At 36.4% G+C, this 72,089-nt stretch overlaps 1 long non-coding RNA gene across 4 annotated transcripts; it reads left to right on the top strand.

Annotated features, from left to right (window-relative positions):
- Positions 1 to 20,843: 20,843 nt before the first annotated feature.
- Positions 20,844 to 56,879, top strand: LOC122230475. 4 transcript variants are annotated; one of them, XR_006207449.1, is made up of 4 exons: positions 20,844 to 20,890; positions 21,143 to 21,238; positions 33,087 to 33,477; positions 56,469 to 56,879. It is a non-coding gene; the product is annotated as an uncharacterized LOC122230475 (long non-coding RNA). The 4 variants fall into 4 exon arrangements; XR_006207447.1 differs by lacking the exon at positions 20,844 to 20,890 and having other exon boundaries at positions 21,018 to 21,238; XR_006207448.1 differs by lacking the exon at positions 20,844 to 20,890 and having other exon boundaries at positions 21,018 to 21,238; positions 56,472 to 56,879.
- Positions 56,880 to 72,089: the final 15,210 nt, after the last annotated feature.

The following is a 72,089-nucleotide window of genomic DNA, read 5'->3' on the forward strand; positions in this document are numbered from 1 at the left end:
GAAGGTTTGTTTTAATTCATGGATGGCTTGAGAGGGATGGGAGTAGAGAGATAATCATTCTGACAGGACAGGAGGTAACAGATTTGAGAGACATTTCAATAGAAATGGCAGGTTAAACTGGCAGATGAATTGTCTGAAAGTGGTTGCATGTACAGTGAGAAAATAACCTCAAGGGCAGCAACTCTGGAAATACCGACCATGTGACTGAAGAGGAGGAAGAGACACTGGGAAAGGAGAGATACAACTGGTAGAGACACAGGAAGAGAGCCTGGACAAAACAGTGGCATAAGAGGGTGAAGGTAGGCTGATCGATCAGCAATTTCAAATGAGGCCTGAGGTTAATTAGGTTGATCACAGAAAAGGACAAAGGAATTGACTAAACGAAAAGGAGTTGGCTCAATCTTTGGTTGGGGAATTTAGCATTGAGGTGGAGGAAAAGACAGACTGCAGAGATTAAGAAGAGAATAGGAGGAGAGGTATGAGATGGAGGGGAATAAACAGTATCTTTCAAGACTGTGGCTCAGAAAGAAGGAAGGAGGGCAGTGATTGGGAGCTGCAGGCAAGGAAGCCAGCCCGAGCGCAGGAGGAATAGATATATTTTACCAACTGAAAGAAGAAGCCCTCAGGAGACAGCATTTGTTAAAGAAGTGGGGAGGAGGGGCTATCATGAGAACAAGTCTGTACTAGAAAAGTAGGAAAGGACTCAGAGCTGCCTTAGGAGCGGAAAAAGGAAAGATGGAAGGAGTCATGTGAAAGAATGGTTTCTGAAGAAAATGGAGGGTGAAATAGGTCCTGCCTGATAGGGTCAAACTTCCTTGTGAAGTAGGAGTAAATTCATTTACTGAAGTTTTTTTTGTTTTTCCTTTTTGGATAGGGGATGACAGAAGATACAGGTGCACAGGGATTTAGAAGAGGAAAACCTGGAATGAGAAAAAAAAAATGCTTTTCTCTATGGGCTAGCACTGGCTACCTCTTCTTATTTCCAAGTTCCTATTTCGCACATCTCTGTAATGTTAAGTCTTTCCTGCTTGACTTAGTTTTCCTGATTTCTTCAGTGGCTCTCCTTTTTTTTTTTTTTTGCCCACTTAAAAAAAATTTTTTTTAAGTTTATTTTTGAGAGAGAGAGACAGAGCGCCAGTGGGGGAGGGGCAGAGAGAGAGATGGAGAGAGAGACACACAGAATCTGAAGCAGGCTCCTAGCTCTGAGCTGTCCGCAAAGAATTCGACGTGGGACTCGAACCCACAGATCGTGAGATCAAGACCTGAGCCAAAGTCAGACGCTTAACTAACTGAACCACACAGGTGCCCCTCAGTAGCTCTTCTTCTATGTGCTCTATAACACGTCATGGTCCCAGACTGCCCACAGCCCTCTTCTCTTTTCACTTTCAGCTTTCTCCTTGGCCATTACTTTATCAATCTGTTTATCAAATTCAAAGCCAAATTCAAACTTCCTCTTAAGTTCTGGATCTGTATTCAACTGTTCATTGGACATTTAGTACCTTAGCTTCACTATGTTTAAAATCAAATTCTTTATCTGTTTCACTGAACACCAACGTAGATATGCTCCTCTGTGTTCAGCATGCTGTCTTCACCAGCTTCACCGTTACTTATGGTGGTCTCCAAAGCAAGACGCCACTGATGATCTCTTCTTATTCATCAATTTTGATAACTCATAATCGTCTACTTTTTATTAATTTTACTTCTCAAATATTGCATCTTTTCTAATTCATATTCTGAAGTTTAACCCTCCATTGTCTCTCACAACCTTCTATCAGATGTCTTGGGCTTTTTAAAAAATGTTTATTTATTTATTTTGAGAGAGCACGCGTGTGCGGTGCTCAAGTTCGAGTGGGGGAGGAGCAGAGAGAGAGAGGAGAGAGAAGCCCAAGCAGGCTGTGTTGTCAGCGCACAGCCCAATGCAGGTCTCGATCCCACGACCCTGAGATCATGAACTGAGCCTAAATCAAGAGTCAGATGTTCAACTGACTGAGCTACCCAGGCGCCTCAAGATCTCTTGGGTTCTAATATGGCCCCTCTTTAACCCATCCTCCATTTCATAACCAGAATATCATTGTAAAATGCAGATCTGCCAATGTTTCTCACCTCTAATGACCATCTACTTCCTATAGCTATGGTTTTCATTCCTTGTTCCGGAAACCCAGGGTTCCCTAGAGAGGTTTCAAGGACTCCAAAATCAAATTATAAATATGATAAAGAAAATGTATTTATATCATTGATTAAAGTCTATTACTGGATCACACATGACAGAGATGCACATGTCAGTGGAGAAAAGTGTACAAATAGAGTGTTAGAGAAAGACCACTGATACCATTGTCCCAACACATCCAGAGAAAAATTCAACAAATACGCATCCGTGATGCTTGAAGAATAAGTGTGAAGGCTGATACTGCAGGAAAACTTTCCAAATCAAATGGGCCAAAGAATAAATATTGCCAGTTCCTCTATTTTGCATGTCTTTGCATACAATAGGAGAGATCTATTACAAGTAAAACACATACCACACAACAGGACAAAGTGCTTAGGTCAGCTTTGATGCATCAATTCAGGTGGTAAGAATGTGGAAAGATGTATTTGTACTGCTAGCATAAAAGCAATCATTGGGAAAATAGCTGGAGAAGTGACTTTTTTACAAAAGCTATTATGGAAAATGTAAAGAATCATCTAATTTGCATAGACAAGCATTAGCCCTTCAGAAAATGCTGTTTTCTTTTCAAAACAGTTTTAGTTTATTCTATGCAGATCACAAATTTTATTAAGGCATAGTCTTTAGATCAAATACTTTATGTCCAGTGTTATTTTTCATAAATTTTTAAAAACATTTATTAGCTGTAGAGGTGCCTGGGTGGCTCAGTCGATTGAGCGCCTGACTCTTGGTTTCAGCTCAGGTCATGATCTCATGGTATGTGAGTTCGAGCCCCGCATCAGGCTCTGTGCAGCTCAAGGCCTGCTTGGGATTCTCTCTCTCTCCCTCTCTCTCTCTGCCCCTCCCCCAGTTTACACACACTCTCTCTCTAGATCAATGAATAAACTTAAAAAAAAATTAAAAACATTTATTAGCTGTCTACTAGGTGCACTGGATAAAGTAGTCTGAGTTTCATAATTCACTTTTTTATAACTGAAGTTTTCTGGCCTCACTTAACAAGGTACTGATATGAGTATTCCAAATGAATAACAATCCACATTTAGCTAAATTTTTCCTAACCATACAATAATTGTGCCAGCTTTCATATCTTTCTGATAATGTTTCATCAGCTGAAAACGCCCAATTCAGAAATGCTTACAACGACAGATGAAGTGCTACTGAAGAAACAGAAACAAGACTTAATGTTTACAAAACAAAATAAACAGGGATCTTTAAAAGTTGAGTATTTTGCCCTTTACCAGTCTTGATATATACTATAAAATCTCCCCTCCCTCACCCCATCTTTTGGTCTTTCCTTTGCTTTAAGAAGGTCTGTACTTCTACTTGCTTAAGACCAAACACATGTGACCTACTAAGGCTGTGTGTGTGTGTGTTTTCCAAGAAAAGTGATTAAAAGCGTGAGTTCTCAGATTAGACGTAGATTGAAAGAACAACTCTGCCATTTACTAACTTCTTCACTTCAAGATTAAACTCTTGTTGACTTAGTTGACTATTGGAGAAAAGAGAGAATAATAATAGTAATCGCCTCTTTCAGTTGTTAGAAGAAAGAAATGAGCTAATGGATCTGAAACACAGTCTAGCCTACAATAAACTTTGAACTTCAATTGCCATTGTTTTGTTCTTTACCTATTCCTGCTCAGGAGTCAGCTCAAATATCCGCCTCCCTCCGTGAAGTGGCTGTAGCAGGGATAAATCTGGATCAGACCTTGAAGGGGAGACACAATCCAGATTGCATAACTGCGCACCATCAAGGGAGAGCGAACAGATGGAGAAGAGAGCAGGTCCTGCCTTTCAGAATGGCTTTTGGGCAGGTTACTTAATCCCTTTTAATCTGATTTAATTAACTATAAAATGAGGTTAATAATAACAAATTTCAGCCTGGTTGTTTTGGGAAAAAAATAGGGTAGTCTCTGAGAAGGCTCCTAACCCAGTGCTTGCTATTTAAGAGGAGCACCCGTTTACTACTGTTTCCCTTTCCGTACTCCGCTTGAATCCTAGCTGAGGCCCCTTCTTTAGGCTGCACTAACATTTCATTTGCATACAAAGCTGCCTGGACTCTTTGTAACCAAATGGCATCCCCCTCATCAAGGTGGACACTTCCACCATAAAAACAAACTCTGTATCTTGGTACCATGAAAAAAACAAAACGAAACAAAAAAACCTGGCAACATCATCACCATTATTTTTTGAAGCATTCATTTAAAAGGTCCTGTAGTGCCTGGGTGGCTGGGTCAGTTAAGGATCCAACTCTTGATTTCGCCTCAGATCATGGTCTCACTACTGTGAGATTGAACCCCACGTCTGACTCCTTGCTGGGTGTGGAACTGTTTAAGATTCTCTCTCTCCTTCTGCCCCTCCCCTCTTCATGTGCACGCACACACTCAGGCACGTGTGTGAACATGCGTGCACCTGCTCTCTCTCAAAATAAAAGTTCCTGTAGAGTCCCTGAAAAAAGTCATTTTCTTTCTACTCACCTTACAGTTTTCATTATTTTCCCCCTCAAGCAAGCATTTTAGACAATTAAAGCAAGTTGGATTCAAGCTTTTTCAATGTTTTGATTAAGATTTTATGTTCAGTAGTAAGTGGTATGTAATTTTGGAAGTATGATGCCAATTTTAATTAATTTTCATAGGTTTGCTAATTAAAACAATTAAGAGGTGGGGCTTATCCTTGGGAAAATAATTGGAGGATCTCTTGAACATTACCCTTGAGGTTTCACACAAGCACAAGATGGTGTAAATTTGTTTTAAAAATAGCTAGAAACCCGAAAGAAGTAATTATAACATCAAACCAAAGTTGTGTCTGCATTTATCTTTTTTAAAAATAGGAGATAAAATTTTCCTTGAGCTTCTGGAAGCTGCTTCTGCCTGCTTCTGTGTTCATAGTAGTAGTAATAATAAGGAATAAACCAAATATTTTTTCAATAATAGCATGATATGTAAACTTTAAACTTTGGAGGTAAATATCAACCAGACAACATACCGAGAGATGAGAAAATGAATAAAGAAACACTGAGAAAGCCTTAGGACATGGTAGGAGAAACGTCTAATGTGGATTAATCACTCTACTGCCAATAGGATGCAGTCTTGAAATAATGGGTTTCCAACTTCTCTGAAGTCATGGACCTTTAGAGTTGAAACATATTTCCTTAACACAGGACATAATCTTTGGTAGTAGTAGAAGATGATAGGAGTGAACACACACACAAAAAGGAACAAAATACAAGAACATTCAAGCAGTTTAAAATGTTCATTAAATGCCAGAAATCTGGGGTCACACTGCCTAGGTTTTAATCTTTCCTCCACTTCTAAAAGAAGGGTAATTGGGGCACCTGGATGGCTCAGTAGTTTAAGTGTCTGACTTCGGCTCAGGTCATGATCTCATGGTTTCTTGGGTTTGAGCCCCACGTCGGGCTCTGTGCTGAGAGCTCAGAGCCTGGAGTCTGCTTCAGATTCTGTCTGTCTGTCTCTTTGCCCCTCCCCTGCCCACACTCTGTCTCTCTCTCTCTCTCTCTCAAATATAAATAATTAACATTAAAAAATTTTTTAAAAATAGAATAGGTGTAATAGAACCTATCCCAAAGGGTTGTTGTAAGGATCAAATTTGTTAATATATGTATATCACTTAGAACAATGCTCTATCCAAAATTAAGGTTAGCTATTTCTATGATTATCCTCACTCACATTTAAAATATAAAAAAAATTAGTAACTTCCCCAAGACATTCCAAAGAGGTCTCCACTGTCGTAGTTTACCCAAATGACGTTATACAACCTTGCAGAGGCCTAGAGTTTGGGGGAACAATGATTTAAAGCCTCGGTATATTTATCAGGAGTCTTAAAAATGATAATACTCTTTGATTCTGTAATTTCACCTGAAGGGGTCTAGCTTGAGGAAATGATAAAAATGCAAACAATTATAAATAGAGATATTCACTATGGCACTATTCATAAATAAAAAATTTGGAAAACCAAAATGTCAGAAAATAGGAGAAGAAGTAAGGAATTATTTAAGTAGATGATGGTATATTTATAAGATGAAATGTATGCAAGCATTAAAAATGGCTCTTTCATAATGAATGTTAATTACATGTGAAATGCTGATGGTATAGGAGTAAATAAACTCAGCAAAATATACCACTGTATTTATAGTATGATCTCGACTCCTTCAAAATATGTCTAGAATGTATCTTTGAAAAATGTGCTAATAAATTAACATTATTTCAGAAGCTTCAAACAGCGTCAGACAACTTGTTTTGTAAAGAGCTAGGTAGTAACCATTTTAAGTTTTGCTGGCCATACAGTTTCTGCACAACCACTCAACTCTGTTCTTGTGGTGTGGAAAGTAACCATGAATAACTGTAAACAAATGGGAGTGGCTGTGTTCCAATAAGACTTCACTTACAAAACACAGGTGGTTGGCCTGCTGGCCATAATATGCTGACCTCTGGGTTAGATTTACAGATGTGTTTCTCTTTCTATATTTTTCTGCATTTTCTAAACTTTCTACCGTGAGAAAAGCATTACTTTCATAATCTAAAAATTAAAAGAGTAAGTACTACAAAAAGTAAAATACCCTTTCCTATATTAAAAATAAGAGGCACCATAGTTAGTGGCTATAGTAAACTTTTCTAATTTAAAAATGTGTATTAGGTCATATCAAAAATGACATGCTCAAAAATAAAAGCCTCCAGTAGCTGCATATCACACTTAAAGTCCAAAATATTTTACCTAGCCTACAAAGCCTAAAAGGCCTGGCCTCTGGCTAGATCTCAGAATTCATTTCCTACCACTCTCTCCCTTGATCACTTGATCTGGGTGTAATAGGTCAACTTACAAAATATCAGAAAGCTTATTGTGTATAAGTTCAGCTTAAACTCACCTTTCATGAATAATTGAGATAAAAGCTTATGTAGTTCCCTATTAGGGTTATTGGAAATTACCAACCGCCCTATCTCGCTTCTGTAACTTCGCCTGCTTGCTAAATAGCAAGCAAAACACAGGGCAAAACGCTCCCCCACCCCTTCTACCAAGATCTGGCCTAGGCAAGACCAACATGTAAGAAATTACAAATTCACTGCCCCACGGTATCTTAGGTGTCTATGATTGGTCATTTTAAACCCTCTTAAGACAAAGAACTTTAAATTGATAGGTTCCTGCCAAAACTAACGTCTGTGTGTCACAATATAATTGGCTACCATGAAATGCTGTAAATTGTAATTGGTTAACTAAATAATGACGTACTCTGACTTGCTAAAATCCATATAAGCTCACTGCTACCTTTGTTCGGGGCCATTCTCTGCACTTTTCTCCTTGAGATCAGGAGATCAGGTTTGGACCGGCCGCGAATAAAATCTTGCCTCACTTCTATTCGGCGTCTGACGGTTTTTTTCGACAGCACCCTGTTTCATGGGCATGCTTGCATTGGCATGAGGCACTGGAATTGAGCACTTAGGCAGACGTGCATAAACCAGTAGCTTTTACAACTTCTCATAAAAAGGCTCTGCCTACAAATTCAAGGGACCTGGAAATGACTTAAAAGAATTACTCAATCCTCCAATCTTTTTTAAAAAAAATCTAGGTTTTTGTATGTGTTCATGAAATACCCTAGTATTTGATTCAATTTTCTGTATTTTTCATCTAGATATTTGTATTTACTTATTTTATTAATTTTAATTTTTTTTTACATTTATTTATTTTTGAGAAACAGAGTGAGACAAAGCATGAGCCGGGGAGGGGCAGAGAGAGAAGGAGACACAGAATCCAAAGCAGGCTCCAGGCTCTGAGCAAGCAGTCAGCACAGAGCGTGACGTGGGGATTGAACCCACGAAGTGTGAGATCATGACCTGAGCCAAAGACGGAGGCTCAACCGACTGAGCCACCCAGGCGCCCCTAAAAAATTTTTTTAATATAGTTGACACACAGTGTCACATTTGTTTCAATTGTACAACATAATGGTTCACCATCTCTACAGGCCACGCTGTGCTCACCACAAGCATAGCCCACCTGTCATTGTACGACGCTAATACAGTATCACTTACTATATTCCCTGTGCTCTGCCTTTTATTCTCTGTCTTAATTCATTCCATAACTGGGGGGCACCTGGGTGGCTCCGTCGATGGAGCGTCCGACTTCCACTAAGGTCATGATCTCCTGGTCCGTGAGTTTGAGCCCCGCCTCAGGCTCTGTGCTGACAGCTCAGAACCTGGAGCCTGCTTCAGATTCTGTGTCTCCCTCTCTCTCTGCCCCTCCCCGGCTCACACACTCTCTCTCTCTCTCTCTCTCTATCTCTTTCAAAAATAAACATTTAAAAATTTTTAAAAATTCATTCCATAACTGGATGTCTGTATCTCCCACACCCCTTCATCCATTTTTCCCACCCCCACTCTCCTACCCCCTGGCAACCATTAGTTTGTTGTCTGTATTTATATGTCTGAGTCTGATGTTTTTCATATTCCACATGAGTGAAATCATATGGTATTTTTCTTTTGCAGTCTGACTTATTTCATAATTTAGCATAATACCCTCTAGGTCTATCCATGTTGTTGCAAATGGAAAGATCTCATCATGCTTTTTCATGGCTGCACAATATTCCATTGTCAGATAAATGATTTTTGTTACAGACAGAGAATTTCAAGGAACCAACAAAAACACCAAATAGCCTCAGATCTTATTTTTGAATTTGGAAACGCTGAAATTTAATAAAGAGCAATAAATAATTTATTTTCCTTTCCTCCTCCCTTTTATATATACTATTCCACATTATCTACTCATGATATTGGGCACATCAGTACACAATGTATTTATCAATATATTTATCAAACATTTTTATTCTTGCCAAGCAGGTAAATAAGGAATGTTTGGTTTGAATTTGTGTTTCTTTTTTTTTTTTAAATTTTTAATGTTTATTTATTTTTGAGAGAGAGACAGAGTGCGAGCTGGGAGGGGCAGAGAGAGAGGGAGGCACAGAATCTGAAGCAGGGTCCAGGCTCTGAGCTGTCAGCACAGAGCCCGATGTGGGGCTTGAAATCATGAACCACAAAATCATGACCTGAGCCAAAGTTGGATGCTTAACCAACTGGAGCCACCCAGGTGCCCTGTGTTTCTTTTATTATAAGAGAGTTTAAGCACCTTTTCATATGTTTAAAAGCCATTTATGTTTCCCAGTGTGTCACTTTTGTTTTTCTATTCATGACCTTTGTTTTTCTATTATCCTTTAGTTACCTTTTTTTAGTGTTTTGAGGGACTTTTAATACATAATGAAAACTGGCTTTTGTCTGTCATAGGGTGCTGCACATAACTTTTCTATTTTGTGTTTTGATTTTTTATTATTTGATTTTTTTATTATTTACTTCCTTGCTATGCAGAAATTTAAAACATTTTTTAAGTTTAAATTCAAGTTTAATATACAGTGTAGTATTGGTTTCAAGAGTAGAACCCAATGATTCATCACTTCCATAAAACAGCCAGTGCTCATCCCAACAAGTGCCTTCCTCAATGCCCATCACCCATCTAGTCCACCTCCCACCACCTCCCCTCCAACAACCCTCAGATTGTTCTCTGTATTTTTTTTTTACATTTTTTAAAATTTATTTTTGAGAGACAGAGAGAGACAGAGCACAAGTGGGGGAGGGGAAGAGAGAGAATGAGACACAGAATCCGAAGCAGGCTCCAGGTTCTGGGCTGTCAGCACAGAGCCCGACTCAGGGCTCGAACTCATGAACCATGAGATCATGGCCTGAGCTGAAGTCGGACACTTAACCGACTGAGCCACTCAGGCGCCCCTGTTCTCTATATTTAAGAGTCTCTCATGGTTTGCCTCCCTCTCTGTTTTTATCTTATTTTTCCTTCCCTTCTCTTATGTTCATCTTTTTTGTTTCTTAAATTCCACATATGAGTGAAATCATATGATATTTATCTTTCTCTAACTGACTTATTTCACTTAGCATAATACTTTCTAGTTCCATCCATGTTGTTTCAAATGGCAAGATTTCATTCTTTTTGATTGCCAACTAATATTCTAATATATATATATATATTATATATATATATACCAATATACCATATCTCTTAAATGTATATATATTGGTATATGTACCAATATACCATATCTCCTAAATGTGAGATAGGAAACCATCAAAATCCTACAGGAGAAAACATGCAACAACTTCTTTGACCTTGGCTGTAACAACTTCTTACTAGATAGACATGTCTCCGGAGGCAAGGGAAACAAAAGCAAAAATGAACTACTGGGACCTCATCAAGATCAAAATCTTCTGCACAGTGAAGGAAACAATCAACAAAACTAAAAGGTAACCAACAGAATGGGAGAAGATATTTGCAAATGACATATCAGATAAAGGGTTAGTATCCAAAAGCTATAAAGAGCTTATCAAACTTAACACTCAAAAAAACTAAAATTCAGTGAAGAAATGGGCAGAAGACATGAATAGATGCTTTTCCAAACAAGACATCTGGATGGTTAATAGATACATGAAAAGATGCTCAACATCACTCATCATCAGAGAAATACAAATCAAGACCATAATGAGGTACCACTTCACACTTCTCAGAATGGCTAAAATTAACAACTCAGGAAACAACAGATGTTGCCGAGGTTGTGTAGAAAGGAGAACACTTTTGCACTGTTAGTGGGAATGCAAACTGGCACAGCCACTCTGGAAAAACAGTGTGGAGATTCCTCAACAAATAAAAAAAATAGAACTACCCTACCACCCAGAAATTGCATTACTAGGTATATAAAGGATATAAATATAAATATATACTAGGTATATAAAGGATATATTTATACAAAGGATATAAATGCTGATTCAAAGGGGTACATGCACCCCAATGTTTATAGCAGCACTATCAACCATAGCCAAAGTATGGAAAGAGCCTATAATTTAATAGTAAAATCTGTAGGTCTTTGTTGGGGTCTTCAGAAATTTATGCCATGCTTTAAAAGACCATCCCTACTCTAATACTGCAAAACAAAATTAATTTTTCCCCTTAGATCTTGGCTCCACCTGGGATTTATTTTAGAGTAAGGAGTAATGGAGGGAAAAGTGCCTACAGATTCCTCTGCTAACACAGTCAGGCAAGACTTTCTGTTTGATGAATAACACAACCTGGTTTCTTTAACCCATCAGGTACTTACCACTCAAAATATTGTGAATCCACCCAACAAAAAAACTCCTATATCAAACAATGTTAACATGTGGCAACACCATTTTTAATCAGTCCCTAGATCAGTATTTCCTGAACTTCAGTCATTTGAATACTACCTCTATAATTTTTGATATTTCTCCATTAACTCCTATAATATTATTTTCTTGACACTTTAACTTCAGTTGCCTCTTTTTATGTAAATGTATTTAAAAAAGGAAACTTTATATAATAATTTAATTTTCTAATTAAATTTCTGAAAGCATACTAAAATAAATAATTATTAAAATGAAATTTCATCTTTGCACCACCAATATCTCTTTTATTATTTTGGAAAGCATGATCTAGTTACAGCCAAATACATAGAGGTATGGAGCTCTCTAAAACAAAATATTGGGAGGATCAACAGAAATTTTGAGTGTTCATATTTGAAATGTTGATGATACTCTTTTTCTTTTCTGTGTTGTTACCTTATAGAGTCTACTGAAAATTCAATTTACTTACTTCTGTTACATTAGTTGGTGTATATTAATACATGACAGCAAAACCTAAATTTTAGCTTGCAGGATAAATACCACACACACACACACACACACACACAAACCCTTTTTTTTAAACAACAACAAAAAAAAAAAATAGAAAAGCTCATTCTGCCTCTACAGATGAAACATTCTCTGCAACTCGAAAGAAACACATTTCATGCTCCAGATGAGTTTTGCTCTTTGCTGATTAAAACACCTGCCACCAAACCAAAAATAATGAAACAGGATAGCCCAAGAGGAGCTCTAAAGAATACTGCATTTTGCTTTTTTTGAAAGGATAGTTTTTTGAAAATGGAGAGTTTCAGTATTAATTCCTGGTAATGCAATTCTTTGGACAATAATAATAATCCTACTTTGGGGTCAACTTGGTCCCTAAATATATAGAGTAAAGTGATGAAGATAGATTCTTTTGACTACACATTTACATTGTATATTACTTTCATATCTGGAAGTAGATGATGACTTTACAACCTTATATTTAGACTACAGAATTAAATAATTAATGAGATAATCTGAGGCAATGTACTATATAGACTCCTGGAGAATAAGGAACTGAAGAAGAAATAGTGCTGCTATAAACATTGGGGTGCATGTGCCCCTTCAAATCAGCACTCTCATATCCTTCGGATACATTCCTAGTAGTGCAATTTCTGGGTCGTAGGGTAGTTCTATTTTTAATTTTTTGAGGAACTGCTACATTATTTTCCAGAATGGCTGCACCAGTTTGCATTCCCACCAACAGTGCAAGAGGGTTCCCCTTTCTCCAGATCCTCACCAACATCTGTTGTTTCCTGAGTTGTTAATACTAGCCACTCTGACTGCCGTGAGGTGAGAAACTTAACAGATGACAATAGGGGAAGGGTAGGAAAAATAAGAAGAAAACAGAGAGGGAGGCAAACCATAAGAGAACAAACTGAGGGTTGATGAGGATGGGGAAAATGGATGGCGGACATTAAGATGGGCACTTGTTGGGATGAACACTGGGTGTTATATACGTAGGTGATGAATCACTGGAATCTACTCCTGAAGACAAGACTACACTGTTTGTTAGCTAACTTGAGAATAAATAAAATAAAATTGGAAAAAATAAATAAAAAAAGAAGAAATAGAGAACAGGATGTTAGTTTCCATTCAAACCACATGTGCAGCCACTGAGTGAAAAGGGAACACTACTGGGTTGGTCTATGATATCTAAAGTTACCAAAAAAAAGGTCTTTGTTTAAGTGGCAACCAATAATATAAAAATCCCTTCGATGTCTAATAGTATGTATTCAGGACATAACGCTATTTTTGTCACCGTCTCATCAATAATGAAAAGAATGATAGCTAGTATTTAGCTAGTGCTATGCTTACCATGTAGCAGGTCTTCATAAATACCATTGTGTTTAATCCTCATGATATTATTTCCCCCATATTAGACATGAGAAAGTGGAGTCTCTGATGAGTAGTCTTGCCCAAGTCATGCAATTAGAAAGCAGAAAAGCTACAATCAAAACTCAAGCCTTTAAAAGCTTAAACTTTTCCCAGGAAACCACGGCCCTCCCCCAATTAGTGCAGCTCCTTCAACCTCCTGAGACGAACCCTTCTTCTTTGTCTTGGAGGGTAAACCACAGCAGGTTAAAGCACCTGCCATGCAGCCTCTCTCCTGGCTATAGGAAGAAGAGCAGTTCAAGGAGTAGGGTCTGGCTTTCATTTAAGAAGGATGACGGTGACAACAGGGGTAGCTGTTCAAAAAACTGCAGGAGCCACAGAAAACCAATATTTCAAAACAAAAAAGTTTTAGGCTTTTGCAACAAAATAGTCTGCCATTCAGGTCATTAGTTTTTATTCAGCATTCATGGTGGCGCAGATCTCTATATTAGCTCCCCCCTCCCACCCAATTTGGCTCAAATAATTCGTGCAGTTTGAGCTGAAAAGAAACAAACAGTATTTGTAGGATTCCATTCTCCATTTCATAAATCCTCCTGCAGGGCACTGACTGACAGCTTGCTACATTTCTTATAGCGTATTTCACATCCCTGGGGTGGGCAAAACACTCGCACGAATGTACAATTGGAGAATATCAAATGAAATGTTCACAGAGATTTTTCTGCAGCTGCTACCTAGGAATACTTTCTCCTTGGAAATGTTGCCAGGATTCCCCCAAATTAAACAGAAATAAACATCCTTTTCCTTAGAGTCAGCAGTAAGGACATTTTGCTAGCATTTCCCATAGGGTCATGATGTTATATTCTAAAGGTAATTCTCAGATAATTTTGGGAAATATGTTATCAGGTACTACTTCGGAGTAGTCAGTCAAAAGGAGTTGCTCAAAATAAACAAAATATTGTATAGTATATAGAGAATAGTCTTAAGAGGTAGATAGACCTAGATTCTACACTCTGATCTACCACTTTTTGGCTAATTGTATCAAATAAAGACTTAAAATTTTAAGTTTTTAAAAATGTTTATTCATTTTGGAAGAAGAGAGAGAGAAAGTGTGTGGTGGGAGGGGCAGAGAGAGAAGGAGACACAAGATCTGAAGCAGTGTCCAGGCAGGACTCGAACTCACGAGCCATGAGTTCATGAGATCATGACCTGAGCCAAAGTTGGATGCCCCACCGACCAAGCCATCCAGGCGCCCCTGGATACTTAAAATTTTAAAGAATTATTCCAAGGACAGAATAATTTTTGAAAAGTTACCTTCAAGACCTTTAGATTTGTAGACAGAGTCCTTATGTGAGAACAAGCTACTGGTACCAATTATGTCATATGGTGGTTCTAGGGTTGTGGGATATAAAGGTGAATAAGACATAACCCTCCCTGGAATGAATGAGGTACTTGTATTGGCAATATCAGCTATTTGATTTCCTGAAATATTCTGCTGGGTAATACAGTTATATCTGTATTATTTGGAAAATGACCCATTCATAGGTTCCAAGTATTCCTTAACAGCAACTGCCAGTCAGTGTCAAATCTGGCTTGAACACACTATAATTTCAATTAAGTGGCATACCATTTAAATATGCACATAAATAAATTGCATAGAAAAATTATGGAAGGAGAGCTGAATTATCTAACAATAATGCATGTCAAACTTACAGTAAACACGTATCATGACAAATTTCCCTGACATTCTTCTCTCATGTGAAAATATATACAATAATATTTCTACTAAGGATGCTTTAAACAATAAACTTTGATGTCAGAAGCTTAGTTGTGAGAATGAGAAGGAGAGATAGAGATAATTTTGGAGGAATTTTTGTTTCAGCACACTTTAATGGGACAATGAACTCAACTGTTAAGTGTATGTCCCTGGAGAATTTGGTCTTCAGGGCTACATGACATATTCTGTCCACTTTTAAGAAGCCAAAGGTCAGGGAGCATTTTTGCCCTGGAGCCTATTTCAGACTCTGTGTCTCCTTCTTTCTCTGCCCCTCCTCTGCTCACACTCTGTCTCTCTCTCTCTCAAAAAAATAAACATGAGAAAAAAAATAAAAATAAATGTATGAAAATTACCTAGACCATGATGAGTATTTATAAATGGTAGTTATTTTAAACTAAGCCCTCATTTGGTGTCTACTATGTTTGGGGTCTTGTGTGGTAGTTGTTACAGGGAGCAGTAGATTTACAGTGTGGCTGATGGACATCTTGAATAATGAAGAAGGAAGTCTCATATGCTTGTCTTGTGGTGCTAACAGCTGTCACAAATATATAATACCTCTAAACTGGTTTGAGGATAAAGTAATTAATTGCCTCTAAGCATTTACTACTTTAAAAACATTTTTTTAATGTTTGTTTAATTTTGAGGGAGACGGAGACAGAATACAAGTGGGTTAGGGACAGAAAGAGAGGGAGACGCAGAATCCGAAACAGGCTCCAGGCTCCGAGCTGTCAGCACAGAGCCTGATGCGGGGCTCAAACTTACAAGCTGTGAGATCATGACCTGAGCTGAAGTCGGACACTCAACCGACTGAGCCACCCAGGTGCCCTGTATTTACTACTTTCAATAGTTATCAAATGGCTTATTCTGACACTGAGCCCATATGTTATACATGGGCATGAAAATTATTTTCTTCCAAATCACTTTTCATCTGGTTGATATGTAAAATATATTTTTGACTTTTCCACTAGTAGGTACAGTATAGACATAGATATAGACATCAAGATCCACTTCGCTGACCAGCCAGCCACCCAGCCACCCATCTATCCATATCTGTCTGTCTATCTGTTCAAATTTCACCAGCTTTAAATACAGTGCCATGTGCCCTAACATGTTCTGCAAAATAGACTCTGTGAAAGGAAGTGCCCTTTTAAGGCTGGTAATACATATTTCAAATATTTTTCCATAAACGCTTCTGGAAGATCAAAATAATATGTGAACATCCATATGGAATTATATTTGATTCAATTTTACTAAGCAGTGATAGGCTGATGAACCTGGAAGGGAATTGGTGCAGTCATCCAGAAGGAAGAAGAAAGGAATGTAGTCTTTACTCAGAAAAAAAATCATAGTTATATAGATTTGAGTTTTCTAAAAGGACAGGAAACTGACACGAAGAAATAAATGCCATCTATAAAGCACTGGGGATGCACTTTCAGCACCATTGACTAACATGGCCAAAAATGACAGAGATGCCTTTGTCATATAATAAAATTTTATACAGACATTGCTTACTATTTGATAATGTTGCCTCTGAACTTTCAGGTCAATAATACAAATTATATTAAGATTTCTTTTAAGTATAAAATTCCATCAAAATATCATGAAATTATATCATATAAAAAATCAACAACAAATAGCACACTAGGGGAAAGAGCAACATTTAAATAAAATACCCTCAATTTTCCCTGAACTCAAGTGATAGTTTCTATTTTATCATATTTTTATAGTTTCCTTGATAGAAAAGTGAGATCAGGAGCAAAACCCTTATTTTAGAATGTGTGGTCACTGGACAGTATTTTTCTCTTCAGATAAGGTTATCTCCTGACTTTTGAAAGATTATTTTGTCCATCATTTTGCTGTTCTCCTATAAATCTTACTTTCATCCTGAAATGAGACCAATTCCAGTATGGAGACCTCGGTTACAAATTATCCATGGCCAAAATCATTATCCTGAGAAAACAAAGCTCAAAGTAGTGTTTCTGAATTATGGTATGAAGAAAGTCATTGAAAGGCTTTGTTCTTTACGTTTCTATTATCTTAAATCTTGATTTACCCAACTATTCCATTCATGAACAATACAGTATGATACAAAAGCTAAAGGCACAATGTTATTTTTAATTTTTAGTTGTTACTTCTTTTATTTTTGTAGGAAAGTAGAACCCAGGCAATACAGATAAAACTATGTGTGTTACAGATTAAAAGATAGATCAAAATATACTCTTTGTAGAAGAGAAAAACATACTTTAAAAAGAAAATGTGGACAAATATTTTTTGATAATAATATTTGAATGAGTGAATAAATAAATCTATTAACTACCTATCAAGTGCATTGCACATGTATGGTATGAAAAGCTCAGTGCTAGTTGCTGTGAAGGGAGACAAAGATGCATATATTGTAAAAACCACTGGGAATTAAAATCTAATGAACACTCTTTGAACAAATGAGTAATATTTAGAATCTTCCCATTGCAAAATTACAGAATTTCCATAGCAGCTTTTTCCTTTTAGCTTGCCTAATACCATACACATTTTATTTGCGCATGTACTATGAAGTAATCATCTTAACCGACAAGTTTCCAAATTCTGTTTCTTTTCTATTCCTATTTGCTAATAATCCTCTTCCTCATTAACTAGTTATATTATATGTTAGTTATCATATATAAAATGATTATATATGACAGCAACTAAAAGGAGGAGAAATTAAGAAGTAGATATGTATGTTTGTATATATACATAATATATTATATATATATATAATATTTGAGCTATTCTATCCTAATGCTTCATTATTATTCCAACACTTCCCTTTCAATTATTGCAGTATGCTTTTAAAAAATAGTCATGTTATCTGACCTCGAATACCTTTCTTTTTCAGATGTTTTTTTGCATTTTGCTTGTTTAGTCTTTCAGTGCACTTTAGGACCCACTCCCTCCCCCCACCCATTTGTTTAGGGTATTTATTGTAATAACATTATATTATTTGTTTCCCTGATCACTAATATGCCATAGTTGTACACTTAGTGTTTTAACATATCTTTTAACTATATTTAAAAATTTTTTTCATGTAAGTCACGTACTTTCCTTGTGAAGGTTTTCATAAAACTACGTAGAGATTTAAAAGTATATATTTTGGGGCACCTGGGTGGCTCAGTCAGTTAAGTAACTGACTTTGGCTCAGGTCATGATCTCACGATTCATGAGTTCAAGTCCCGTGTAGGGCTCTGTGCCAACAGTTCAGAGCCTGGAATCTACTTTGGATTCTGTGTGTCCCTCTCTCTCTGCCCCTCTCCCACTCATACACTCTCTCCCTTTCTCTCTCAAAAAATAAATAAACATTACAATTTTTTTAAACAAAGAAAAAATTATATTTGAAATGAATTAACTTTAGTCTTTTTTCTGGCAGTTTATACTTGATCATAACAATTTTCCTTGGGTGTCTATTAAGAACTGGGCACTACAGCAGTGCTGACAAAATATGAGAATGCTCCTGGACTGTAAATATACAAGAGGGAGAACTATGGAATTTGGAGTCACCAGACTTTATTCAGGAGGTCCTTGAAGAATGAGTAGCTTTTAAGGAGGAAGGTAGAAGGGGCTTGGTGTATTGGCATACAAGGAAAGAGGGAAATCTGAAAGCCCACAGGTAGGCCCCTGGTCAGTGCTGCCTTAATTAGAGAAATGGCAGGTGATCCTTGAAGGCTTAAGGAGAACGTACATCCCTTCGCTCTATCCCCACCTGAACCACTCTTAGGAAAAGTACTTTAGTTTTATTTTTCCTCAAAGGTGTTTAAAATGTTATGATGTAAAGTAAGAAAATTTGGTAAAAGTCCTCTTTTGTCTCTATTAGATTGCAACCAGAAAAAAAGAAGAAAATAATAAATTAGTGACATATTCAGAATCTAAAATGACTCTGAAATAAAAGGTTCACAGATCACATAATGTCTTATATTTAAGCATCAACCCTTCTTGTTTAAGAACTTGTATGAACTAATTTGGACAATAGAGTAAAATAAACATGCAATTTGTCAGACACTATGGATTTATAAAATCATAGGATTAAGTCTTTAACCTTTATTCATAAAGGATTAGTTGGAATACATTTTAAAAATTTATTTTAAGGAGATATTTTCAGAATTAAATAGTTTACAATGGCCTAGACTAAAGGAATTCACCTAAGGTTCAATTTAGGGCTAGTTTCTATCATTTACCCATGAAAATTGACTTCTAAACAACATATATTATTTCATTCTTGAATTAGTTACAGAAAAGATCTAATATCCACAATTTGTGTATCTTCAATTGCATCATAATATATTCATAATATATTCAAAATAGTGAGCACAAATAATACATCCAGATAGAGTTCTCACTTTGGGAGGTACAGAGAAATTAGTAAATTAATGTAGAGGTTGATTAGTGAAAGATACCCTATTGACCTGAATGACTTTACCTGGTAAGCCGTTTATATATAGTAACTAATTTATAGACTGGGAAAAGCTTATCACTTGTCTACTCTCTCTTCCTCCTAATATGTTGTTCAAAAAGCCTTTTAAAACAGTGTAATAACTTGCAGGCATAGACATGTTTCCATAATAATCCAGATAATCAATTAAAAGGAAATGAATTCAGAATTTTATAGCATGTGAAAAGGCCAAGTTTTATTTAATTGTTATAATATGACAAGGAGAACTAAGAATCAAAGGCATAAAAAAATTTTATATGCAACATTTCTATCCCTTTTTAATTCCTCTTCTAGAATTATCAAGGGACTATTTGATTGGCAGAATGAGAGTATAATCCTAAATTAAAGCTTGTAAAAATCTAGTCTGCAGACTCTTGAGGTCCCTGGGACCCTTTCAGGTGGTCAATGAATTCAAAACCATTTTTATGATGATAATAATAATAGGTTACTTGCTTTTTCACTGAGTTGGTATTGTGCACCAAATGTGCGCAAACAACAGTGAGTAAGCTTCTGGTGACTTAAGACAGTGGCACTAAACTGTATTAGTAGTCATTACATTTTTCACTTCCACTCAGTTACACTAATGAAAAAAGGCCAGTTTCACTTAAGAATTTCCTTGATTAGGGGCGCTTGGGAGGCTCAGTCGGTCAAGCATCCGACTTCGGCTCAGGTCATGATCTCGTGGTCCTTGGGTCTGAACGCCTCACAGGGCTCTGTGCTCAGAGAGCACAGCTCAGAGCCTGGAGCCTGCTTGGGATTCTGTGTCTCCCTCTCTGCCCCTCCCCTGCTTGCATTCTGTCTCAAAAATAAACGTTAAAAAAATAATAATAAAAAAAGAATTTCCTTGATTAAACAGTTAAAGTTATTAGTTTTAATAAATCTTGTCCCTTGAGTACATGTCTTTTTTTAAAAAATTAACATTTATTTTCGAGAAAGAGAAAGAGCGCAAGAGAGAGCGGGGGAGGGGCAGAGAGAGGAGATAGAGAATCCAAGGCTGGCTCTGAGCTGATAGCAGAGAGCCCCATGTGGTGATGCTTGAACTCAAACTGTGAGATCACGACCTGAGGGGAAGTTGGATGCTTAACAGACTGAGCCACGAAGGCTCCCCTGAGTACATGTCTTTTTAAATATTCTGTGAAAGAAAAACAAAATGGGAATATGCATAAAATACTTCTGTGTACTGAAATAGTACGGTTGTTTCAACAGAAGCACTACAGTAGTCCACCCAATCCAAGGTTTGCTTTCCACAATTTCAGTTACCTATGGTCACTCATGGTCTGAAAGCAGATGATCATCTTTCAGTATGTCAGAAGGTCAATGGTAGCCTAACACTATGTCACAATACCTATGTCATTCACTGCATTTCATCTCATTAGGTAGGCATTTTTTCATCTCATATCATCACAATAAGGGTGAGTATAGTGCCATGAGATATTTTGAGAGAGATAAGACATTTACATAAGTTTTGTTAGAGTATATTGTTAAACTTATTCTATTTTATTATTAGTTATTAATTATTAATTATTATTATTAGTTATTTATTAATAGTTATTGTTGCTAATCTCTTAGTATGCTTAACTTATGAATTAAACTTTATCATAGGTATGTACGTACAGAAAATAACCCATGGAGGGAATAGGGTTCAGTATTGTCCCTGATTTCAGGCATGTGCTGGGAATCCCGGAATCTTGGAACACATCCCCTGTGGATAAGGGAGGACTACTGCATTAGGACTGTTTGAGTTGCAAGCCAACTTTATGGTAAGATCAGTGGTGATATTAATCAATATGATTTGATTTTTAAATATTGTATAATGAAATGTGTCAACATTTGGAAGGTTTGAAGTGAACTAATATTTTCCAAAAGACTAACAGTTTTTCAAAAACATGTGTAGGTAAAAGATCTACTCAAAGTGCAAAGAAACCCAATGGATTTTAATATAACAATGCACAAAAAGTCCACCAATATTGTTTCAAATTCCTTATTGAAATTATCATTTAAAAAACCACATTTGTCTAATTTTGAAGTTGTATCAAAGAATAATATGCATCATTATCTGAAAAGGCTATTAAAATACTCCCTTTTCCAACTACACATTTGTGAAAGTCTAGATTTTCTTGATGTACTTCAAAATCACAATAGATTGAGTGCAGAAGCAGATATGAGCATTCAGCTATCTTCTCTTAAGCCATATATTATAGGATTTGAAAAAAATATAAAGTAATGCCATTTTTTTCATGAGGTAACTACAGTTATTTCTAAAAAATTAATGTTCACATATAGTGGGTTCCTTATTGTTATTTTTTAGTTAATTGTTAAATGTTTTAAGTTTCTCAGTTTCAGTTTCTAATATGATAATATTGATAGATACAACTTATATAAACAAGAACTCTTTGGGGTCTTAAGTTATTTTTAAGAGCGTAAATGGTTTCTAAGGCCAACAAAATTTGAGAAACAAAATTTAAACAAATACTTTAAATATTTAGAATTAGATTTTACTATTACCTAAGAGATGAAAGGTAAAGAAATAGTTATAGCACAATTTTTCTTTTTCTTTTTTTTTTTTTGTATAAAAAGACTGTTCTTCCTTTAAAGCTCACATTCAAATGAGCATAATGAGTTTTGTGTAAATTATTTGGAATTTCAACCCCCACACTTACATACTATATAAACTTGACCAGGCTGCTTACTCTCTCATTGACAACTTTCTCATCTGTAAAATGAGAATAATAATAATAATAACAATAATAATGTCTATCTCAACAGTTGTGAGGTTTAAATGAGATAGTCCAAGTAGTTGAACACAATGCCTGTGACTGAACAAGTACTTGTTGTGTTGTTATATATATATTTTTTTAATTAAAAAAAATTTTTTTTAACGTTTATTTATTTTTGAGACAGGGAGAGACAGAGCATGAACAGGGGAGGGTCAGATAGGGAGACACAGAATATGAAGCAGGCTCCAGGCTCTGAGCTGTCAGCACAGAGCCCGACGCGGGGCTAGAACTCATGGACTGCAAGATCATGACCTGAGCCGAAGTCGGCCGCCTAACCGACTGAGCCACCCAGGCGCCCCATTGTGTTGTTATATTTTGAGGTTAACTTCCTCCTTGATTTCATAGTAACAAAATGTGAACAATACTTTGCATATCTTTTGAAGTTTTTAAAAAATTTTTAATTTAATTTTTACATAAGAGAGAGAAAGAGAGAAAGTGTGTGTGCGAGTGAGGGAGTGGGCAGAGAGAGAGAGAGAGAGAGAAAATCTTAAGCAGGTTCCATGCTCAGTGTGGAGCCCGACATAGGGCAGATCCCAGAATCCTGGGACCATGACCTGAGCTGAAATGCAGAGTTGGGCATGCAACCGACTGAGTCACCCAAGCTCCTCTCTTTTGAAGTTTTTAGGTATCTAAATAAGCATATTGGACAACATAATCCAAATATTCTATTACTATTGCTTCTTCAATTTGTAGAGAAAAATAGTTAAAGGGAAATTTGATTGGCTTTTACTAAGGTTGGCAAATAATCTTTTTTCCTGCCTTTGAGAAAGACTGTTTTCTGAACATCGTCAATGTTTTAGTCTTATGATTTAAAATAATTTTTGTGCTGCATCCTTAAAAATTTTTTTTTAATGTTTATTTATATTTTGAGAGAGACAGAGACAGAGACAGAATGTGAGCCGGGGAGGGCAGAGAGAGAGGGAGACACAGAATCCGAAGCAGGTTCTGAGCCCAAGTCAGACGCTTAACTGACTGAGCCACCCAGGTGTCCCCGTGCTGCATCCTTTTTATTAAATCAGCCCAGCAGAAGGATTAGTATCTTCTGATATATTGGTTTATGCTTTGGTGTAATTGAAGGAAAAGTGTTAAGACATTGAATAACCTGCCTTTTGACACAAGTCAATAAATAAATATTCTAACATAAAGAGAAGGGAATTAGCTCTCTTTGGGAGTAGGCTGTGTTACAGGAGATACTATGCAGTTACTTGCAATCTTCTTACATCCTTCAAAAGAAGAATTTATGAGAATGAGTTAGGTAGAAGTGAAAGTTGAACCATATAAGGTGCAATTTTTATAATCCTAGGATTATTCGGTATATATGTGAGGTTGAGAAAGTTTATCATATATCTCTGAATAATCACAAATCATAACTGAGAAGTAGACAGAAAGCTAAACTCAAGTCCCTTTCTACATTCAAGACATAGTCTTATAAATGTAAATATTTAGCTTAAATCATTGAATAGCATATGCTTCTTTCCATTTAAAAAAATATTTATTTATTTTTGAGAGAGAGGGACAGTGGGCAGGGGAGGGGCAGAGAGAGAGATTGAGAGAAAATCTCAAGCATGCTCCTCACTGTCAGCACAGAGCCCAAAGTGGAGCTCAATCCACGAACCATGAGATCATGATCTGAGCTGAAGTTGGACGCCTAATCTACTGAGCCGCCCAGGCACCCCTGAATAGCATGTTTACAACAGTATTAGTGAGATATGCTGCCATATTTCCCTCTTCTAAATTTTTATATTTTTACTGAAAAGAAAAAAAAGAAACAAAAATCAAACCTTTTTAGCTCTAAGAAGTTGTAAAAGTAACAAGAGAGTTAGTTACGATTTTTCAGTTCCTTTTTGGCATTAAGAAAATTAGACAGCTTTTCTAGGGGTGCTTGTGTGGCTCAGTAGGTTGAACGTCTTACTTTGGCTCAGGTCAAGGTCACACTTACAGTTTGTGTGTTCAAGCCCTGCATCAGGCTTGTCTTGTCTGTGCTGACAGCTCAGAGCCTGGAGCCTGCTTCAGATTCTGTGTCTCCCTCTCTCTCTGTCCCTTGCCCCACTCACACTCTGTCTCTCTCTGTCTCTCGAAAATAAATAAACATTAAAAAAAGAAAAGAAAATCAGACAGCTTTTCTAAATGCCTTTAAAAAAGAAAAAAACCAACACAGTCATTGATTCACTTCCCTAACAAGCTTTCAGTTTACTGGAAAGATACAGAACAAACATGATGAGCTCAGCAGATTTTAAAATCCTAAGCCTATTTTCTAATTGTACAAGCTATATGTCTTTTATCATTTAAAATGAATGACAAAAAAGCCTATATAAAATAAGGCATAGAAAGGGAAGCTTTTTGTGTTTTGCGTACCAATATCTACCAAATCTAGGAAGACACTGTCAGAAAAATAAGGGAAAATGGATCCAGAATTTCCCACATTTGAAGTGTAATGTACATACCTTGAAAGAAGAAAAAGCTAAAAGAAATGACTTTAATTGTGTAATTTGTATCATAAGGCTTACAATTCTCTTAGTGTCTCATACCACAGACCCTGTTACACCTTAGCAGAAGAGTCCAAACGGTGATATTTACATGTTTTGAGCTAAGAGATTACCAATTTTATACACTGCAAGTAAGCATGGACTTTCAAAAGTCCATGATGCGTATAACTTACATAAGCCAATAATTTAAGACTTTTGTCTCTTCAAAATGTTGCTTAACAGTCAAGCTAATTGTGCATGTTGAAATTGATGATGGGCAAGTGCACGTCATAATTTTAAAATAGCTTTGTGACTTAACTGATCATTTTTGTTTCTTTTTGTGAAATTTTTAGTCTGAAAATTTCTTTCTGTGAAAATTTCAGTCTGACTGAAAACCCAGCACTAGTGCTTATTCTAACCTGCCAGCCCACAGATTTTGGCGTTACGATGAAATATGTTATAAGACCTTGCTTCTGGCTTTATATTTAGCTTATTTTATTTCGTTGGCTTAAGTGACTACATTAGTTGTTAACAATGAAACTTAACTCATATCGGGTGAGGGTGAGCTGGGGACTACATCTGGGACCTGTTACAACCTGATGCTGCATGGGTTTATTTCAACAAGGAAAGGAGACACATTTAAACTCCAGCTCTGATTCAGAAATGATTCTGAATTCAGTTATTCTGTAGCATTGGGACCTTGTCCATGTATCAGTTATTACAAATCTTCCTCCCACATCTTGTCTTCCCAATTGGAAATAAGCAAACTTTGTTTTTATCAGTCTCTAAGTATTTAAATTTGCATATGGCACCCAAAAAGCATTTTGCTTTGCATTTGCAAACTTCGGCTTCATTAAAAAAAAAATTTTTTTTTCAAATCATGTGTCTTGTGAAGAATTACATGGAGAACATTTTGTTGTTAATAGTCATTTAAATTATTTACTGGCTTTTTTTCATTTCCCTGGAAAACACTGAGAACGTTCTCACAATGTGTCTGGCTTCTCTTGGAAAATCATGTTGGAATGTGAATCCAAAGCATCAGAATTTGTGAAAGCAGAGTGTTTTCCCAAAAGTGTCAAGCAGCCAAATGGTACCAGTTTCAAGAATGATGCCAGAGTCTTTTTCAGAAAGACGGTTTTTGTTTAAATCCCTGCTTTTTGTCTAGTATCTGTAGTTGGTCTATTTGTTCCAAAGACAAAGGTCCAGAAGCACCTGAAACTTCTTTTACTTCCTTTGGAAAGTCACCTGACATTTTGCTGTAATATTTTAATTTTATTATATTATTTATTTATCTTATTAAATCTCTTGTTGATCAGACATAATTGAGGGAAGATTCATATTTTATAAAATAGTACATATATTTTAGACGAATAATATCTTTTTACTCAATATCTTTTATATTGATGTGTAAACACAAATGTAAGATATCAAAGACTAGGTTTAGGTTGATTATTATTTATCATTTTTCATTCATTCATATATATATTTATTAAGCATATACAAGGTAGTTGCTAGATTTTATGAAGGAGCGTAAAGATGAATCAGACATAAATCTAATTTCATTCCTCTCTATTAAAAAGGTAATATTAAATAGATAGCTAAATAAGAGAGGGAGGAAGGAGGAAGGGTGGATGTGTGAAGGAGAGAGAGAATAGCAGTGATAAAAACCAATGTGGCAAAATGTTAACAATTGGTGAATTCTGGACAATGAGTATAAAGGAGTTCTTTGCACAATTCTTATAACTTTTCTGTATGTTAGATATTATTTTAAAAGAGAAATTTATTAAGTGTCTATTCTGGAAAAAAAAGTAGATGAAATATCTAAGGGACTGAGGTTTGGGATGTCTAGAGTCCTCCTCAATGATGGGAATTGCATCTCAAATCTTTTTTACCTCCCTACTGTTTCTAAAATCATTCTTTCAACTTGGGAGACGCTCAATAAATGTATAAACAGTGAGTACTTACTTTTTTATTTGAAATCTTAATTTTCAGGCCAAATTTCTTCAGATCAAGCCATTAAACTATTGTAAATGCACATACAATACACAAGAGAAAACATGCTAGAGACAACTTTGAGGCTGGAGCTTAATCTTTCTCATCTTTATACATCCAGTGGAGACCCTGTGTGTAGTAAGTGCTCAATTCCTATTTGTTGGCTGTATGAATGAATAAACACAGACTGAAACACTTTTGCGCCAAAGATCTTCAAATTGATTTCTCTTATTTTGCTTCTCACACCAAGGCTACACTGACCTTCGTGAGGTTGAGTTAGCCCAGAGTGTTCAATCTGACACATAGGATTCTTTACGACAGCCTTTCTAATTAGAACTGCAATGTGCAAACAATATTTAGGAAAAGGTGTACAAGGATTTGTCAACAGGAGAGTAGATTTAAAATCTGGAGAATATTAATGGTCAGCTAATATATTTGGCATGTGGTTAAATAAAATGTTTTATTGTGTCTCTTTAAAATCAAAAGCCCTATATTATGTATATGCTTTTCAAATGACATTTGAATAAAAATGTAAAAGGCATCTAAAGAGATGAAGGGCACTTCTGGAGTTAGAGCTCTCAGGTTTGATAATAACATTTTGAGTAATCTAAATGCATACCTATTATCACTTAAGTGAGCACTGATGCTGCCAATGGATCTTATACAAATATTCAGATTTTTGTTTTCCTCGTCATTCTGAAGGTTATCTCCCTGGTCGCTCTGAAAATCAGGTGACAACCATTTCCCATGATGCTTTAAGGGCTGTCAAACTGTCCATCAAGCTGTCACCTGACCAATCGTTCCCATGGTTCTTTTAGACTTCCAGTATGATAAATTGAAAGGCACTATTATCTGTCTGTTGTGAAGAGGAACTGTTTGGGCTTTGATAAGATATCACTACTCCCAGGTGAGAGGCGGCTGACAGCACATCAAGGCAAAACAACACGTAGAAACACCGAACAGGGGAGCACAGGTTTACAAACATCTGTTGTCATTTATTACTTTTCTTTGGGCTTAAGTTTCTGACTCATCCTTAGATAATTCAAGAACAGATATTTTGCTTTCTAGCTTGCAAGCAACAATTGCTGCTCTTTTCATCTTGGGAGAAAAATCTAGAAATTGAAAACACAACCGCCTACCTTTTTCATGCATGGCACACAAGTGTTCTGCCTCGTAACCGACAAGTTCTGTGATGTCATCATTTGCCTTTTTAGAAACGTATTTGAGAATAAGTATATTTAACTATGATAAATAGTTGGGTGTGGGGGGCCAAATAATAAAATTAATTACCTATGTCTTAGAGGTTATTATCAACTTACCAATAGACAAACAATATGAACTAGTTTAAGTGTTTGCACATATTGGTTAATTTATATTTTAGTATTGATGATGAGGTTAGTAAGTCCAACATTTCATGAGAAATAAAGTTTGTGATTTATTATGACAAGCCTCACTTTTTAATTGTTCTGAATTGTGCTAACATAAACCTCAAAACTTGAATTTATACACAAGAGACATGAATAGAGGAAAAGACATTGCCCTCAATGGATCAATGGTGTAGTCAGGATTGGGATAAAGAAAACTGTTTGTAAAGGTTGCGGGGGGAGGTTGTGAGGTAAAGCCTTTCTGAGGAAATCTTTCTGAGAAGTGGGAATAATTTATTAGAGCTAAAGAAACAGTTTTACATTTAGGATTTAATCTTTGGACTTAAATATCCAAGTAAGTGTCAACAGAAACTTATTAAAAGGTATTAAAAGCTGGATACTTGAATCCTTACTACATGTAAATGTAATTTTATTCTTTTGAAGTTACTCTCTTTTTCGTGATTTGTCTTTTTTCTTTTCCTTCCCTTTGACTTTAATGATACATGATGACAGGTTTCTTATGTGCCCTGTGCCCTTACATACTATCATTATATGAGTACCTGAACATACCCTTTGGAGACCACTCAGGGAAAAACAATCTGTTGTTATTTATTGTGGAATAAAAGTACTGTAGTTGGTTGCTAACATCACCACCTTGTGTACAAATATTTTTTTGCACGCAGTTTCCTAATGTCATTAAGCAGTATTGTAATTTCATTACATAGTAATGTAGCACTTCGATTAGAGACAACATTTAAACTATTTTGTAATTCAAAATCTGAAAAAATAAACTATGGTTTATTTTTAGTCCTTTGTAACTATTTAACCACCTTACACTCTTCTTCACTCATGCAAGAAGCAAAAATGCCCCCAGAGTCCTCAAGGACAGAATTTGTCAAAATGCTCTCTAAAACAATGGCCAAGGAATTCAGAGTAAAAAGGAAAAGAAAGAATTAAATTTCCTGAATATTCATAATAATACCAACAGTATGTGCATTCAGTGCCTACAGTCTCTATTGGTGAAACTCCAATTTCAACTTTTTTCCCTAAGCATTCTTAGCTCACCCAGTAGGCTAATATTGGAAATTATTACTTACTTGAAAGTATCACTTTGGTCTCTATCCAAAGACGAGGGGAACCTTTTCATGAGGTTCTGAATATCAAAATTCTTTTTCTAGTGGCTTCTGGTGTGTGAGAATCCCATAGCAAGTTTTACAATTTTCAACAGTCCTTGGAGATCAATGAAGTAAGCTGATTGGACTCCATTACTTTTCCAAAAGGACATACCTTTTGGTCTAATGAAGGAGGTAGTGGCTGGAGAGGAAAAGACCAGAATATTCAATAAATTCTGTGTAGGTCTCAAAGGAGACAAACAAACAATGCTCCTTGTTAGTCTCTCTCTCTCACAACAAGAATTCTGATAGATTTTCTAGAAAAAACTATTTCAATTTGGATTTTAGTGTTACTTCTTTCATAATTTCTCATTCCCTCTTTCGGTATCTTTAAGTGATCTTATAATGTATTACCTCACACAGTAGCTAAATAACAGTTGTTATAAATGGTTGAAAGTAGAATCCAGTGCTTCTTTCACTTCTAGAGTTTTCCTACATAGTTTGATTATATGGTAAAAACTTTAAAATGTTCCTAAAGATCCTAGGCAAAATATAACAATCTAAATTTGGTGTGTGTGTGTGTGTGTGTGTGTGTGTGTGTCTGCCTGTCTGTGAGAAACTTGGGTATTTTTAAATGGAAGTTCAGGGGCGCCTGGGTGGCTCGGTCGGTTAAGCGTCTGATCTCGCGATCCGTGAGTTCAGGATCAGGTCATGATCTCGCATTCCGTGAGTTCGAGCCCCGCGTCGGGCTCTGGGCTGATGGCTCAGAGCCTGGAGCCTGCTTCTGATTCTGTGTCTCCCTCTCTCTCTGACCCTCCCCTGTTCATGCTCTGTCTCTCTCTGTCTCAAAAATAAATAAAAAACGTTGAAAAAAAATTAAAAAAAAATAAATAAAATAAATAAACTTAAAAAAAAAATTTTAATGGAAGTTCACTTGACAAGCCTAAGAAATCCTGCTACATTAATGGTTTAATTTTCTTCTAATTTTGACTTTAACCGGATTTTCTAACAAGAGACTAAGAAAATCTTGGAAACATAGGTAGCTTTGGCCAGATGAATTCGGGGGTATTTTTACAATGATAATTTTTCTTGTAAATTTAGCAGCAAAGTCACAAAGTAAGGCTAGATTTCAGTACCTCTTACTTGAATTCTAAAACTTCTGGTCAAATCTTTTAGCTCTGGTTTCTGACTAATATTACATGGGAGGGTTATGAAGAGGAGATGGATTGTCTCAAGATTATTTTTCATGATGTTTTCTAAATTGTAATCATATTAACGTTATATTCATTGATAATCTCATTTACAAAGTTCAAAAATGATTTCTTTTGTGTCAACAACTATACTATGAGGTAGGTAGGGAAGGCACCCAGTTTCACAGATGAAACTCTTCTTCACTGAGTTGTGAATCTCTCTTCACAGAGAGATTGAAGAGTAGAGGCATGACAGGGAAATGCTCAAAATCATATAGCTGTTAGTAGCAGACCCAGTGAAGGACTCAAGTTTTCGGATTCTTAGTTCGATGTTATAGTCCACCCTCACACCGCTCTTGTCTTTGGAGACAAGAATAGCACTTTAAAAATACAGCTTTTAGAAGTGAAGGCCATTTTGGTAGATGTTTCCTCGTGTTTGGTAGAGGTTTCTTCCTGTAGAATTCTGTGCTGAACAGTCACCCGGTGCAGTGCTGTCAAACGCGAAGTAGGGTTATTGCTGACTCCTTATGTTTTCAGAATGAAACACAGTCATTACAGTAGGCTGCTTTATTTAGCTTTGACAAGCAGTAAATGGGTACATATTTATATGCATGGTAAGTATGTAGAACTTGTGAGATATCTAATGATTTTAAAAAGCACAAAATAAAGTTGTTAAAAATGTGCCTAAAAGGAATGAAAATCCATAGGCACTTTCTGATTTTACTTAATATTAAACAAATGTTTCAAGCATTGGTGTTTAAAAGAGGCCAACCACTAATGGTCTTTAAAGGGAGAAAATGAACTTGCAAAAGCTTCAGATGTTTGGATGTTTTCCCTTTATGTTGTATCTACTTAGGTCAAGCAGTGTGAATTGAATGAAATCGAACTGAATAAAACTCTAATGTAAAACTGAGATTCATTAAACCCTTCACCTTTTTTGACCAGTTACTTGTATTTGTGAAAAGCTGCAACAGAAATGAAAAATAATGTTTTCCTATTCTAACAAAAGTGATATTTTGAGACTACAAAATAGGATAAAATAGCATGTATATTATTAAAATCTCATTTTAATTTTTTTTAATGTACACAGAATAAACTAATAGTACTTGTGGAAATCATTTAACAATTTCTCACTTTCCCCAAAAGATTCAGTTAATGAAACAGACTTCTGTAGGACGAAATACAGCTAAGTGCTCTCTTTGGCAAATGCTCCAACTTACTTCTATGCTTGAATTGACTACACCTATCACTACCTGGAAAAGAAAGAAGTAAACAGTGGAATGTGATCTAAGCTAACTTTATATCCCAAACTCAAAATCATAACGATAAAGTTCTTTACAATGAGGAACTTTGTGAACTGAAGGAAGGGGCTATAATTTCTTCCCATGCCATCCAGCTCAAGAAATGAAGGGAGAAAATCATTCTCTGTTAGCCTCCTGTGTAAAATTTCTTTTCTTATCATCCCATCTCGTCATATCTTTCTGCAGTTTGAATTACCCTCTTTTCCACAGACTGGTAAGGCAGTGAAAGGATGTTTGTTCTGCTAATTAACTTTATTACCCTGATAACTCCCTGCAGCCTTTTACGAAAACAATTACCGTTACTCCTTTTTTCCCCCACTGGCAAAAAAAAAAAAAAAAAAAAAAAAAAAAAAAAAAAAGGAAAAGAAAAAAAAAAGACTATTAATTAGAAACGAGGCCCAGGTCCCTGCCATGTTATCCTGCCACGTTCCCAGGCCCTCGAGCAGGATAGCATTACATTGTCAGTAGTAATTTAGCTCTCATCTGTCTCTGCTAATTATTGTCACATTCATCAAATTCATCAACAAAAGTGCTCTCAGAAGGATTGCATATTTGCAGTTAATACAGCATAAACTGGTATTACCCATCACCACATTTGTGATGATGAGAGGGACACAACTTATTCATCCCTAATTAGAGCAAGCTGGGTAATTAATTATGCATTCCGCCTTATTACTTCTGAGTTCCCAGATATTGTTTGTCTAAAAAGGGGGAGAAAGCAGGAGAGAGAAGCCTGAAAATGCAAAAAAAAAAAAAAAGGGTGATGTGTTTTGTCACATGCGCTATGCCATAATTCCCACCTGACAAACTAGCTGAATCAGTGGAAAATTGCGACTTGTCAGCAGCAGAATAAACTGCCGTAATAGCTGATTAATGATCAGCACCTGTGACAGGTGCTGTACGGGACTGTAAACTTGGTTTGATTAACAGTCACTGGACGAATAAATATTAGTGACAGTCAGCGGAGAGCAAGTTTGCTTGTTTTCTTCCCTGTTAACAAATCGCACACATTAAAGTTATTGATATTTCTGTCTGAGACACTCTATTTTTTTGTAGTTATCTGGCAACATTGGCAGTGAGTTATAATAGATTGTTTCTGTTCTGCTATTTTATTTCAGAACCTAAAATTGTATTTTGACAAAATGACCTGTAGGGGTTTAAATTTACCAGGTGTAGAAGAAAAGACTAAAAAGTGACAGGATTCACACTTGCTTTAATTTATGCTCACCTGCTAGTAATCTCTGTGTGTGTACATATACACATACATACATATATTCATTGTATCCATTTACATGTATGTACAATCACTATTAAGGAATGTTCATAGTAAAAAAACCACATACATACTTTTAGGGTATGTGATGTTCACTTATTTAAAAAAACGTTTTTAATTGTCTTTTTTTTCAGAGCTGAATATTTTTCTGAAACACTGGCAGCGTGATTTCTCCCAACCATGTGTCTCCATCCCAAACTGAAAAGACCATCTTCCTGAGGCAGCTATTCAAAACTGCGGCCAGCTTGACTGCTTTTCTTGAATTGATGAGTTACGAACAGATTGGTCAGAAAGCGATACCTGTTTGAGCTGACTGATTATTAACCAAGAGTCAAATTATGTGCCTAGACAAAGTGTGAGTTATGGGAAGAACCCAGGCTCTCTCTCTCTCCTTTAGGTCATAGTAAAGGGAACCATTGACTTCACTGTACTTTTGGATTATGCAGGGAATGGTCAGGGTTGTTTTGGAATCCCAAAGATCTACTTTCAAACTTTGGTCCTACTGAGGTAGCTGTGTGAGTTTGGGTAAGTTATTTAACCTAATTTTTCAGCTTCTCAATGTAAAATGGGAGCATTTCCAGTCTATATAATAGTGTTATTGTGGGGATTAAATGAGATAATGTAGGTAAAGCACCCTAGCACAGTGTCTAGCATGAAAGTGCTCAATAATTAACAATTATTATTAACACAACCGTTTAAAATTTGAATAGTCCAAGTACCTTCAGTTTGTTTCACATAAAAATGTTTTAAGAACAACTAATGATCTTTTTTTCCTTTGCACACTCCAAAATAAACAAAACAAAACTTAATGCTCATTTATCCCTCAGTGAGAACTGAGAAAAAATGAATAGTGTGCCTGGATAGTAGATATCCCAAGGTGCTACTTTGAGTTATTTAGCCGCTTCTCAGAGGCACAAAAGTCAGAATTGATGGAGCAGGGCAGAGGCTAGAAGAGGGTGGCCTATTTCCCTCCAAATCTCTGTAATAATGTCTTCAAAAACTTCTGGGGTGATGGTAGAGACAGATCTGTGTCATGTTTACTTAGAAGAATCTCATATTCTGTAGAACTGAAATGGTAAAGCACCAAGCACAAACAACAAAAATAAAAATAACATCAGAACAAATGCATTTTGGTAATTTAGTATGTATTTATTTTGATATTAGCCATCTAACAGAGAATGAAAGTGACAAAAGAACACAGAGAGACAGTATGATGCAATTATAGTTTTTGAAACAGTGTTGAGAAGTAATAAAACTGTCATATTTCGAGGACATTAGGGAGTATGTACTTATTAGATCCCATTCAATCAATATCTAAAGCCAATTTATTTAGGTTAAAAAAATAAAGGAGGCTTACAGTTTTAGTTGTATGTATACTACTCCTAAGAAAATGTTGGAAGTAGTTTTCACAAAGAGTCAGAATGATTCTTTTTTCTTTTTAAAAATTTTTCAATGTTTATTTACTTTTGAGGGACCAGGAGCAACAGAGAATGAGCAGGGGAGGGGCAGAGAGAGAGGGAGACAAAGAATCCAAAATAGGCTCCAGACTCTGAGCTGTCAGCGCAGAGTCAGATGTGGGACTCGAACCCACAAACTGTGAGATCATAATCTGAGCTGAAGTCAGACGCTTAACCGACTGAGCCACCCAGGTGCCCCAATTATTTCTTCTTTTAATAGTGTACCTAATTCACTTTTAAATTTTAAAAGGGTGTATTATAAAACTTTCAGAAAAAATAGCAATGTTTAATACTAAAGTGTATCACTCTTGTTTGGTCATCACCAAAAACAGTTTTGTTTTTTTTTTTTCAACCACCACACACTGGAATAATCTGGAAGAAATTTTTTTAAAATAAAGTTATCAAGAGGCACCTGGGTGACTCAGTCAGTTGAGCATCAGACGCTTGATTTCGGCTCAGGTCATGATCCTAGGGTCAAGGGATAGAGCCCTATGCTCAGTGTGGAGCCTGCTTGAGATTCTCTCTTTCCCCTTGCCCTCTGTCCCCCTTGCCCAAGTGTCCCTCACTTGCACTCTCTCTCTCTCTCTCAAATAAAAAAAATAATAATAAAAATAAATAAATAAATAAATATATCAGGACTCTCCACCAGATTCTCATTTTATTGGTCTTGGGGAACCTGGTGGGCATTGGCATGTTCAAAAATTCCCCAGTTGATTCTGATATATATCCAGGATTTAGAACTGGAGATAAACACACACAATTAAAAACTTATGTAGCAAGATTTAATGCATAAAGTAAAAATTCTTTCAGACTAAAAGAACTAATATTGTGAAGTGGATGTCTAGAAATTGAAGTGTATCACACGTGCGACCTTTAGTGTTATCTGAAGTTACTACTTAAAGAATCATGTTGGAAATACTTTTTAAAAGGTAATCCAATCAGAGAGAAAAAGATCTAAAAATTCAAATGGTAAGAATGATATTCTGAATTCACCAACTCACTTCATATCACTTATTAGAATTGCAGGGTCAATTGCCTTATCTCATTGGGAAAAAAAACAAAAAAACAAAAAACAAAAACAAAAACAAAAAAAAAAACATTGAAGGTGGCCAGACCATTTCTGTGGCTGACTGATGAACTAGATGGTGGCAGGGCTGACTGGTGATTGTGACCTGCTTCCAAACAGATATCCTGCTACATAAATGGTGACAGAAAATCAAGAGACCAGAATATTCCTGCCATTTGGCACATATAAACATGGATTAAAAATCAGCTAATAGGCACTCTGTGTGCTTCTGTCTGTACTTTGTTATGTAAGCTTTGGACCATTCTTGTTGCATATGAGTGCATGGTTGTAGGACGGTTCATTGGTTTATCACTTCCTCGTTGCTTCTCATGGTCAGATCACCCAGGCAACCACATAAAATAAATTGGAAATGGCCTGTTTGACTAAAACACTGATATTCCAGATTATTAAACAGTTCCATTAGGGAGGTAGCTCATTCTGTGAACTTCTACATCCATGTTCTAGAATTCCTATGTTTCTATAAAGTCTTAATTAAAAATTTTAATTATTAAAGGAGTGAATTATATTTCATCAAGCTTGCTCAAAACAAAAAAAATAATGCATCTCTGGTAATTTAAAGAGGAAAGTCTTTACTAAATTAAAGTATAAAGTCTTACTTGGCACATGGGACTTTGGGGTGGGTCAACAGGGAATGCCTCACTTCAAAGAACAACTTGATCCTACTGAATTTTTCATAGTCCAGAACAAGGATAGGAAAACAATGGCCAGTGGGAAAATCTGGCCTGCCACCTATTTTTCTAAGGCCTTGCAAGCTAGGAATGCTTTTTACATTTTTAGGTGATTCAAAAACATTTAAAAAATATTTTGTGACATGAAAATTATACGAAATTCAAATTTCATTGTCCATACATAAAAGTTTTTGAAACATAGCCATGTTTACTTATTTTCATATTATCAATGGCTACTTTCTTATGAAAATGGCAGAGTTTAGTACTTGCAATAAAGACTGTACATTTTGCAAAACTAAAATATTTGCTATTTGTCCTTTCTAGAAAAAGTTTGCTTGTCCCTACTCTAGAGTAGTGCTTCTCAAATTTTAATTTGCATACAAATGTAGGATCTTGTTAAAATATAGATCTGATTCAGTAAGTCTACAGCATCTGAGATGTGATTCTGCATTTCTAATAGGCTACCTGGTGATGCTGATGGTTTGAGAACCATACTTGAGAAGCAAGGCTATAGAACATGACCTTCACTATACAGGCTCACAAGACTGATGTCAGTCTGATCAAGAGCCGATCTTTCAGGGATGGACTCATTAACCTAGTTCACAAGACTGATGCAGAAACCTGGAAATCTAATTTACTAGTCTGTAAGGAGAAATATGATAGGGACTGATCCAGAATCTTCTGTCCCTATAGACATGCTACCTGAGATGCTGAATTAGAACAGAAGTAAAAGAAGGGACAGGAAACAGAAGGAGATGCCTATGTGTTTAGATTATTCAACGATTTCAGACGAGTAGAGATTTGCTAGCTCACTGCTACTGGCACCAGAGTAATGGTTTTATTTTATTTATTTATTTATTTATTTATTTATTTATTTATTTATTTATTTTCAGAGTAATGGTTTTAAAATGTACCTGGGATTTGTTTTAATCAGGTAAGGCAAGACACACAGATACGGAAGTGATGTTATGAAGGAATAAGATCCCTAGAAATAGGAGGCATAGCATGCTATGCAAGGGGGGAGCAGCACACAGGGAGGGATTAGGGTTGGTCAGGAGGCAGAGGCAGCAAGGGAAAAACATGAACAAGGGCCTTTATTATGGTTGTTTAGGGTATGGAAGAGGCAGGATAAGCAGGTTTAGGGTTGGTTTGTTTTAATAATTTCAGCAGGCTCTGGGGTTTAGGGGTATCTCTTGGGTCTGGTACTGAGCCCTGGAGTGATTAGGGCAGGTGGATAGTGGCCCAGAGTCTAAAAGCTAGATAAAGGAGGGATTAAGGGGTATGGGCTTTGATTAGGTTGGTTTGCATATGAAAGTATAGTCTCCTTGAGTTGTTTGCTCTCTAGGAATTAGCTAGCCCTGGGAAGTGTCCCCAAGGCCCCAGACACCAAAATACCAGGAAATACAGAAACTAAAAAAGTATGATCAGTAGTGGGTCCTTGGACCAGGGCACCTTTGTCTAGGATAGTTGTGGGATGGACACTGCCTATATATACCTCTTTGTTTATTTTCTGTTTTTGTAGTTGACCAAACTCTTTTCTAATTGACACATTCTTCTGTCAGATCTGCTCATTCTTTTAGGTTATGGAGAAGTCCTTCCGGTCTGGGCATCCTACAGCCTCTTTTAATTGATTTTGTGTGTTGATGATCAAGTTTGACATGGCTCCAATCTAGCAGATGTTAATTACCTAGTTTAACTTGGACAACGGGATTATTTTGCTCACTACCAAGTTGGAAAGGGACCCGATATAGTGCCCAAAATAGACAACACCATATTTTATATAACTTTGACTTAATATGACTATTTATACACTTGTAACGCCCTACCTCAGACTATGGAGCCCTCAGTCTTTTCCAGATTGGTAATGGTAACACTTAACTGCTGTATCTGAGTGGGGGTCATTTTTTATGACTCTATGATCACCTGGAGGATGGAGGTAACATTGTGATCATCTATAAGCTTCTGTACTGTTCCTGCTTTCTGCATAGAGATGCCTACAGGCCAGAGAGAGAAAAGTTGTAGCAGCTGTTCTTTGTGCAATTAACTGCAGCATCTACAGGCTGGTTTTGAGTGATCTTTCTGGGAGTCCTGCCCTTGCCACTCTAGCCAAGGAGAATTAATTGCCTATAATGGTAGTAACTTCATTCTACCTCTCATTTTCATCACACAACAATTCCCTAGTCTTGGTTCACTGTTTATGATTATCTTACAATATTATGCCATGCCATTTTAAAGGATTTCCTTGCAAATTTCATTTTAAATATGTCATAACTCTAAAATTACCAGGAGTAGCACTGATAGAACAAGATCTGTCTCCTCATACTAATTACTGTGTGACCATGGTCAAATTACTTCTTTTTGGCCACCAGTCTCCTCATCAGAAATAGAAAAATTTTGGATTATATGATTTCCACAAACCCCTCCAGCTTTAAAAAAAACTAAGCTCAACTGGAATGTTTCTGTAAAATATGCATAAAAATGGGTTTATTTCTTTATTGCCCCACTCTTGGCATATGCCATATGGTAGTCTGGACCTCTATTTAGCTTTAATTTCTTTTTCCTGGTGTTTTTGTAACTTGTTTAAAAGTCTGTTCCCAATTTTCTTCATCCAAAAAGGAAAAAAGTATAAAATTTTGGGGGCAGTTACCTTATTTGACTTTGTATTCCACAGCTTTTGTATAAATAGTCCATATGATAGATGTTGGCTGAATTACATTAACGTGGGAGTACCCTGAAAGCAAATTACTTTGGGGTAAAGAAATCTTAAAAGCTTGAGAGGCTGTAGCCTTGACAATAAAGCAGGACTTTGACAAACTAGTTGACTGGATGTGTGGCAACTGTTGGCATCATATTGCAGTAACTGCAGTTTATAAAATTATAAAATAGTTTTGTTTCTCTGGAAACACCGAAAGAGTAACTTGACTTTAAATTTCCTAATGGTCCATTTATTTCTGATGATTAAAGTGATTTCTGATAGTTCTATAATTAGGTTCTATCTAAATCCTGTAAGGATGAAGGAAATTTTTGCATTGAGATTGGAATTTTCACATTTTTCAAGGATGGTAGGAAGGAAGAAAGTCCATCCAGAATAATGCCACTGCCATACTTATATATGCTTGGTGGGATCAGAAAAAATCTTCAGAAATGTATTTTTCTCCTCTTAATGCATTTCCACTTATGTGCAACGATTTTGATCAGAAAACTAAAATGTAGCAGCGGGTGGGAAGGGGGGAGGCACTGAATATAGAATTGGTGCCAACAGATGCAAAAATGCCATGGAAATCTTTGGCCCAGAAATAATAGCTTACCAAAATACACACACACAGTTGTTGGACTCTTGAACAGATACACAGCCGTCTGTATAGACAACAGTGCTGTTGGCCAAGAGTCCCGGAGACAGGCCAACCTCCCATCCAGATGCCACTGCCAGTGAGGAGCCATTTGGCATCTACTTCTCTGGCTGCCAACCTTCTTTCCCATTCTCTGGCATGAAATTTCACAGGGGCTGCTCAAGGAAATTAAGACTCTGAAGAGTTCTGTATTAATATGCTGTAACAACGCAGTGCCACAGGAGCCCTTTATGCTATTTGAATGTTTTATCCCTTTATTTTTTTTTAAGTGTCAAAGAAACCTGATTTCTATGTATTTGCCTACAGATAAATGCAATTGCTTTGGAAATTAAGAATGATGTATTTTGATTTCTGCATGGAGCCAACCTTCCCTAACCCAGAAATAAATACCTTGAGGATTTTTAAAGCAAAAGCAATTTGAAGCACACAGCAGAAAAAGAAAGAAAGGAAGGAAAGAAGGAATGAAGGAAGAAGGAAACAAAGAAAAGAGGAAAAAGACACAAAATGTACTGATCTTTTGGGAGAGTAAAAGCAATTGCTCACATCTCTTCAGCTCTAGCAAAGTGAACGCTAAAAAATCTACTGGTCAGGAGAATTTAATAAGCATAATTTTTTCCCAGTGAGAATCAAATAGGTATCAATACACTTCCACAATAGTTTGCATGTGACACCAACTTCCCAGGGGAAAAACAATCAGTACAAGCACTGTCTTCTCCCCTTGCAATGTCATCAAATTCCAATTTCTGCTTATGTGAGGTTGTACTTAGCACTAGCACCATTTAATACTTCCCAGCCCTTCCGTGAGAAGATTTACCCACTGCCTGCTTAGCCCCTCCCTCCCATCAGTGGGGCGGGCAGCCAGACAACCTGCTGAAAGAGCTGGCTTTTTTTTTTCTGCAGTTACTTAACAAGAGCAAAGTTTTAAGATTCATCTGATCAAAGGGGAGACTTATCAGAGGCATAATCTCTGATGATTTTGATGAAATCAGAAACATGTCATAGTTCAAATCACATATTTTAATTTGCACAACAAATGGTACTTTTAAAGTTCTGTAGTGTCAAAATAAAACATTGAACTTCTATTTCATGCTTCAAGAGGAAGGGATAAGCATAGAGGTCGGCTTCCATGGCTTATCCTGCCTCTGCTAGCTAATTTCGCACAAATGTAACACTTGAACTGGGGAAATATTTTTTTGTGGGTGCTCATATTCTTGCTCCAATTTGTTCACAAAAGTACAATAAGCTCTTGAGATTGGCTTGTTAGAGTTTTAGTCACAGAGTAAGTGACCTTAAACATATAAGAAGCAATGTTTTCCCTGGATACTTTCAATGGGGCTGCCATACTAACTTTACTGGAAGCAACATGAATTGCTCTCAGACCTCTAAGTATCATTGACATTGATAAATCATCGGCAGAGAGACATGAACAAATGAATCAAATGCTCATCATCGCATTCAGGAAAGATAAACATTTTTACAACAAGGAATAATATATCAGGCAGCCTACTTATGTAATGCTGTGTTGCATAAAGATTTCTTGATGAGCCATACAAAACTATCCAGGTATAAATTGTGTGACTGATGCATGGAAGAGACAGCTTAATCATAAAAAAGCATGTGGCCAACGTACACTGTAGAAAACATAATATTCCATTCCCCTTTTGACAAAAACAAATCTATACAGTCATTAGAGTCAAGTGTAACTATTTGTTTCCCAACAGTACATTAATATTAATAAAATCTTCCATTTTTCTATTGTGTAAATGTGATGAAATTATTTTTGACTGCATCAAAGTGATGTTTAGAGAAAGTTCTTCAATAATATATAAGATATGTGGTTGTGTAGCAAAGTAATAGCTATATAAACATATGGAAAATGGCAATATTAGTTGTCTGATATTTCCTTAGGATTTACTAATTCACCAACCTAAACAAAGTCTGCTGCATTTACTTCATATCATCATCTTTTATGATTTCACCTAGCCATAGATTTTAGAAGAAAACCAATTGCTATTTTTCTCCCTACATAATTCTTTACTTTTTGTTTCAAAGAAAGAACATGACTTATTTTTCTTTGGGAACGGTAATCACTGCAAAAAGCATCTGTCCTCTTTGTAAGTTGAGGAAAGAGGTGAAATTAATGGAAAGACAGATATTCTTTTTCCACCGACTGGTAAGAGTAGCAGCAATAGTCAGTGCTCCCTTTTCTCTCTGCCTTTTCTTTATCTGCCTTCGTGTACCAGCTTTCTCTTTATCCTTCCGTAGACCATCTGTGTGCCTACAAACATCTAGAGAGACATCAGCAGATCCCAGTAATGGCTACAACACTGCCTGGCCTTTCATCCCTGAATGAAAACTCCAAACTCTGCCAGGACTGCAAATCGTCTTCCTCACATACACGAGCTACCTGAAAGTCTTACGATACATTTTGTATTCTCAGCGGCAAGTTATAGACCTACAGCAATTATTCGCATATGCATTTTTATGCATTTGTCTGAATGTTTACGACAGCATGTTCAATTATGTTCTACAAACACTAATTTTGAGGAATGCTAACAATTTTAGTACATTTGTTAAGCACCTAGTATGTGCTTTACATGAATTTTCTCATCGAATGCTCACGAGTGGTATTAGCATTATTTCCATTTTATGGATGAGGGAAGTGAGGATTTGAGAGGTGGCATGACGTGGCTAAGCAGTTGAACTGGAATTTGAATCCCACAGTCTGACTCTGGAGATTACACCCTTAAATGGTACAGCAAAACTGTTAGGTAAAAAAGGATGTTGGGGTCAATGAATTTGGAAATACAGAGCTAAACTAAATTGAAAAACTTCTTTCTTGCACAATTTCTCAGTCAGTCATTGAGTCTCTAAGGTGAAATATAACACACAGTATTTCCTAAACTTACCAAACCCCATCGATCACTCAAGTGCTTGGAGCATGAGTGCCTAGTTTCAGATGCCAGTTTTGCCACTGGCTATGTTTGTAACCCTGAGCAAGTGATTTAACTTATTAAGTTACTTAATCACCAAAAGAAGATTGAACTATATTTAGCAAATTGTACCTACCAAGACAGAAGAATGGCCAACATGTCTCTGAGTAAATTTTCAGAAAGACTGGAAATGGGATTTTTCATTAATATTCAGGTTAGTGAATGAGAAATATTTAACTAACCGGAGTGTCTTTTTTTTTTTTTTTAGAACAGTTTAATTAACCAGTGTTTGACTTTTTCTTGAGACCTTTCTGATTTAAAGTTTTTCTATCTTTTAAAGTTTTTCAGGTATTTACATTAAAAAGGAGGTAATAATAATTACAATCATGTCCTAAGTAATTAGTGCTTTTTATAATAATAATTTCTTTGGATGTTTGTATTATTTACTCTAGTTACCTTTTCATAATATTAAATATGGGCTTTTTAAGTGTGTGCATATATACATATATATATATATATATACACACACACACACATATATATATACATATATGTCTATACACATAAAGGAGTAGGGCAGAGTTCACTAAACCTTATTGGTATTTTTTTCACAGTGCTACTAGGCCAAAGGAAATATTTAATAGTTTCATTTATTAAGCAGTAAGGTTCCAAAGAACTTAATAAATATTTATGTTTTAACAACTTCGCAGCCTTTGCAAAAAATACTACACATAAATTAAAAGAAAAATATTTTTATTTTATTCTTTTATACATTTTTATTTATTTTTTTTAAGAGAGAGAGGGAAAGCACAAGTGGGGGAAGAGGGGCAGAGGGAGAAAGAGAGAGAGAATCTTAATCAGGCTCCATGACCAGCATGGAGCCTGACACGGGGCTTGATATGAAAGACCGTGAGATCATGACCTGAGCCAATATTAAGAGTCAGTGCTCAACTGACTGAGCCATCCAGGCACCCCTATTTTTATTTTATTCTTGAATAATCACAATTACTTCCTAATGGGACATGTGTACCTGTTGGCTGCTATAAAACTCCTCAATCTTTGGAATCAGATTGGTTCCCATCTTTCCTATTTCCTGTTCCACATTGATTTTAGTATGGTACTTGCTTTTTATCAAAGCAAGCACAGAAAACTCTGCTTTGCAAAGATATGAGGTCGCCAAATGGGAAGCAGAACAATCTAATGTTGAAGCTATGGACCACCTAGAGCTGGTAGTTTGCACTGTGTCTGTATTTCCCCCCCAAATAGAAAATATCCTACAGTATTCTCTGTGAGTTCACTAGGGCACTCTGAGATACTGTAGTGCATAGTTTGGGAATTATGGTGTTAGAGTACTATATATGATATCCTATCTTTTAACATAAAAGTATTTAAGTATTTAAAGTGTATTATATATGTATCTGTGTATGTGCGTGAGAGAGAAACCCTGTTATTTAAAAATCAAACTGACTGTAGCCTTTTCCATTTTTGAAGAAAGGTGGCTTAATTCAGATGAGGAGAGCAAAACATCTTTAGGCTATTCTTTTCCCTTTTTAGTGGAGGGAAGAAGGAAGGGTGAGACCCAGTAGAAGAATGAGTCTGTTGATATGCAATGGGACACCAGAACCTAGTTTAAAATAGACTAAAAAGAACTGAACTGCTCTGCATAACAAAGCAAGCAGTGGAGTGAAAGTAAGAGGGGGATACACAACATGATAGGAAACAAGATCTCCAATCAGTACAAATGGCTGAGCAGATTTTTTAAGAATAGTGAAATCTGATATTCTACTTTGTTATGTTACTGGGTTATGAACCCAAATCATCTCCCCAAAGTTTCAGTGTAGTTTGCTCCATACACATGCCTTATGTGAGTGGGTTTTTTGGTGAAAATCAAAGAGGGCTGAGGTTTACCCATGGATCAGCCCAGAAGAGACACTAGGAAGTGGTGATGTATGCGTGACATCGAGAACTCCGTGGGGATAGGCTTTCAATGTCAGAAGTGACCATAACAACCCACTCCCCAGGAATACCCAGAAAGCTTGGGTAGGAGGATGGGAGGCTTGACAAGAGATGTTGAAAGGCTCGCTTAAGGTTTGGTAGATCATGAGACACTGAGCAAGGGCCACAGCCTGGGGATAGAGGGAACACGTCATTAACGTAGAAACTGTTGATCTAGTAGGAAGAGCTGAGATTGGAGACTATCTTTGGTGAGTCAAGAGACTCAGTTCCCATTGGAGGGCCAGCACAAATGTGTCATCTAGATCCATAGGCAGAAGTGGCATAAATCATGACATAAAAAAAACAGAACTGTTCAGGCTAGAAGCAAAGATTTTATACCAGATACTTGACAGAATCAGAGTGATTCCTTCCTTTTACTCAGCCTAATTTTGGTACTGCTAGATAAACAATGATGCAGAAGTTTCACTACTTCAAGAGACCCAGACATGAGGCAAAGAGTTGTTTTACAATAGTTTTTCTCCACTCAAGACATTATAATATCCAAAATCCTTCCAGGATTAAAACAACTCAAAAACTAGGCAGTGAAGGGAACTTCCTCAACATGACAAAGGGCATTAATGAAAGCACCAATGGCCAATATATTCAGTGGTAAAAGACTAAAACTTTTCTCCCTAAAGATATGAACAAGATAAGAATGCCCTGCTATTCAACACTGTATTAGGAAATTCTAACCAGAGAAATTATACAAGAAAAAAGAAACTCAAAGAGGGAAAATAAAATAAAACTATCTCCATTGACAGATGACATGATCCTACGTATAGAAAATCCCAAAAAATATAAAAGAAAACTACTACAGCTAATAAACAAGTTTGACAAAGTTGTAGAATATAAGATCAACCAACAAAATTAGTTGTGTTTATATATGGCAAAAATGAACAATCTGAAAAGAAAATTAAGGAGGCAATTCCATTTACAATAGTACCTAAAAGAATAAAAGACCTAGCAATAAATTTAACCAAGAAGGTAAAAGACTTCTACACTGAAAACTACAAAACATTGCTGGAAGAAATTAAAGATGTAAATAAATGGAAAGACATCTCATGTTCATGGAGAAAAAGCCTTAAAATTGTTAAGATGTCAATACTATTCAAAACTATTTATAGATTCAATGCAATTTGCATAGAAATTCTAACAGCCTTTTTTCCCCCAGAAATGGGAAAGCCAATTCTCAAATTCATATAGAATTGCAAGGGACCCAGAATAGCAAAAACAACCTGGAAAAATAAGAACAAAGTTGGAGGACTCACACAAAATAAGTTTGAACTCTCATATGCTGCTGGTAAGAATGTAAAGTGGTACAGTGGCTATGGAAACCAGTTTAGAGGGTCCTCAAAAAGATAAAGCACATTATACAGCAATTCATCTCCAAACAGGATTCACATACTTGTATGCACTGCAGCATTATTCACAATAGCCAAATAGTTGAAACAACCCAAGTGTCCATCAACAGATGAAAGGATAAACAAAATATGGTACATACATTCAATGGAATATTATTTGGTCATAAAGAGGAATAAAATTCTGATATATACTACAACATGGATGAACCTTGAACACATTATGATTGGTGAAATAAACTAGACACAAAAGTATAAATATTGTATGATTCCACTTATATGAAATATCTAGAATAGGCAAATTTGTAGAGACAGGAAGTAGAATAGAAGTTACCAAGGACTAGGCGGGAAAGAGGAGAAAATAGGGAGTTAATGCTTAACAGGTAGAGTTTCTATTTAGGGTAATGAAAAAGTTTTGGAAATAGATAGTAGTGATGGTTACACAACATTGTGAATGTAATTAATGCTGATGAATTATATAGTCCATCAACGGGATGAATGGATAAAAAAGATGTGGTGTATATACACAATGGAATACTACTTGGAGATGAAAAAGAATGAAATCTTGCCATTTGCAACAACGTGGATGGAACTGGAGGGTATTATGCTAAGTGAAATAAGTCAGAGAAAGACAGATATATGATTTCACTCATATGTGGAATTTGAGGAACTTAACAGAAGACCACAGAGGAAGGGAAGGAAAAATAAGATACCATCAGAGAGAGAGGCAAACCATAAGAGACTCTTTAAAAAAAATTTTTTTTAATGTTTATTTTTCAGAGACAGAGAGAGAGAGAGATAGAGCATGAGTGGGGGAGAGGCAGAGAGAGAGGGAGACACAGAATCTGAAGCAAGCTCCAGGCTCTGAGCTGTCAGCACAGAGCCTGACATGGGGTTCGAACTCATGAACTGTGAGATCATGATCTGAGCTGAAGTTGAACGCTTAACCAACTAAGCCTGCCAGGCACCTCAAACTAGAAGAGACTCTTTTTTTTTTTTAATTTTTTTTTTAACGTTTATTTATTTTTGAGACAGAGAGGGACAGAGCATGAATGGGGGAGGATCAGAGAGAGAGGGAGACGCAGAATCTGAAACAGGCTTCAGGCTCTAAGCTGTCAGCACAGAGCCTGACACGGGGCTCGAACTCACGGACCGCGAGATCATGACCCGAGCCGAAGTCGGCTGCTTAACCGACTGAGCCACCCAGGCGCCCCAAGAGACTCTTAAATACAGAGATCAAACTGAGGGTTGACAGGGATGGGGTAAAGGGGTGATGGGCATTGAGGAGGGCACTTGTTGGGATTAGCACTGGGTTTTGTATTTCAGTGATGTATCATGGAAATCTACTCTTGAAGCCAAGACTACACTGTACAACTTGACATTTAAAGAAAAGTTAAAATTGCAAATTTTATGTTATATAGGTCTTACCACAATAAAAAAGGGAAAAAAATTGGGCAGTATTATTTAGGGGAGCTGAGGGAACAGGTAAGTATCAGAAAAATTAATCTGTGTTTTAAGGGTGTTAGAATTCTTAAGATGGGAAAATCTGAATAAATCAGTCAAAAAACTCGTTAGTGTATACAATTCAGACATTGGATAACAGTTTCAGGTCCCTATTTTCTTCTTTTGCCTAAGTCTAAGTATATGTATATTCTCTAAATTGCAAATAAACTGGATATTTGCTTCAAAGACATGTGGAGGCACTCTAGCAATTTTTGATTGACAATAATGACATCCATTGTTTCATTGGAGGAACTAATTGGACAAATCACACTTAGTTCTTTGGTTGTGACATTAAACAGAAAATGGGGAAACTTTTGGACAAATACTTCCCACAAAAAAGTTGCAAGCATTGTCCTTCCCATGAATTCAATATTGTTACATTTTTCTTTTTGAGGGATGTGAATATGGAAATTACTATGACTCCTTGAAAATACTAACCATCATCGTATATTGTTTTCCTTATTTTTGCCTCAAGAGGCTCTATAAAAGAGTGTTTGATCAAGGATTCCTTAAAACAGATTGTGATGTAGATCTGGTTATCTGGGACCTAGGAGTTGAAATGAAGGACTTTGGGGCCACAAAACAGGATGTAGGTGGTGCCAGGGTGGGCTCTGTAGGAGGGAGCTGGACCAAGTAGGTGAGATCCAGCTACTGGGTGCCAGAGCAGTGGGTCATCTGCTGGGGGAGGTGGGGTGATGAGTATCAAAGCCGACATGAATAGTGAGTCAATCTCTTGTTATCTATTGGAAATCCTGCATAAGGAATGAGATAGATTTAAATAAATGAGTAATAAATAATTCACGCTTCCTGCTTGGGGTTGAACATAAAGCTAAACCTACTGGTGGAGGCAAGAAGGCAGCCTGGACTAAAGGAACATGGTATAGGAAGAACCACATTCTTACGCATGTGAAAACATATTGTCAGCATTATGAAGCACTAAACAAACCTTAGGGTTCTGGCTATTCATGGATGTGAAATTTAAGACCTATTCCTCAGTAGAAGGTTCTGGTCATTCTGAGAGCTCTGATGGTGAAGCAACCTCATTTGTCATTATACCACTGAAAAATGACGAGAATTAGGGTCTAAAGAGGAAAAACAAAAGTTCAAATGGTCATGTTTTTAAGCTAGAAAAAAGGAAATCTCTCTGGTTTTAATCACAAATTTTAGACTTTTTAAAAATGGGCTTATCATTTGAAGTCTTTGGGAAAAACCTACAAAAATAAAGAACGTGTCTTGTATAGCATACCCCCAAATAGATATGGACCTGTCCTCATAAAGAAGGATATTTGGTGCAAGTGCTTATTTGCTGTAGCAGTCAAGAGCTAATATTGAGAATTTATCATATGCTAGAAGGTGTCCTAGGTACTCCAAGTGTGTCAAGTTATGTAATGCTCACAATAACTTTGTCCTCACTAGGTACTACCATTTTGCCCACCCTAGAGATAAAGAAATTGAAACCAGGAGAGGTCAAGTAATTTGCCCAAGGGTCCACAGCAAATCCCAGAGTTTAAATACCAGCAGTCTGGTCCAAAACCCACTCTCCAAACCACTGCATTATTCTCCCTTTCACAACTAAAGAGAAAGGTCTCTCGTGGTGAAGAGAAGTGGTGCCAAATCATTGTCTCCAAAACATGACCCAAAAGACGATGGCCCCTCAACATGTTTCATGGCCAAACAAGGGTTCACTGGTGAAATGCTGAACATTATATTTCTTTCTTCCTTACACCCACTGCAGGCTCTAATAAAGGCTCTAATAAATTTTGTCATTAATACATCTTTTTATCATTTGTTTTACCCAGCACAGGATCTTTACTTGTATAATATCTTATTACTCTTACTCAGAATCAGTACTTTATAAATTGTATGTGGGGAAGTGTTGCATTAAAATATAAAAATGCTGCTCTAATAACTGGTCATGTTACAAAAATAACCATTGCTAATTGTTTCTTTGACTAATGTAAACCTGGAATCTTACTTTTGAGAAATCATATGAAGTTAGCAAGGCAAACTAGATTTGGTGAATGGGCCTTAAAGTTAAAACCTTACATGTGCCTCAGTCAGAGAAATACTATTCAAATGAAATTTTTCTTTTTCCCAGGTTACAGAGATCTATTTTCTATCTTCTTTGATTTTGTTTTACTTTCCCTATATTATTTTGGTCCTATGCTAGTCTATATTGGCTTTGGCCACTATATTTCAGGACCCCTTTACTGTTTACAGATTATTTTTGGACTGTGCTAATGAAATCTCTCAAAATTCACTTAAAGGAGCATAAATTCACCAAATGATCTTCATGAAAGTTTGCTCTTTCTAACACAAAAAAATATAAGTGACTTGTCTTATTAAAACTGTGTAGTGACTCTGTGCTCTATGACATGCTATCATGATGGAAGAGAGAGGGGTTAGCGTCTTCCTTTTTAGCTAAAAGAGTAATATCTGAATTGGTTGTTGAGTTGAAATGTATTTCTCCAAATGGCCAGAAACATAAGCATTATGAAACCCTCCATCCTCTGTACGACTCCCACCCCCATAGCCTTCTGTCCATTTTGTCAGAATTTGTCTTCTTAAGTCTGCTTTATTCTGCATGTGCAGTCTTTACATTGCTTTCCATATGACTAATCTTACTATTGGATAACACATGATAGTTTCTTTCTTAATTATGTGATACTATCTCTCCACCAATGTTCTGACAGCTTTATTACTGCCAAAATCAATATTTCTTTTCAGAAATGAATTTAAGAGACACAAGTTCCAGGAGTGAGTATAAAAAGAGGATAGATCCCAAAAGCCACAGAAATAAATCAGTGCATTTTTTTTGTTTGTTTGTTTTGAGATGGTGGAAATTTTCAGGACCATGCATGCCTCCATATTTCTTTAAAGTAATATGTTCACTTACATGTACAGAGTCGTGCCCTGCCATAGCCCCAGTTGGGATTTCTACAAAGCAGTTATATGTCATGTGTCCACATGCATGTAGATAGGTGTTTACATGTTTATAAAATGCAATAATTTTTAAAGGTAAATCAGTGATACCTATCACCCATAAATCTACCAACAGAAAACAACTACTATTAATAGTTTGGTGACTTTCCTTTCAATTATTTCTACCATGCCTTTGTCAGCATTGGATATAGCATTAAACTTTTTATTGCTATTGTTAACTTCACAAATTAAAACATTTTCCCCCTTAAATTCCCATTTCTTTAGTTATTATGTAGCCTGAGCATTTCTCATAACCAAGTTACTAGCTCTATTTCTTTTTTTCATAACCTTTTTCCATATATTTTTGCATGTTAATTTGTTAATAGTGTTTTTTTTTAAGACAGATTGTATTTGAATCTTGGTTCCACCATTTATGTGAAAATTAGGCAACTTGTTTAAGCTTTTTGCATCTTTGGCTTCTCATCTATGAAGTGAGGTTAATAACATTCACTTTCTAGTGTTCTTGTACATATTAAATGAGTCAATATATATAAAGCACTGTCTAGCTATGGCAGATGCAATATTATGGGTTCACTACCCAAGGAACCCATGGGTTCCTTGCCATGGAGGTAAACTACATTCCCCTGTTCCTCTAGAATCTAGGTGAGGTCACAAGACTACATTTCACCAATGGAATGTAACAGAAGAGATATGTCACTTGTAGGTTGGGGCAGGTAAAAGTCCTCTCTATTCCATCCAAAATATAGAAGAGACTTTGAGGTGACAAAGTTGCAGGTTGGAAAGAAGGTGTCTTCTTGAATCATCACTTAGAGAAAAGCCACAAGGAAGAGCCATATGACCCATATAAGATTCCACTGCTATCTATTAGATTTTTTTTTTATTAAGCCGCTGTGGGGGTTTAGGGGTTTACTGATTGTAGTAGTTAGAGGGATTTACCCTGTATTACATTTGTATGGGGAAAAAACACTTAAGGAATGGAAGCTATTCTTCTTCTTCTTCTTCTTTTCTTCTTCTTCTTCTTCTTCTTCTTCTTCTTCTTCTTCTTCTTGTTCTTCTTCTTCTTCTTCACAATGAAAATGAATGGCCAATGTCAACTTTAGACTTGAATCATACTTAATATTAACTGACCAAAAGAACTAAAACAATTTTATTCTGACTCTGAAAACTTTTCTCCTTACCCCACTTTAAAAAAAGTAAACTCTGAATATCCTCAGAAGACTGTGTTTACAAGAAGTGTGAAGAAGCACAGTATTTTAGATTTTACTATAATTAGCTAAATTTCTTTAAGATCTCCACTTATCCTGAACTCCTTAAAACCACTGGCTCTTATTCATCTGAATGACTGCTTTTATGAAACGGAAATGAGTACAATACATTGGTAGATGGTACTAATTAGTACAGTTTGATCATTACTCATAAATCTGCTTGGACATAACTTTGGGTATTTATAAACTAACGAATTTAAGTGCATGGACATGCATCCTGTTAAAGTAATTTGTTCACAGACACTGAATAGATATAAAATGTCTAAAATAATACTAGGTAGAATAATTTAACTTCATTCAAACCCCCCACCCCACATACTCCATGTATATTCTGGAAATGAGAATTTCTAAGTGCTCTGATATTGAAATATTTTATTACTCTTCTTAAAAGTTTTACATTAGAAATCCATCCATTGGCTAATGTTTTGCAACTCTGATAGTACCCAGCTGAGTGAATGGAAGGAGTCAAAGGGTAAAGGAAAGTGCTAGAATGGTTCTTCTTGGTTGAATTGTGTTTTTTTGGTGAGCTCTGGGAGATTCTCCCACTTTTTCCTTCAACCTCCAGTTCCTTCCCTTCTCATCTCTTCTACTTTTTTTTCTTTCCCAGATTTTTCAAAAAGGAAAAATGACCCAAAGGTCTTTCTTATATACTTAGGTGACGGGAGGCTAAAATCTTTATTGTTCCCTTTCCCTGATTTCCTCAAGTACAGTCATGACTAATTATGAAAATGAGAGTGAGGAGGATCTCTCATCAGCAAATGAAGCATACTTGAGATCAATGTGTTTCCCAATACACAAAAAGGCACCCCAACCTTAACTTAAAACACCAAGCATAAGTACTAGGCACAATTCCTAAAATGGGTAATCGCATCTCCATATTAATGTCTCATTTGGCCATCAGAGCAGCCTTCCTTGTGAGACTGGAAGAAAATAATATTATCTTCCTTTTATTGAAGAGAATACATGTTCAAATATGATAATATTGGTAAGAGCCCATGTGTAATGCTTAAACCTGTCTCCTGACTCTACTATGCTAATCGTCAGATACACCAAAAAATATGGAGAATGTATGATGGCCAGGTGCCACTTAAATGCTGTGTGACTTCGGGCAAGTTACTGAATCTTTCTGTTTCCTCATCTTTAAAGTGGGGATAATACCAACTTTATAGGCTTGTCAGAGGATTGACTTAACTTTAATAGAGTCCTGAGAACAGAGCGTATCCAGTATGTATTCAGCAAGTATAAGCTGATATAAAACATAATGTGGTAATTATTACTAGTATTTCAAATTAGTAAGTGGAAGAATTTGGTTTTTAAAATAAGGTGTAACTCCATCCACATCTAGTGCTTTTTTAATCATAGAACACTTGTCTTAGATCACCTCACTATTCCTCAGAAGTCAACTAGGTGTAATCTAGCACCACAGAAACACACAATTGAATAAAATTAGTAATATGTATTAAATAAATATCATTGATTTAGTACTCCAATGCTAAGTAGCTACTTAAAATTATAAGCATTACTAAAGTACACAGTATTTTTATTCATCATAAATAATTTATATGCAGCAAAATTCATCCTCTTAAAGTGTACAGTTCTGGGTTTTGACAAGCACATACGGTTGTATAACTACTATCCTAACCAAGGCATAGAACAGTTTTTAGAGTTTATTTTTGAGTAAAAATTTATGTGAATATTCTATAAGGAATTTTTGTAACATTAGAAGCCAATATAAGCATATTTCCTTGATTCAGGGACTTCAAAGTATTTGAAAATTGGATAATAATTCTCAGTCATTTGTACACTGATTCAAGAAGTATTTACTGACTTCTTCCTATATGCATAGCATTGTGCTGTTGTCTATGAAGATGAGGAGAAAATATAACAGTTTTCTTTAGTATTTCTACCTCAGTGCTAATAGATTAATCAAGAGAGGGAAATAATACAGATTTTCCTACATTCATTCTTAAAAGAGGGCATGAAAAGTGTCAGCACCTCTCTAATTAGCATGTATTAAAAAATTATAACTCCTCCCCCAATAAAATCTACAACTCAGTTTAATTCCTCAAATATTTGTGGTAGACAACCTATCATTGGGTGGACATAATCCTTATCCTCAAGCAGTCTGTAGTAGGGTAGAGCAGATAATTACAATACAAGGCAGAAATCAATCAGAAGTATAAAATTATATGTATTAAGAGACACGTGGGGGGAATATTGAGGTGGGAGAATCAATAACGGCTTTATAAAAGGGGTAGTATTTAAGCAGGGTCTTTAAAAAGAGGTAAAATTTCAACAAGTGCTATTCATAGAGAGAGGAGAAAAGCTTGGTATGCTATAAAGCTGCTGCATTGTCCAATACGGTAGCCACTACCCATGTGTGGTTATTTAAATTTCAATGAAAATAAAAATAAAAATAAAAATACAGCTCCTCAGTCACACTAGTCACATTTCAAATACTTAATAGCCACAGGCAACTAGTGGCCACTGTATCGGACAGGATAGAGTAGAACATTTCCATCATAACAGAAAGTTCTATTGGATAGTGTTTCTATAGAAGCAATGACAATGAAAGGTCAGAAGGTGGGAACAATGAATTACCCAAATCTCTGTTCAAACCTTTGAACAAAATACCAGAAATAATGGTATATCCATGTTTTTCCTCCCCAAATATAAATTGGAAATATAAGCCTATGTAAAGATCAATGACTCATTTGTTTCACTGGCTGCTCTGGTTCAATAATCATGCTGAGTTCATACTATAAATCAATAATGAAGACATAAGACTTAACAGGCCTATCTAATTGCTCCATCTATCTGAGCATGCAGATCATAGTGGCTGAAAGCCAGGTCCTAGGACCCAGCCAAGTGTGGGTGCTGCTGTTTTTTCTGGCAGATTCCTGTTAGCTCACTGGGTCCAAGCTGAATGGCTTGGGCCTGTCATAGTTGCAGTCCCCTAAGAACATGCTCATTGTTAAATCATTGCTTCTTCTTTTGGGAAGTAGTGACAGTATCCATTGCAAACCTAAAGGCAGGTAGAGGTATGAGGAAGCTATAACTCAGAGAAACAAATTCTGCCACATGAATATGGATGAAATGGGCGATGTGTGACTGCAGTCATTGATAAACTTGTAAAGCCGCAGACTTTAGCCTTTTGATAAGAGCTGTTGTCTGCTGTGTCTGAAGTGTGGTTTGGCTAAACCACACAAGGTTGTAGTGCTGTTTTTATAAAACCAGTCATGTCATCACTTCCCTGGGGTCCAAATGGATGGTGTGTAGGACCAGAAAACCATGTATCATGGCTTTATTCTTTATCCATGAGAGTCCAAAATGTGTGCCTTCATTGGTTTGGAAAAAAAGTTTAGAAAATCAATTATCTGAGAAAATCAAAGGCAGCCACAAATATACTGAATTCATATCTTTTGGTTGGGTGGTCCCACTTAATTTTAGATTCAATCATTGCTTACAACTTGACTTTGAGTCCTTTAAAATATTATTCAATAATAATTGACTTTTAATGTGCATATTTGTTTTTGGACACCATCACTGGTGTCACATTTTATTTACACATGCTCATTAAACAGCAAATAAGTGTCTTCTCTTAAAAGGGCTTAACAGTACCAGGAAAAGGTGGGGGGAAAACCCAGCAAGATATTAACTTTAAATAATTACTTTTCAAAAGTGAGATATATTATATGGGTAATATACATCCTATAGATAACATATGCACTTACTTGTTTTTCTTATGAGGAAGCTCATACAGCCATATTCTTCCTCCAAAGACTGGCATTTAGAAGAGCCATCTAAGCCATCTTGCAACACTGTTAACATATAATCACCTATTTTCATATAATGTCAACCATTAGAGTGTCAAGGGAAAACATGAAAGTAAGAATCTGCATATCAAGAAAACCTATATAAATACAGGTTTAATATTTTTCAGTTAATTAGTTTTTTTTAAGTGCTTAAAAAATTATACATGGGTTTCAATCATCTGATGCTTTTTGCCTTCACATTTGGTTGGACTATTCCCTCAGTGAATTCAAAAGACTGAAGGAGAAATTATTTGCCTTTTTGGGACAGTCAAATAAGGGAAAAATGGTTAATCTCAGTTTTCTTTATTTTCAGAAGGCCTCTATGTTTCATAGGTGGGGAAATCATACTGATGACTCAACCATCCATAGTGTTATTTTGCTGTTTCATGCTACCTCAGTGGAAAATAACAAGTCTAATTTTTACCTCCTGCACGATAAAAAAATCTATTACTTTTATTGAGGAACCTACCGCTGGAAGAAACTCATTTATTTCAGGATAATCTGGTTCTTAAAATATTATTGATAGCATTTATGTTTAACTGGATTGCAAGAACAGAATACACACAAGTCATTTGGTTCCCAGTTTTATAATTTTGGCTTCCGTACCTTATTTAGACAAGCTTAGGCTTCCTTTGCTTGGCTATGACAGACATTTTAGAATATCTCCGGACTCATGAATATAAATAGTTGTGCAAAAATAAATTTTATAAAACCAGAGCTGGTAACAAAAATTACCTAGAGATCAACAACTCTAAAAGAATCTAGTGTCACATTCCTTAGAATGTCAGATTAAACTAACATGTGCCAGTCAATATTGCTACACTGCGACCCTTGATGCCTCCTAAGCAAAACTATTAAGTCCAACATTCTCTCCTGTAAGCACTTATCTGTAAGGATGGCTAACATGTCCTCTGAAGCAGATATTGAAACTGATTGGACAATAGGTAGATACCAGACAGGGGCCTGGGGGCCGACCTCTAGAAATAGGGGGAGAAAATCTTAATCTGCAACACAATGCCGTTCTCTTGAAACCCTATCATTTTCACTTCCCATGTGTCTGCTGCCTGACTGTGAATGGATTTGAAAAGGAATGGTTAGTGCTGAAAATTGGATCAGAGCTAACATTCTCTCATTTTTATCAGCAGCTGCCAAAGGTCATCTGACATAATAGCTGATGAATTCAAGCCCAGTGGATTTCATTTGCAATTTTCAATTTACTGAGGCCTCCAAACCCCACGGTGATAAAAGCTTCCCCTATCGTGGCCTGTCACAAACATCAAGAAACTGCACAAACCCACAAGAAAGAAAAAAGAGAAAGCTGTGCATCCTCGCAGGTACAGATAAGGAGAACAGGAAGAAATGGTATCATGCGGGAAGGTACGGAGCAGCTTGTGTGGCTGGTTCTCTAAATGCCAATTGAAAGGAAAAGACTATGAAGAACAATCAAATAACTTCCACAGAATAACATCATGTTTCTTTGGGGCTTTTGTGTGAAAATTGCCTTCTAATCTCTTACTTGACAAGTCCCCAAACAAAACTGTAAGCATAAATATGCAAACAAATAAATGAATAAATAATCCTTTCTTATTTGGTCATGGGAAAAAAGCACACTCAGTGTATGTTGTATTTACCATACTTTTGATTCACAAAATGCATGCTTGTAAAGGATATTGTATCAAGGAAATGTCGGTCAGCCCTAAGAAATCATTTATTTTGTTACAGAGATATGGTAGATCCTTTGATTGATTTGCAAGGGCAGTCAAAGAACTGACAGAGCAACTACTTGTAAGTGGATCTAGATACAGTGTATATATATCACAGATGTATTAGCAAAAAAAAAAAAAAAAAAAAAAAAAGAAGGCCATTTTCCCCCTTGTAGCACTATTGGCAGTGAGCTTAGGCAGGATCAGGGACTGAATCCTGCTCCCAGGAATTGTTCAAATTGAGTAGACCATATGCATGCTCCATGGAGAATGGCAAGTTTAAAAGCTGAGCAGTCCATTTCCATCCTATCCAACTTGTCTCATACCATAGCCAAGAAAAAAAAAAGGAAAGCAAAGAGATGTTTGAGGTGTAGCTGCTGGGAGAATTTAATTTCAGACATGGATGTCTGGATTCCATTCCTACCAAATAGAGTCAGAAAGGCTTATGAAATTGGTCTAATGAGGCAAGAGGACTTGGCAGTAGGCATCTACCAACTTGCCTAATGACAAAATTTTTCATGACAGTTGACAAGAAAACCCAGAATGACATCAACAGGACTAGGATATTAACTTCATCTATGTGTTGGTAACTGTGAGACAATCACAACTTGGAAAGGAAAAGAGAATAATTCCTGGTTGAACTGATGTAATTGTGAGCGATTGACTAGTGTAGAATTATTCTTTAAATTGTTACAGCAAATATATATATATATATATATATATATATATATATATATATATATAGGCTATTCATCATAATTGAATCCTTAGTTCTTAAAATTAAATTATTTCTTAGGATTTTCTATTGCCCCAAAATTTAATGACCTTTTAATTCTTCAAAGTTTCAAAATAGAAAAATGGTTCCCTCAGTAGCTAAAGGCAGGAATTAACATTCTTAAATGAGGGGTATAAAGTTTTATTCTTAAGCTACAGAAAATATGGAAGATAGCCATATTTTTGCATTTTTGTAATTTTTTTCTCCCACACAAAATTGTCAGAAAGCCACTTTTCAAAGGTTACTTTTCTCCACCCCCCTTTTAAAGTTACTATAGGTTCAAAGAGAGCTCTCCCTATAATTTGCAGTTTCTATGGGTTCTCTTTGGATTGATAGCATAATACAGAAACCCTGGTAGTGGTAAAAGATTATTTAATGGGGTCTTAATTTAATCAGTCCTCTAAAATACACACATAACTTGGTGAGGGTTTTTTATTATCTCTGTTCTTCTATGGCAGTGATATAAGGCAAGCTGTACCAATTGGTCTGTAGTCACATAGCAGAAAGGTTAATCTCTTTTATGTTCCTTCTATTAGAAAGGCAGATCTTGAATCTTCAAGGCAGAGTCCTAAATTGTTCTTGTAGACTGGTTCAGAGAGATTGTTCTTTCTCATGCCCTATGGCTAATTACATTCAGTCAGGCCAGAACATTCCACATTTCATCAATTAATTATTTCATTCCTTCATCTAGCATTTATTTAGTACCTACTAAGTATAGGACACTATGTCAAGAACTATGAATGAGACTTGCCCTACTTTCAAGCAGTTTACAGAAGAGTAGAATACAAAATATTTTAAATCTGTTTTCTCCCCCTCCCCCAGAATTGAGATTGTGTTATATAGCTATAAAAACTTTAGGGGGGTGATGTCACCAGGAACCTGACATGGATTAGCATCTTGACTTCCTTCCCCCTCCCAAGAACAACTAGCAACTATTCAAGAACATAACACCACTGAGAGAATCGTAGAGCATGGGGATGAGGCTGAAGCAATCCCCAACCACAGAGATCACGACAGATTGCATTGGAACAGTAAGAAAAGCAGTTACACACTGGTTGCATTGCCCCTCCCCGAGGCCAGCACAGCACTATGCAGAGAGGTCTTTCCTGCAACTCCAGCTCCTCCAGCTCCAGTGGGAAAAGAGAACTCTAGGAGGACAACCAGCCATTTCCCTAGCATTGTGGATCACTTTGTGGGAGTACTACTCTGCTCTTGCCCCACAGGGATTGCAGTGGAATCTTCAGGGCTCAACCCCCGGGAATCTGATTGTGACAGAGAAGGGAGGGAGGGGCTTGCAACAATTAGCATGCAAATCTTGGCAGACCAAATTCATACATGTAATGCTCAAGTAATAATCACAACCAGCAACTTTGCTCATCTGTGAAACCAAGTCAGTGGTGTATTCTGACCAGGGAAGTCAGGGGGGTACAGATATACTTGATTTAGACCCCATATGAGGAATTCTCCCAGCCCTAGAGCATGGTTTGCATATATCCAGAGAGAGGCTGAGTCACAGTCCCACGATCTGTGGAGAGTGATCGGGAACTATCACATCTGACCAGAGGGGCTGGCAAGAACACCTGCAAGCTGTGCAGCCCAACAATGCTCAAGTTGAGATGCACAAGCATAGCTGATCACCCTCAAAATAGCCAGAGGGATTAATCCATCATGCTGAGGGTGGCTTCTGGCCCTTCCCAAATGTTGGGTAAATTGAGAATTGCCTAGAGTAGTTCCTCCCTTTCCCACCCAGGCAAGGGAGCTGAGATGATCCATCCACTAGCTATAGAACCTAAAGAGCTGGTGAGAACACTTGGAAAATGCAACACAGTGGTGCTTAAGACAAGACAAAAGCAGGTAGAACTGATAATTGGCAGAGCAAAGCTAATGGACCTGTTCAGCCAAAGTACTTGGAGTACAGGTTCACTTGAGTTAAGACAACACAGAGCTTTACTGGTCTTACAGCTGCTTTTCCCACTGTGCCCAGGCAGGTAAAATAATTTGTAGCCCTACTCATTACTGAATACAGCCTCTAGCCTACCTGACCAGGGGACCTAACCAAAGCACACAGGAAACTGCATAGCCCACCCAACAAGCCCTGCTTATGGTGGCACTGGAACAGAGAGCATAGCTCATGGCTTTCCCTGTCTGTAGAGCAAAACCAGTGGTCTCACCTGACCAGGAAATTCAGTGTACACTCTGGCCTGATTCAGATCTCCAAACAAAGAGCCATATAAGCCCTGGGTCCTGTCCTACTGTCACACCAGGGTAGGAAGCTAATTCATAGCCCCATCTATAACTGAATATGGTACCCAGACCTGACCATCTAGTAAGCCTTACCAGAGAATCCAGATAATTGCAGAGCCCATCCCACGGCTTCACTTGGGTAGGGCACCAAGCCAGCAGTCTCATGTAACTATTCTTAGCCAGTAGCACCTCCCCCCAATCCAACTGCAGAGCTTGAGCTGTTGCCTCTCCCCAAAATAGACCATAATAGCAGACTTCATTGCCTAAGGATATTACCAGCAGCACACCCAGAAACCCAAACTGAGTTGACTGGTAAAAATCAGTCTCTGCCAAAGCAAAACTCTCAAGCTTCGAACAGGAATCCAATTACTCAAATGTACAGATACCAGTGTAAGAAATCAAGAATCATGAAAACCCAGGTAAATATGACACCACCAAAGGAAACTAATAATGCTCAAATAACTGATTTAAAGAAATGGAGGTCTATGAACTATCTGACAAAGAATTCAGAATAAATCACTTAAAGAAGTTTAATGAACTATAAAGACACATGGACAACTAAATGAAATTAGTTGCATGAACTAAATGAGAAGAACAACAAATCAATAGAAACTATCAAAAAATGTACAATCCTAAAGGTAAAAAAAATACAATAACTGCACTGAAGAATTTGAGTTTCAAAAGCAGACTCGACCATGCAGAAAAAAGAGTCAATGACCTGGAGGATAGGACATTAGAAATTATCCAGTTAGAGAAACAAAAAGAAAAAAAAATAAAAAAAGATGAAGAATACCTATTAAACTTACAGATACCATAAAAAAACAATATTCACAAAATAGGAATTCAGCAATATGGGACTAACAGAAGGAGAAGAGAAAGAGAAGGAGACAGAAAGTATATTTAAAGTAATAATGGCTTAAAAACTCCTGAACCTGGAAAGAGAAATAGATATCCAAATATATGAGGCTCAAAGGACTCCAAATAGGTTGAACCCCAATAGGGCCACACCAAGACACAGTATAATTAAATTGTCAAGAGTCAAAGACAAAAACAAAAATTTAAAGCAACAAGAGAAAAAGAGAAGTTACATAGAAGGGAACCCCCCTAAGACTATCAGTGGATTTCTCAACAGAAACATTTCAGACCAGGAGTGAATGGGATGACATATTAAAAATAGTAGTAAACCAAGAATATTATACCTGGCAAAGTTGTCCTTCAGAAATGAAGGAGAGATAAAGACTTTTTCAAACAAAAGCTGACTATGGAGTTCATAGTCATGCCTTACAAGAAATGCTAAAGGGAGTTCTTTGAGTGGAAGTAAAAGAATGCTAATTAACATCATAAAAATCTGAAAAGGCAGCATCAATCTCACTAGTAATGGTAAATAGTCATTGATTTGGCAAGATGGTAATAGTGATGTATAATTCACTTACAACTCTAGTTTAAAAGTTAAAAACAAAAACACAGTAAAAATAACCATAACTACAATATTCTGTTATTAGGCACACAATATAAAAAAGATTGCAAATTGTAACATCAATAATTTAAAATGTTAGAGGGAGAAGAAAAAGTGTAAAACTTTGGGATAACTACAAGAGAACTGGAAAATTGTAAGGAACATATGATTTATCAAGATTGAATCAGAAAGAAATAGAAAATCTGAATAGGCCAATTCTAGTAAGAGATTGAATCAGTAATAAAACATCTCCCAAGCCCAGGACAAGATGGCCTCACTGGTGAATTTTATCAAATATTTAAAGAAAAAATTAATACCAATCCTTCTCAAACTCTTCCAACAAATTGAAGAGGAGGGCACACTACCAAACTCATTTTATGAGACCAGCATTATCCTGAAACCCAAACCAGGATAGAGCACTAATAAAAAAAGAAAACTATAGGTCAAAATTCCTGGTGAAAATAGAGGCAAAAATTCTCAATAAAATACTAGCAAACTGAATTTAGCAATATATTGAAAGAATCATTCACCATGATCAACTGGGATTTAACCCTGGATGCAAGGATGGTATAATGTATGTAAATTAATCAATGTGATACATCATATTAATAGCAGTAAAGGAAAGAATCACATGATCATTTTAGCAGATGCAGAAAAAGCATTTGACAAAATTCAATATCCATTCATGATAAAAACTCTTAGCAAATTTGGCATAGAAGGAACATATCTTAACATAATAAAGCTCATATATGATAAGCCCACAGCTAACATCATACTCAAGTATATGGTGAAAGGTTGGAAGTTTTTCCTCTGAGATCAGGAAGAAGCAAGGGTGCCCACTCTCACCACTCCTATTCAACACAGTAATGGAAGTCCTAGCTAGACCGACCAGGCAAAAAAAGAAACAAAGGTATCAGGATTAGAAAGAAAGAAAGAAGTGAAACTGTCTCTACTTGCAGATGACATCAGTTTATATATAGAAAATCCTAAATTTGCAACTATGTGGATGGAACTAGAGGGTATTATGCTAAGTGAAATTAGTCAGTCAAAGAAAGACAAAGATCATATGACTTCACTCATATGAGAACTTTAAGACAAAAAACAGATGAACATAAGGGAAGGGAAGCAAAAATAACATAAAAACAGGGAGGGGGACAAAACATAAGAGACTCTTAAACATAGAGAACAAGCAGAGGGTTGCTGGAGGGGTTGTGGGAGGGGGAATGGGCTAAATGGGTAAGGGGCATTAAGGAATCTACTCCTGAAATCACTGTTGCACTATATGTTAACTTGGATGTAAATTAAAAAATAAATTAATTATTTTTTAAAAAGCAACAGAAAGGAAAAAAAAAAGAGAAGAAAATCCTAATAAGTCAACCAAAAAAAACTATTAGATCAAATCAATGAATTCAGTAAAGTTGCAGATACAAAGTTAATGTATGAAAATCAGTATGGTTTCTATACACCAACAATTTTATGAAAAAGAAATAAAGAAATTTATCCCATTTATAATAACATCAAAAACAGTAAAACACTTAGGAATAAATTTAACCAAGGAAATGAAAGATCTCTACTCTGAAAACTATAAGCCAGAGATGAAAAAAATCAGACACAAATAAATAGAAAAGTACCAAGTGTTCATGGAGTGGAAGAATTCATAATGTTTAAATGGCAATACAACCAAAATCCATCTATAGATTCAATGCAATCCTTATCAAGATTTCTTTCTTTTTTTTTTTTTTTTTTTGTAGAAGTAGAAAAAACACTGCTACAACTTATATGGAACCATAAAAGATTCCAAAAAGCCAAAGAAATCCTGAGAAAGAAGAACAAAGCAGGAGGCATCAGACTCTTTGATTTCAAGTTATACCTTAAATCTGTCATAATCAAAACAGTATGGTATTGGCATAAAACCAGACAAATAGAACAAGGGAACAGAACTAAGAACCCAGAAATGAACCTAAGCATATAGGTTAACTAATACTTGACAAGGGAGCCAAGAATATTCAGTGGAGAAAAGACAATGTCTTCAATAAGTGGTGCTGGGATAACTGAATATACACATGTAAAAGAATGAGACAAATTAACTCAAAATGTTGATACATGTACACAATGGAATATTATTCAGTCATAGAAATAAGGAAATCCTACCATTTATAACAACATGGATGGACCTTGAAGATACTATGCTAAGTGGGATAAGTCAGACAGAGAAAAATAAATGCTATGTGATTTCACTTATATGTAGAATCTAAAAACAAAAAAACACCTAAAACAAAACTCATAGGAAAAAATATCTGACATGTTATCAGAGTCAGGGGTGGGAGAAGGGGGAATTGGAGGAAGGTGGTCAAAAGATACAAATTTCTTGTTATAAGATAAATAATTACTAGAGATAAAATGTACAACATGATGACTATAGTTAATATGCTGTATGATATGGAGGAAAGTTGTTAAGGAAAATCCTGAGAGTTTTCATCACAAAGAGAAATTTTTCTTTTTATTTATTTTTATTATATCTATATGAGATGATGGATATTAGCTGAACCTATTGTGCTAATCGTTTCACAGTATATGTTAAATCAAACCATCATATTATATGCCTTAAACTTATACAATAATGTTTGTTGATTATTTCCAATAAAACTGGGGAAAAATGTCAAAATAATGGACAGTTTATCCTGAGAATTTGGGTAATGGAGTGACACTGTTGACATCTGGACATCTTATTTTGGGTAAAAGCTGTGTTTCCATTTTTGTTTTTGTTTTTGTGTTTTTTTGTAACATGTGAATCACTATAATATTTTTTTGTCAACTCTACCTATACTTATTTACTGAACACCTTTCTTTGGACTCAGCTTTTTAAAACTAAATAAATTCTATTAGGAAGAGGTCATTATCTACACTACCACAAATGAAAACCCTGTATCTTGAATAAAATAAAATTACAGGTGCACCTGGGTGGTTCAGTCAGTTGAGCATCCAACTCTCGATTTTTGGCTCAGGTCATGATCCCAGGGTCATGGGAGGAGCCTGAGTGAGGAGCCTGCTCAAGAGCCCCTCTCTCTCTCTTCCTCTGCTCCTCTCCGCCACTCACACCTGCTCTAAAATAATATATATATATATATACATATATATATATATATTTTTTTGAAATTTGGAAAGAGACATGGATGTCTACGATTACTATTCAACAGTATATTTGATATCTTAGGAAATGCAGTAAGGCAAGAAAAATAAAAAGTATAATGTTTAAAAAGGAAGAAATAAAATGATCATTATTTACAGATGACATAATTATATATGTAAAAAATAAAAAATAACCTAAAGGTAAACTACTGGCATTAATAAGTAATATTTAGGGGAGTGATATAAGGTCAATATATAAAAATCAACTGTGTTTTATTTTTTTTATTTAAAAAAAATTTTTTTAACGTTTTATTTATTTTTGAGACAGATAGAGACAGAGCATGAGCAGGGGAGGGTCAGAGAGAGAGGGAGACACAGAATCCGAAACAGGCTCCAGGCTCTGAGCTGTCAGCCCAGAGCCCAATGCGGGGCTCGAACCCACGGACCGCGAGATCATGACCTGAGCCGAAGTCGGACGCCCAACCGACTGAGCCACCCAGGCGCCCCTCAACTGTGTTTTTTAAACCAGCAAAAATCAAGTAGAAAATAAAAAGTTTTAAATGTTATCATGTATACTAGCATTAAAATCATTACATGTTTAGGAAAGATGGTCAGTATCTTAAAAAAAACTCTGATACATAATTGGGAAAAATTTTAAATGACCTAAATTAATGGAAGAATGTAACACATTTGTGGACATCCCCAAATTGATCTATAGATTAATATAATCACAATCAAACTCTCAGCAATATACTTAGGGCAGGTGTTAGGATTAGTAAAGAACTGGGTCTCATTAAATGACTCCAAAGAGTCAAGTAGCCCCACTAAGCTGAGTCAAGAAAGGAAATCCAGTATTGAGAGATCTGGGCCTTAAAATGAGGGAAAACCACTGGACTTATTAAGTTAAATAAAGCTGGGGCACCTGAATGGCTCAGTCAGTTGAACGTCCAACTTCGGCTCAGGTCACGATCTCGTGGTTCTTGAGTTCAAGTCCCACATCGGGCTTGCTGCTGTCAGCGCAGAGCCTCCTTCAGATCCTCTGTCCCCCTCTCTCTGCCCCTCTCCCACTTGTACTCCCTCAAAAATAAATAAAAATTTTTTTGAAAGCTAAAATAAGCTATATGAGGGAAAGAATATGATGTTTCTTTCGCGCTTCACAGTCTGCACTTGTCTTTTGCGTCCATAATCTCCTTGAGAACTGTCAGCATCGTGAGCTGGAGGCTCAGACATTCCCATTCTACCAGTAAAGAAACTAAGGCTCAGACATTCCCATTCTACCAGTAAAGAAACTAAGGCTCAGACATTCCCATTCTACCAGTAAAGAAACTAAGGCTCAGACATTCCCATTCTACCAGTAAAGAAACTAAGGCTCAGACATTCCCATTCTACCAGTAAAGAAACTAAGGCTCAGACATTCCCATTCTACCAGTAAAGAAACTAAGGCTCAGACATTCCCATTCTACCAGTAAAGAAACTAAGGCTCAGACATTCCCATTCTACCAGTAAAGAAACTAAGGCTCAGACATTCCCATTCTACCAGTAAAGAAACTAAGGCTCAGACATTCCCATTCTACCAGTAAAGAAACTAAGGCTCAGACATTCCCATTCTACCAGTAAAGAAACTAAGGCTCAGACATTCCCATTCTACCAGTAAAGAAACTAAGGCTCAGACATTCCCATTCTACCAGTAAAGAAACTAAGGCTCAGACATTCCCATTCTACCAGTAAAGAAACTAAGGCTCAGACATTCCCATTCTACCAGTAAAGAAACTAAGGCTCAGACATTCCCATTCTACCAGTAAAGAAACTAAGGCTCAGACATTCCCATTCTACCAGTAAAGAAACTAAGGCTCAGAGAGCATTTTAGAGGCCAAAGAGATTCAAAATTATAGAGCAGGGATTAGAACACAGTTTTTTCTGGATTTTTGTCCAAAGCTCTTTCTGGAAAAAAAGATGTTAAGAAATAACATATACATACCATTCAGGGAATGTAGGTGCATCCTAAGTGTTATTTGAAATTTCAGATATATGAAAATATGAAAAGGAAGATACACACATATGACTATTGCAAAATGCGTGCTTTTGAATACACTCTTCCCTCAACTTTGAATGCCTCTCACTCCTTTATTCCCCAGTTGTCCGTTAAAATTGCACTGCAGCACTTTCTCCTCTAAGCAATTACCCTTTCCACACAAACAGACTTCAACACTGAGTTCATTTTCAGAGGTAGCATTGTGTAGAGATTAAGAGCAAGGACTCTAGAGTCAGACTTTGAATTGGCATCCTCGGTCTGACACTTAACAGTTGTATAACTTTGGAATGGTTATTTAGCCTTTCATTATATGTATTTCCTAACTGTAAAATAAAGATGATAACAGTATCGTCCATCTTTTAGGATTGTTGCAAAAATTAAATCAGTTGATAATGTAAAGTGCTAGAACAGTGCCTGGTACGCAGTAGGTATGATATAAGGTGATAACTGGGATCAATATTATTCAAAATCATTTATTGTACACCTACAGGATGCCAGTGACTGTGCTAAGCTTTGTTGATAGAAGTGAAACAAAATTTCCTGCTCTGTAGTGGAGGAAAGAGACAATAAGTCAGTAAATAACTAAACAAGATAATTTCAGACTTCAAAATTTGCATAAAGGACACAAACATAGGGATGTAATAGATAGTAGTAGGGGGTGGGTGTTGTCTTCTTTAAGGAGGTTGGTTACAGAAGTGATGTGTAAGTGATCAGAGGGGGATATAAGTCTTCACTGCTAATAATGAAGAGGCATGAGGAGATCTGGGAGAAGAATATTCCAGGCAGGAGGAACAGATAGTGCAAAGATGCCAAGATTAGAACAAGTTTAGTGTGTCTGAAAACAAAAATGGTACCTGTATGGGTGGAAAATGATGGAGAAAATAAGAGGTAGGAGGTGAAGTTGGTGAGGAAAACAGAAGTTGGATCATGCAGGACTTTGTAGGCCATGGAAAGAAATTTCAATTTTATGTGTAGCTAGAAACTATTGCAGTAAATTATAAGAAGTAAGGAGATATGATTTGATCAATGTTTTAAAAAGATCACTCTGACATCTCTGTGGAGAATGGATTGCAGGAAGGCAAGACTGGAAGCAGAGAGATTAAGGAGAGTGATAGGGCAAAAGATGGTTATAGCAGTAGAAATGCAGAACAAGAGATGGATTCACAATGTTTTGGAAGTGCAGTCTAGACTTGCTGATAAACTGAATGTAGACACTAAGGGAAGGAGAGAGCTCCAAGATGACCACCAGGGTTTTGAGCTCCAGCAACTGGGTGAATGGTGGGGCCATTTACTGAGATGGGGACTGATCACTTTTTTTTTTTTATCTTCTTTTTCTTTTTCTTTCTTTCTTTCTTTCTCTTTCTTTCTTTCTTTCTTTCTTTCCTTCTTTTTCTTTCTTCTTCCTTTTTTCTTCCCTTTTCCTTCCTTCCTTCCTTTCTTCTTTCCTTCCTTCCTTCTTTCCTTTCTTTTCTTTCCTTCCTACCTTCCTTCCTACCTTCTTTCTTTCTTTAATTCCAGTGTAGCTAACACACTGAATGTAACATGACTGCTATATTTGTTTCAGATGTATACTATACTACATTATAGTATATATAATTATATATTATATGCAGTTATATATATAGTATATATTATGTAGTTATATACATAGTATATATTATAGTATAATCACTATATTATAGTGATTCAACAATACCATATATTACTCAGTGCTCATTAAGATACATGTACTCTTAATTCTCTTCACCTATTTCACCCATAACCCCACCAATCTACCCTCTAGCAATCATTAGTTTGTTCTCTATACTTAAGAGTCTGTTTCTTGGTTTGTCTCTGTTTTTCCTTTGTTTGTTTGTTTTGTTTGTAAATTACACATATGAGTGAAATCATATATTTATCTTTTTCTGATTGCCTTATTTCACTTAGCATTATACTCCCTAGCTCCAACCATGTCATTGCAAATGGCAAGATTTCTTTCTTTTTATGGCTGAATAATATTCCTCTGTGTGTGTGTGTGTGTACCATATTTTCTTTATCCATTCATCCATTGATGGACACTTGGGCTGTTTCCATAATTTGGCTATTGTAAATAATGTTGCAATAAACATAGGAGTGCATGTATACCTTCAAATTAGTGTTTTTGTATTCCTTGGGTAAATACCCAGTTGTGCAATTACTGGATTATAGGGTAGTTCTATTTTTAATTTTCTGAGGAATCATCATACAGTCTTCCACAGTGGCTGCACCAGTTTGCTTTCTCACTAACAGTGCACAAGGTTCCTTTTTCTCCACATCCTAGCCAACATTTGTTGTTTCTTGTGTTTTTAATGCAATGTTTTATTATTTTTTTATTAAAAATTTTCTTTTAATGTTTATTCATTTGAGAGAGAGAGAGAGGCAGAGAGAAAGGGAGACACAGAAACCAAAGCAGGCTCCAGGCTCTGAGCTGTCAGCACAGAGTCCAATGCCTGGTCTGAACTTGTGAACTGTGAGATCATGACCTGAGTGGAAGTTGGACGCTTATCCGACTGAGTCACCCAGGCACCCCAATACGATTCTTTAAATAAACATTTAAAAATAAAATAAAATAAAAATTAGTTTATGACAATAAACTGAGAAGACTGCATCCTCAATTCCTTGAATTTAGAAGTGGCCTGGAGTCGTCATGTACAGACATGAAAAAGCTTGCCCCACAGTCATCTTTAAAATAACCTTAGTCTGGGGCGCCTGGGTGGCTCAGTCGGTTAAGCGGCCGACTTCGGCTCAGGTCATGATCTCACAGTCCGTGAGTTCGAGCCCCGCGTCGGGCTCTGTGCTGACAGCTCAGAGCCTGGAGCCTGTTTCAGATTCTGTGTCTCCCTGTCTCTGACCCTCCCCTGTTCATGCTCTGTCTCTCTCTGTCTCAAAAATAAAAATAAACATTAAAAAAAATAAAATAAAATAAAATAACCCTAGTCTGGAAATAGAAAAAAATATAGATGAACATAGGGGGTAAAAAGAGAAAGGCAAACCATAAAGCAGACTCTTAACTATAGAGAACAAACTGAGGGTTGCTGAGGGGAGGTGGTGGGAATGGTCTAAATGGGTGATGGGTATTAAGGAAGGCACCTGTGATGAGCACTGGACGTTATTTGTGATAAATCACTAAATTCTACTCCTGAAATTAATATTACACTATATGTTAACGAACTGGAATTTAAATAGAAACTTGTAATAAAAATAAGTAAATAAATAAATAATAAAATGCAAACAAAGATTACATTATAGACATGCTTGCAAAGCTTCAAAAAATAAAAGGCTATATGCAGCTTCACCCTTTACAAATATAACTAGGGTAAGTTAATTATCATTAGGCTAATTAATTAATCATTAATTAGGCTGAAATGAATAATCCTTTATTAGTTCCATTATGCAGAAATTGCCTTCATATTATACTCCTGGTTAAGACATCCTTAAGATTGGATAGAACTAAAATGGGAAAATAAACAAGCAGATTTTCAACAAGATAGTGTGTTGACGGTCATGGTTGTTGTCTCAAGCAGGACAGTGGTTGACTACAGGGACCCAAAAAGAACCAAAAGGCCAATGTGGGCCATAGCATTTCTTGGGTATATATAGTTACACAGCACAAATTTATAAGTCATTTTAACTCCTCTCCTTTTCTACATATTTCCTTACCTTCTTCCACTTATCCTCAATGTTGCTTTCTAACCAGTACAGTATCCATTTCCCTCACTAGAACACACACAAAGAACAGTTCCTTATTTCTAGGCTCTCTCCTCCCTGTGAGGTTTACAACTGATTGTCTGATCTTCCTCAAACAAAATTTTCATTATTTCACTTCTCATTCAGGAATGTTTAGGGAGCCTCCAAGTTTTATCTTCTCTCATCTCCTTAGTCAGACCTTTGTCAGTTGTCTCAATACAAGTTCATCAACCTTTCTGGGATATTTTGTTACTCTCTGGTTTAAAGTCATCAGTGGCCCCATAAGATACATAATAGTAAATATGTTCTCATGAAACTTCTCCAATAAGTCTTTTTTTTTTTTTTTAGCATTTTTTAAATTCATTTTTGAGAGACAGAGACAGAGTGTGATCAGGGGAGGGGCAAAGAGAAGGAGACACAGAATCCTAAGTAGGCTCCGGGCTCTGAGCTGTCAGCACAGAGTCTGACGCAGGTCTCGAACCCACAAACCATGAGATCATGACCTGAGCAGAGGTCAGATGCTCAACCCACTGAGCCACTCAGGTGCTCCTAATAATTCTTGTTTTAATTCCATTTCTTAGCCTAGTTCTCCACTTCCTAACAACTGACCATACTTGACTTTCTTAGGCTCATCTCCTGCCACTCCTTCCTTCCCCACAACCTCCTGTATTCAAGCCACCGTAGGCAGTTTGCCATCCCTGGAAGATTGATGATTTTCCACATCTCTTTGCCTAGATTAATACTATTCCCAAGGTCATGAATGCTTGTCTTCTTTTAACCATGTATAGAAAGGTAGGAACTATACCAATATCACTTCAAAAACTTTCCTAACTCCCTGACCCTGCATTATACTTCCTTTCTATTCATTGCTTCCTATTCTATTTTCCCACAGCATTTGGTTTAAATTTTGTTTGGATTTATGACGAATTCTATATATTGCCATACCTCAGACTACACTGTATGAAATCTTTAGGGCAGGAAAAGTTTCCTGTAGTTATTTCTATATTTCTTATATTCAGCTCTTATTCTTCAAAGGCTGAGATGGTGCTTAATAAATGTTTGCATTTTGGGGTGCTGGGTGGCTCAGTCGGTTAAGTGTCCAACTTCGGCTCAGGTCGTGATCTCGCGGTTTGTGAGTTCAAGCCCCGGGTCGGTCTCTGTGCTGACAGCTCGGAGCCTGGAGCCTGCTTCGGATTCTGTGTCTCCCTCTCTCTCTGCCCCTCCCCTGCTCATGCTCTGTCTCTCTCTGTCTCAAAAATAAATAAAAACATTAAAAATTTTTTTAAAATAAATGTTTGCATTTTGAATGGATTCAGTTTCCCCAAATTCTATGGTCTTCAGGCTACATATTGCATTTCTGTACTCTGTATTCCATTTTAAGTGTCCTAAGTTATTGCTTATGCATAAGGTATATTACGAACTGTAAGATGGCCTTTGCCTAACTCCACAACTACCCTCTTCCATCTCTGCCACCTCTTCTTAGTAACTCTCCTTCCCAAGTACTTAAAAAATACTCTATGGCATTCCACAAAGTCAGGGAAGTGTTCCATAAACATTTTTGATTATTGAGGAAATGTAATTCCCTTGGCTATAGCTTCCAAGAAAATTTAAGACAAGAGAATCACTAAAATCAATCACTGTACAACACATTGAGGACATAGGTTTCCACACTGACCTTTGTCAACCTTTGGTTGACAAGGAAGTTAAACCCTGGTGTTA

Source organism: Panthera tigris, chromosome C2 (genome assembly GCF_018350195.1).
Source record: "Panthera tigris isolate Pti1 chromosome C2, P.tigris_Pti1_mat1.1, whole genome shotgun sequence".
Taxonomy (NCBI): Eukaryota; Metazoa; Chordata; class Mammalia; order Carnivora; family Felidae; genus Panthera; species Panthera tigris.